This window comes from Choloepus didactylus, chromosome 6 (genome assembly GCF_015220235.1).
Source record: "Choloepus didactylus isolate mChoDid1 chromosome 6, mChoDid1.pri, whole genome shotgun sequence".
NCBI lineage: Eukaryota > Metazoa > Chordata > Mammalia > Pilosa > Megalonychidae > Choloepus > Choloepus didactylus.
In genome coordinates this window covers 96865100-96937188 of record NC_051312.1, presented here as the reverse complement: position 1 = coordinate 96937188, position 72089 = coordinate 96865100, and the positions used below count along the sequence as shown (strand labels likewise).

Here is a 72089-nt window from a genome sequence, read left to right as displayed (position 1 = left end):
TGAATTAAGTAGACAAGGACTGGTGCAAAAAGAGAAGGGAAACAGCCAGTCCTTGAGCAGTCAGAACACATACATTTATCAGTTAAGTTTGCTGTCTTCTATAGGCATAATTCTTGATCCCCAAAACAATTACAATAGTACCATCAAAGGTCACTGATCATAGTTCACCATAACAGACATAAAAAAACAATGAAGAGTTTGAAATATTGTGAGAATTACAAACTGTAAAACAGAGACACGAAGTGAATACCTGATGTTGGAAAAATGATGCCAATAGACTTACTTGAACCTTTAATTTGTAAAAAACATGATATCTGCAAAGCACAATAAAACAAAGTGCAATAAAACAAGATAGGCCTGTACAAGAAGCTGTTATCTTGCCTGGGATTTTTGAGTTTGATTATCAGGAGGAGTGTTGCTGTGACACAATGCAGGAAGAATACGTATAGAACTTGTGCATTTCTTTCTTGTTTCTCCTTGCTCCTTTGTGACTTTAAACAGACAGGGACAGCAACTCCAGATTGCAAAGGGCATGATGATCAAACACTGAGGCCTTAAATAGCTTTCATCTTCAGAATTAAATTTAAACACAATTTAACTTAGAAGCGCAGCATGTTCTGTGTCTTGACTTCTCCAGCCGCATGAGACACTAATTATCATTCAAACTCCATTTATTCTATGCTAATTCTTGGAAATTGCCAACATAAGTGTCTCTCATACAGCTGACAGATTCAATACAGGAGTTTGGAAGCAGGTGATGACTGAAAAATGACACAGTATGACAAGGCAAACTCCATAGAGGAGCAACGTTTTTCCTTCTGAAGACCACATTTTACAGTGTTACATGGTACATTGTGTTATTCCAAGATTCTTCCATGAGCTTTTATCTCATACTCCATTATTATGTCTGAGAAATAATGTCATTTAGAGTGGGATTCTGGGGTATTCTCTTAACTCAAGTCTGAAAAGAACCTTTGCTTTCCAAACCATGCTTTTACTAAAATCTACCTGCCTTTGAATGCCATTTTCAACAGGAAAATCAATTTCATGCTTCTTTTTCAATAACAAGGGGTATTTTGCCACCTTTTTTATCATGCTAACCAGATGTCATAAATTTTCCTCTAAAAAAATGTAATCCTATCTATAATATTCCATGAGATGAAACTAATATTTTTATGAGTCATTTGATAAATCTTACCTCATATTTCATTGTATTATATGGTCTGGTAGATTTATACAATTATCTATGACTACACATGACAAGACTGCATAAAGAAATTACTTGCTGTTACTTTACATCTGGAAATGAATCTTTCTCATGTTGGCATTATCTGTGAATTTAATTAAATGGTTTCAATTTTGTTTATTCCATGACAAATAGATTTGTAAAAATATAGAATTTAAAATATCTACATTTTACTAGGTATTTAGATTATCCATAGATAAAGGTAGACACTACCTGAAATAATTTTAATCTTGACCACTTCCTATAAGGCAGATACCATTATCACTATTTGACAGACCAGTAAATTGAGTTTCATAGATGCTAAATATTTCATATTTCATATATCTTAACACAACAAGTAAAGAGTAGAACCAATTTGGGGGTTTGGGCTTCTCACTCTGCCTGCTACACAGGCTACCTCCTATAATCAATGTTTAAAGAGTTAATTATATGACTAAGGTTAGGGAATCTTGCTGTATCAATTATCACACTAGAAATCTAATGCCATCTATTTTTTGAACTTATTTTCCTCAGAAGACAATGTTTAGTTATATCTTCTTTCTTGAGAATAAATGATGCCTGACTTAATATTCCTTCTCTGAACTCTTGACTCTACGAAGGGACAAATTCCTGACTATATTATTCACGGTCTAGACCTCTTCATACATTGATTAATTCAGTAACAGGTCACCTGCTGTGTTTGTGCACTTTAAGTTTCAAGTGACAGAAACTGAGTTCTACTAATTTATATATAAATAATAAATTTATATATTATATATGTATATAAATATATATATACAATCATATAACTTTAAATATATATATATATATATATACACACACACACACACTCCTATAACCATAAATACCTGGTTCAACTGATGATATGAGTCCTGTTTTCCTCCACCTCCCAGAAAAGCTCTTGCTGAACGGTGTTCAAGATGGCTAATTTCAGGCCAAAACTCAAATATTGCCAGCCTAGTAACCACAAAAAAAAACAAAACAAATATATTTTCAGAAGACTGGCAGAAATCAATCAGTGAAAACACTGGTGGCTGGGCATGTCACTAAGGATACACTAATAGAATTATCTGTTTCTTCTTGCCTAGGTCATATAAACCCCACTCTTTCTTTCCATACAGGTCAGCCCAATATAGACTATATGGAAAATTTTCTCCTGGAAAGAAAGTTTCTGTATTAAAAAGAAAAAGAAAAAGAAAAAAAAAACTAAGGAATTTGAGAAGGCAAACATAGCTGATGTTCATAGCAACTCAAGTGAAAAACATTGTGTTAAGGATATATGAATGATTCAATCCCGATAATACCAAGGTCAGAATATGGTGGGTAATCAGACAGGTAAACACAAACATCCACAAGAACCAAGTATGATATGCTAGATTAATATGTATTTATATATGATAGATTCATATATATATATAGATATGATATAGGGGAGAAGTACTTAACTGTGTAAGGTAAACATCAGATGAGTCATCATGGAGGTGATCATTGAGTAGGATATGTTCTGGGTGGTGATGGGTAGAAAGACATCATTATTGGTAGAGGAATATAATAAGAAAGAGAGATTCCGTCATCATCATCATCATCATCATCATCATCATCATCATCATCATCAAACATCATAAACAACAACATGGCAGAGTCTGGTAACTGCAGTTCTGGCTTCTAGAGTTAGGGATGAGAATGCAGAACATGCAGAGATTGATGAAGCTGGAAATGTTGGCAACGGGACAGAAAATGGAGGGCCTTGCGTGCCAAGATGAGTAATTTATTTAGAGGAATAGTGATTTTCAAAGTTTCCTTTGTGGAAGAGTTCCACAGGGTACTGCAAGCATTCCAGAAACAATAGAACAATGGCTAATTTTATATATATATATATATATATATATATATATATATATATATATATATATATATTTATATATATATATGCCTTTCTTTATAAGAAAAATTATATACCTGTTCTTAGAGAAAATAAAATTAAAAATCAGAAATTTGAATCTATCATTTTGAAGGTAATACATGGGACACTACAAGACAAATAACTTGGACCTTTAAAGATTTTTGTTTATTCAGATACACGGTCATATATTTCTTCCTTGTTTTCCTAACAATGCTGAAAGATGCAGAATATTTTTGACCCAAGATGATCAAAAAGAACCTGGTTGATCAGGTTGAGGCAAAGTTATCAATTTAAAATAAATACACTCTATCACCACTACCTATTCTGTTTCATTTTCCTAATATCCAATGTAAATTTATAATGTTCCTGTTGTCAGGTTATTATTAAATTGAGCCACTCTTTTCCGTGTTGGAATGAAAAATTATATGTTGGCATAAACCCTCAGGTTTGCAAAATATGTTTAGACAATTGTGGAGTAAAAAATGTTGTAAATGGTAATAATTACTAATTTATACCTACTTTATAACTTGACATGTAATTGAATGTAAATCAACCTATTTCTTTTTCTCTTTTTTTCTGCCTCTTTGTTTTGCATAAATTAAAGAAGCTCTGATCAACTTCTGGTGGAAACCGTTGTAATCTCTTTGTGTAAATCTGCTTACATGCTTGAATTAAAAATGTGGACTTTGGTTGTTTTAAAACCTACACATTCTTATCTTTGATAACATTTTATGTGTTTAATTCTTAGGGTGCTTTCTAATAATAATTGGGAAAAAATAATTTTTACATAAGAAAATTTTATAAACCACTGCTGCAGGAAATGGAAAACTATTAACTGAATAGTTTAAAACTGGGGAGACAATTGGATTTGTACTATAAAAGGATAATTATAATAGTTGAGGTGAATATGTCAGATGCATCTCTAATTTGTCTCCTCTTAGTGTAGATATCATTTTTGAAGCTATAACTATAACCAAGGAAGAGATGCTAAGTGTCTCAATTACAGTAAAAGCAGTAGAGTTGTAGAAGTAGGTGCAGTTAATATAGATGTTAAGGAAATAAATTTTACCTTAGTTGATTACTAACTAGATTTATGGGAGGTAAGGAATAGAAAGGAATCTAGGATAAATATCAGATTTCTGTTTTGAAATACATATATGGTATCCTAACGTAAGATTGAAAGTTAAATAGGTCATATTTTCAGGGAAGGACAATGAGCTTCATTTTGAGAATTGTGAGTTTGTGGTGTCAAGGTAACATATGATTGGCTATTCCTGATACACAATGCAATATATGGTTTTGGATCAAAGGAGAGAGGTCTGATTTAAAGATATAAATTTGAAAGCCGTAAAAGTTGATCAGATTGCTCATAGAATGCTTAGAGAATATGAAAACCGAGAAAGGCATGCTGGGAAATACCAATAATCACAGAGATTTTCAGAGGACACAGAGGCCAGCAGAATGGTCTCTTTCTGGTTCTTGTTTTCATTAGTACAGCTTCGCGAGACCCGTGTTGAGTTGCACCAAACTGTGAATGACTTCTTTTGGCCAATCCTTCTTGGTCAAAATCTCCTATATTCTTATAGGTTGGTTTAACCATTAGGTCCTCTGACAATATATGTTCTTAATTAGATACTCAATGTATAAAGACATTTTTAAAATTCAGATTGCATGATTCAGATAATGCTGAGATGGAGAGGGAGAAGCAAAGGAAGGGAAACATGGGAAAGGGGAAACAGAATTATCAGAGACAAAATTTATCCAAGGGCTGGGAAGGAGGAAAAATGAGAAATTGACTTTGTAGTATCAATTAGAGGTGGTGTGATAAAGATCCCATGCTGAGTCACTTCTTCCCATATTCCACTGGCAAAATTCAGTCATGCTCTGCCTGCATCTAACTATAATGAAAGGTAGTCTAACTTGGAACTCAGAGATAAAAGGAATAGCTCATTTCTGCAAGACTAGAAAATAGAGAACAGCAAGATATTGAATGCAAAATGCAAAGAAAGTCAAGTATAGTTCTTTCCAAAGAGCTTAAAATGTTATTTAACAAACAAGACACAATTTTACTGTGACACCAGGCTTATATGCCTGAATGAGATATAAAGCATGATACCTGTTAGAAATTAGGAGAGAATGAAATTAGTATGGATCACTGATGGTTGGACAAGGTTTCAGGAAAGTATCTTCAATTAGCTGAGATTTTAACAAACAGAAGAGACAACTTGTGCTCCCTCCTTCCAGTCCCAGAAGTTTTGTCCTTCAAGTAGCTGGTCCCATATATTTATATAAGTATTGCCTGTGGACACTGAGTTAATGGGATCGCTTTTCCTTTTCTTTTATTTCCTTGAAGTTGGGTGAGAGGAGCTGTCTGAGCCTCATAAATCTCTATCAGTCCTGGTGCTGGGCTGGATGTTTAGTTCCAAGTAGGCAGCTTATGGGTTGTGATGATTTATAGTTTTAATCTTTTCTATAAATGAGTATGAAGGCTATGCAACTGGCCCCTATTTACAAAGAAAATAGCAGGTAAATAAGTAAATAGATAGATAAAAATCTTAATAACCTTGGGAGTAGGATGTAATGTTACAAGACAATCAAGGTTGAAGAAATGTATTTTTAGCTCCTTCCCCTGGGATATACAGCAGACTTTTATTTCAGAATCCTGTAAATCTATATGGGTGGTATGTGTTTTTTTTTTAATTGTATACACAGTTGCAATTCATTACAGTATACCTATTATCTTACTGTCCATAGCATTAATTCCTTATTTATCTGACAAGCTTTGAATACAGACTTCCGTTTCAGCACATTTTCTATAACATATTTTACCTTAGAAGTATAGGATGTTAGAAGTGGAAAAGACTTTACACCTCGTCTAATCTAAGCCCCAGATCAGCAAAGTATTTTGGCCAGAGATACATAATAGCTCTTGGAGTTGATGGGGAATATAACCCAAGACTCAGTGTCTCACTCTTTCCCAATACAACTTGCTGTCTGGGTTAAAGATACTGTGTTAAGTTTTAATGCTCAAATAATTAACCAATTTGAAAATACATCTTTCAGATTGTTTTACATGAATCATATCTTTGAAGTAAAGTGTTCAAAACATACTTTATTCTTGAAGACTCAGACTGCTCACTATGCTTGCTCTTAGTTCATAGTGATGACCTCATGGATGGTTATATTACTTATTTGCTCCACAGTGGTGCTTTTTAAAATATTTGCAACTAAATTTGTTGTCTTTCTGTGAGGTTGTCATCTTTCACTTTCAGTTGTTATGAAAATAATTTATAATTTCACTATCCAATTTAAATCACAAACAACAAAATGCTATCTACATCCACTATGAATATGGGAATCTTACAATCTAGTTTGTTAGAATAATGTGGATAAAAACAAGCAGTGAATGAAGGTTGAGAAGAATGTTTAAAGGTTATGTCATGGACTTCATGGTATATATTTTTAAATGTGATATATTAATTCTTGATCTTGTACTGGAAGGGTGACATTGTTAGAAACCTGAGTTTAGAATAAATGGTTGTTGTAGGAAAATTTTTTATTAGTATAGAACCACCAGACTTCTTTCCATCACCACCACCACCACAGCCATTATCATCTTCACCACCAGTTATATTTATTAATAGGTTCCCAGGTCAGTTTTATATCTAGATTTGAACCTTGAGTCCATCTCTTATTATCAGCATGACTTTGATGAGTTACAAAGTCAGGTCCTCAGTTATAGAATGGGAATAGCCATAGTGTTTATCTCATGATTTATTGCAATTGTTGTAAAACTATTTCTCACAGTAGCTGGTACAAAGTAAGCATAGTGATTGTTGCAGTACTTTTTTTTTTTTTTTTTATAGTGGTGATACTAATAGTAGTGGAGGAGTACTAGAAATGGAAGTAGACAGGTAGTGGTACAAATGGTGGTGGTAATATATCATATTCCCCTAATACCCCTAATACCGAACTTGTAGAAATGATGGAAAGAGAGCTCCACATTTGACAGAACTGATTTTAAGTTGATTTTTCATTGTTTCTGAACTGTAAAAATAGGGATAAGAATAATGTGGGCACAAAATAAAATCTCATAGGTTTGTTATAATAATTAAATATACTATTACACATAAACACTTAGAAGAATGCCTAACTCATAATAATTATTCAATAAATAATTTATTATTATTTTCTATAATATTGTGGGTTTTTTTGTTGTGTTTATACTAGGTCACTAGGCTAGAAAGTGATGTTGCAGAAGTGTAAATCTATGTCTGTCACCAAAAGTGGTATTTTAAGCCCAACACTATAATTCCTCTAACAACTTGTTCTTGTTGTAGACAGCAATTACCATACTGACTAATGAATTTGAATTTATTCCTCCATCACGAAGTGAGTGTGTCAAATGAGCTGTTTAAAGCGAATTGGCTTTCTAACATGGGAAATAATCCAGATGCCTGATTTATGGCCATTTAATGTCTCACCTGGACTGCTCTTTGGCTGTGACCTCAGGAGAAGACTGTTTCTACTATTTGTTAGCTATTCCCATGTTTTGCAGAATCTACTGGATTTTCCTCATGTCTGTTCCTCTAGCACTTCAAATGATTTTGTAAGTAAGTGCCAAATCCCCTGGGTTATATCCATTTCTACTTAAAATAGTGGTTTCTGACACATCCTCCATCCTCCTCTTAATATATTTATTTCTAGATGGAATGACAAATAACAGTGTGAAGGAAAAATGGCACATCCTCATTAGCAAAAAGTAAATTAAAATAAAAAATTACAATTTTTTACCCACAGATTTGGAAAAAATTCAAAGTATGATCATATTAAATGTTGTTTATTATGACAATCAAAGAGATGGCTATGACCTGTAGAGTAGTTATATAAATTGTTATAAATTGAAAAACAATTTGGTATTCTTATTGTAAAGCCCAAGAGCCACATAACTTAGGAAGCAACATGTAAATTTTCCATTCCTACAGATATGGGCTAGTGAAGAACTAACTCTAGGTGGTGTTTGCAGAAATATTGTTTGTCATAGCAAGAAAAAGAGCTCATTTCACAGATAGGAGCATCATTGTACATACATGGATTTATTTATATTGTAGTTTATTCATATAAGGGAATCTTACATTGCAGTGAAAATAAATGAATCTGAGATTTATGTATCAAATTAAATCTTTAAAGGTAAAACAAGAGGAGGCGGGGCAAGATGGCAGACTGGTGAGCTGTATGTTTTAGTTACTCCTCCAGGAAAGTAGGTAAAAAGCCAGGAACTGCGTGGACTGGACACCACAGAGCAATCTGTCTTTGGGCATACTTCATACAACACTCATGAAAACGTGGAACTGCTGAGATCAGCGAAATCTGTAAGTTTTTGCGGCCAGGGGACCCGCGCCCCTCCCTGCCAGGCTGTCCCGGGGGAGGAGGGGCTGTCAGCTCCAGGAAGGAGAAGGGAGAATTGCAGTGGCTGCTCTTACCGGAAACTCATTCTACTGATTCAAACTCCAACCATAGATAGACTGAGGCCAGACACCAGAGACTCTGAGAGCAGCCAGCCCAGCAGAGAGGAGACAGGCATAGAAAAAAAACAACACGAAAAACTCCAAAATAAAAGCAGAGGATTTTTGGACTTCTGGTGAACACAGAAAGGGGAAGGGCGGAGATCAGGCCTTGAGGTGCATATGCAAATCCCGAAGCAAGGCTGATCTCTCTGCCCTGGGCACTTTTCCTTAATGGCCCTGGTTGCTTTGTCTATTAGCATTTCAATAACCCATTAGATCTCTGAGGAGGGCCGTTTTTTTTTTTTTTTTTTTTTTTTTAAATCCTTTTTGCTTTTTCTAAAACAATTACTCTAAGAAGCTCAATACAGAAAGCTTCAAAGAATTGAAATTTGGGCACATCAAGTCAAGAGCAGAACTAAGAGAGCTCTGAGACAAAAGGCAATAATCCAGTGGCTGAGAAAATTCACTAAACAACACAACTTCCCAAGAAAAGGGGGGTGTCCGCTCACAGCCACCATCCTGGTGGACAGGAAACACTCCTGCCCATCGCCAGCCCCATAGCCCAGAGCTGCCCCAGACAACCCAGTGTGACGGAAGTGCTTCAAATAACAGGCACACACCACAAAACTGGGCGTGGACATTAGCCTTCCCTGCAACCTCAGCTGAATGTCCCAGAGCTGGGAAGGGGGAGCAGTGTGAATTAACAGAGCCCCATTCAGCCATCATTTGAGCAGACTGGGAGCCTCCCAACACAGCCCAGCAGCCCAGAACTGCCCTGGGGGGACGGCACTCACCTGCGACATAGCACAGTCATCCCTCAACAGAGGACCCGGGGTGCACAGCCTGGAAGAGGGGCCCACTTGCAAGTCTCAGGAGCCATACGCCAATACCAAAGACTTGTGGGTCAGTGGCAGAGACAAACTGTGGCAGGACTGAACTGAAGGATTAGACTATTGCAGTAGCTTTAAAACTCTAGGATCATCAGGGAGATTTGATTGTTAGGGCCACCCCCCCTCCCCGACTGCCCAGAAACACGCCCCACATACAGGGCAGGCAACACCAACTACACACGCAAGCTTGGGACACCAATTGGGCCCCACAAGACTCACTCCCCCACTCACCAAAAAGGCTAAGCAGGGGAGATCTGGCTTGTGGAGAACAGGTGTCTCGTGGACGCCACCTGCTGGTTAGTTAGAGAAAGTGTACTCCACGAAGCTGTAGATCTGATAAATTAGAGATAAGGACTTCAACTGGTCTACAAACCCTAAAAGAACCCTATCAAGGTCAGCAAATGCCACGAGGCCAAAAACAACAGAAAATTATAAAGCATATGAAAAAACCAGATGATATGGATAACCCAAGCCCAAGCACCCAAATCAAAAGACCAGAAGAGACACACCTAGAGCAGCTACTCAAAGAACTAAAGATGAACAATGAGACCCTAGTACGGGATATGAAGGAAATCAAGAAGACCCTAGAAGAGCATAAAGAAGACATTGCAAGACTAAATAAAAAATGGATGATCTTATGGAAATTAAAGAAACTGTTGACCAAATTAAAAAGATTCTGGACACTCATAGTACAAGACTAGAGGAAGTTGAACAACGAATCAGTGACCTGGAAGATGACAGAATGGAAAATGAAAACATAAAAGAAAGAATGGGGAAAAAAATTGAAAAACTCGAAATGGACCTCAGGGATATGATAGATAATATGAAACGTCCGAATATAAGACTCATTGGTGTCCCAGAAGGGGAAGAAAAGGGTAAAGGTCTAGGAAGAGTATTCAAAGAAATTGTTGGGGAAAACTTCCCAAATCTTCTAAACAACATAAATACACAAATCATAAATGCTCAGCGAACTCCAAATAGAATAAATCCAAAAAAACCCACTCCGAGACATATACTGATCACACTGTCAAACATAGAAGAGAAGGAGCAAGTTCTGAAAGCAGCAAGAGAAAAGCAATTCACCACATACAAAGGAAACAGCATAAGACTAAGTAGTGACTACTCAGCAGCCACCATGGAGGCGAGAAGGCAGTGGCACGATATATTTAAAATTCTGCGTGAGAGGAATTTCCAGCCAAGAATACTTTATCCAGCAAAGCTCTCCTTCAAATTTGAGGGAGAGCTTAAATTTTTCACAGACAAAGAAATGCTGAGAGAATTTGCTAACAAGAGACCTGCCCTACTGGAGATACTAAAGGGAGCCCTACAGACAGAGAAACAAAGACAGGACAGAGAGACTTGGAGAAAGGTTCAGTACTAAAGAGATTCGGTATGGGTACAATAAAGGATATTAATAGAGAGAGGGAAAAATATGGCAAACATAATCCAAAGGATAAGATGGCCGATTCAAGAAATGCCTTCACGGTTTTAACGTTGAATGTAAATGGATTAAACTCCCCAATTAAAAGATATAGATTCGCAGAATGGATCAAAAAAAATGAACCATCAATATGTTGCATACAAGAGACTCATCTTAGACACAGGGACACAAAGAAACTGAAAGTGAAAGGATGGAAAAAAATATTTCATGCAAGCTACAGCCAAAAGAAAGCAGGTGTAGCAATATTAATCTCAGATAAAATAGACTTCAAATGCAGGGATGTTTTGAGAGACAAAGAAGGCCACTACATACTAATAAAAGGGGCAATTCAGCAAGAAGAAATAACAATCGTAAATGTCTATGCACCCAATCAAGGTGCCACAAAATACATGAGAGAAACATTGGCAAAACTAAAGGAAGCAATTGATGTTTCCACAATAATTGTGGGAGACTTCAACACATCACTCTCTCCTATAGATAGATCAACCAGACAGAAGACCAATAAGGAAATTGAAAACCTAAACAATCTGATAAATGAATTAGATTTAACAGACATCTACAGGACATTACATCCCAAATCAACAGGATACACATACTTTTCTAGTGCTCACGGAACTTTCTCCAGAATAGATCATATGCTGGGACATAAAACAAGCCTCAATAAATTTAAAAAGATTGAAATTATTCAAAGCACATTCTCTGACCACAATGGAATACAATTAGAAGTCAATAACCATCAGAGACTTAGAAAATTCACAAATACCTGGAGGTTAAACAACACACTCCTAAACAATCAGTGGGTTAAAGAAGAAATAGCAAGAGAAATTGCTAAATATATAGAGACGAATGAAAATGAGAACACAACATACCAAAACCTATGGGATGCAGCAAAAGCAGTGCTAAGGGGGAAATTTATAGCACTAAACGCATATATTAAAAAGGAAGAAAGAGCCAAAATCAAAGAACTAATGGATCAACTGAAGAAGCTAGAAAATGAACAGCAAACCAATCCTAAACCAAGTACAAGAAAAGAAATAACAAGGATTAAAGCAGAAATAAATGACATAGAGAACAAAAAAACAATAGAAAGGATAAATATCACCAAAAGTTGGTTCTTTGAGAAGATCAACAAGATTGACAAGCCCCTAGCTAGACTGACAAAATCAAAAAGAGAGAAGACCCATATAAACAAAATAATGAATGAAAAAGGTGACATAACTGCAGATCCTGAAGAAATTAAAAAAATTATAAGAGGATATTATGAACAACTGTATGGCAACAAACTGGATAATGTAGAAGAAATGGACAATTTCCTGGAAACATATGAACAACCTAGACTGACCAGAGAAGAAATAGAAGACCTCAACCAACCCATCACAAGCAAAGAGATCCAATCAGTCATCAAAAATCTTCCCACAAATAAATGCCCAGGGCCAGATGGCTTCACAGGGGAATTCTACCAAACTTTCCAGAAAGAACTGACACCAATCTTACTCAAACTCTTTCAAAACATTGAAGATAATGGAACACTACCTAACTCATTTTATGAAGCTAACATCAATCTAATACCAAAACCAGGCAAAGATGCTACAAAAAAGGAAAACTACCGGCCAATCTCCCTAATGAATATAGATGCAAAAATCCTCAACAAAATACTTGCAAATCGAATCCAAAGACACATTAAAAAAATCATACACCATGACCAAGTGGGGTTCATTCCAGGCATGCAAGGATGGTTCAACATAAGAAAAACAATCAATGTATTACAACACATTAAAAACTCGAAAGGGAAAAATCAATTGATCATCTCAATAGATGCTGAAAAAGCATTTGACAAAATCCAACATCCGTTTTTGATAAAAACACTTCAAAAGGTAGGAATTGAAGGAAACTTCCTCAACATGATAAAGAGCATATATGAAAAACCCACAGCCAGCATAGTACTCAATGGTGAGAGACTGAAAGCCTTCCCTCTAAGATCAGGAACAAGACAAGGATGCCCGCTGTCACCACTGTTATTCAACATTGTGCTGGAAGTGCTAGCCAGGGCAATCCGGCAAGACAAAGAAATAAAAGGCATCCAAATTGGAAAAGAAGAAGTAAAACTGTCATTGTTTGCAGATGATATGATCTTATATCTAGAAAACCCTGAGAAATCAACGATACACCTACTAGAGCTAATAAACAAATTTAGCAAAGTAGCAGGATACAAGATTAATGCACATAAGTCAGTAATGTTTCTATATGCTAGAAATGAACAAACTGAAGAGACACTCAAGAAAAAGATACCATTTTCAATAGCAACTAAAAAAATCAAGTACCTAGGAATCAACTTAACCAAAGATGTAAAAGACCTATACAAAGAAAACTACATAACTCTACTAAAAGAAATAGAAGGGGACCTTAAAAGATGGAAGAATATTCCATGTTCATGGATAGGAAGGCTAAATGTCATTAAGATGTCAATTCTACCCAAACTCATCTACAGATTCAATGCAATCCCAATCAAAATTCCAACAACCTACTTTGCAGACTTGGAAAAGCTAGTTATCAAATTTATTTGGAAAGGGAAGATGCCTCGAATTGCTAAAGACACTTTAAAAAAGAAAAACGAAGTGGGAGGACTTACACTCCCTGACTTTGAAGCTTATTATAAAGCCACAGTTGCCAAAACAGCATGGTACTGGCACAAAGATAGACATATAGATCAATGGAATCGAATTGAGAATTCAGAGATAGACCCTCAGATCTATGGCCGACTGATCTTTGATAAGGCCCCCAAAGTCACCGAACTGAGCCATAATGGTCTTTTCAACAAATGGGGCTGGGAGAGTTGGATATCCATATCCAAAAGAATGAAAGAGGACCCCTACCTCACCCCCTACACAAAAATTAACTCAAAATGGACCAAAGATCTCAATATAAAAGAAAGTACCATTAAACTCCTAGAAGATAATGTAGGAAAACATCTTCAAGACCTTGTATTAGGAGGCCACTTCCTAGACTTTACACCCAAAGCACAAGCAACAAAAGAGAAAATAGATAAGTGGGAACTCCTCAAGCTTAGAAGTTTCTGCACCTCAAAGGAATTTCTCAAAAAGGTAAAGAGGCAGCCAACTCAATGGGAAAAAATTTTTGGAAACCATGTATCTGACAAAAGACTGATATCTTGCATATACAAAGAAATCCTACAACTCAATGACAATAGTACAGACAGCCCAATTATAAAATGGGCAAAAGATATGAAAAGACAGTTCTCTGAAGAGGAAATACAAATGGCCAAGAAACACATGAAAAAATGTTCAGCTTCACTAGCTATTAGAGAGATGCAAATTAAGACCACAATGAGATACCATCTAACACCGGTTAGAATGGCTGCCATTAAACAAACAGGAAACTACAAATGCTGGAGGGGATGTGGAGAAATTGGAACTCTTATTCATTGTTGGTGGGACTGTATAATGGTTCAGCCACTCTGGAAGTCAGTCTGGCAGTTCCTTAGAAAACTAGAGATAGAGCTACCATTCGATCCAGCGATTGCACTTCTCGGGATATACCCGGAAGATCGGAAAGCAGTGACACGAACAGATATCTGCACGCCAATGTTCATAGCAGCATTATTCACAATTGCCAAGAGATGGAAACAACCCAAATGTCCATCAACAGATGAGTGGACAAATAAAATGTGGTATATACACACGATGGAATACTACGCGGCAGTAAGAAGGAACGATCTGGTGAAACATATGACAACATGGATGAACCTTGAAGACATAATGCTGAGCGAAATAAGCCAGGCACAAAAAGAGAAATATTATATGCTACCACTAATGTGAACTTTGAAAAATGTAAAACAAATGGTTTATAATGTAGAATGTAGGGGAACTAGCAGTAGAGAGCAATTAAGGAAGGGGGAACAATAATCCAAGAAGAACAGATAAGCTATTTAACGTTCTGGGGATGCCCAGAAATGACTATGGTCTGTTAATTTCTGATGGATGTAGTAGGAACAAGTTCACTGAAATGTTGCTATAGTATGTAACTTTCTTGGGGTAAAGTAGGAACATGTTGGAAGTTAAGCAGTTATCTTAGGTTAGTTGTCTTTTTCTTACTCCCTTGCTATGGTCTCTTTGAAATGTTCTTTTATTGTATGTTTGTTTTCTTTTTAACTTTTTTTTTCATACAGTTGATTTGAAAAAAGAAGGGAAAGTTAAAAAAAAAAAAAAAAAAGGAAAAAAGACAAACAAGGAAAAAAAAAAAAAAAAAAAAAAACGATGTAGTGCCCCCTTGAGGAGCCTGTGGAGAATGCAGGGGTATTCGCCTACCCCACCTCCATGGTTGCTAACATGACCACAGACATAGGGGACTGGTGGTTTGATGGGTTGAGCCCTCTACCATAAGTTTTACCCTTGGGAAGACGGTTGCTGCAAAGGAGAGGCTAGGCCTCCCTGTATTTGTGCCTAAGAGTCTCCTCCTGAATGCCTCTTTGTTGCTCAGATGTGGCCCTCTCTCTCTGGCTAAGCCAACTTGAAAGGTGAAATCACTGCCCTCCCCCCTACGTGGGATCAGACACCCAGGGAAGTGAATCTCCCTGGCAACGTGGAATATGACTCCTGGGGAGGAATGTAGACCCGGCATCGTGGGATGGAGAACATCTTCTTGACCAAAAGGGGGATGTGAAAGGAAATGAAATAAGCTTCAGTGGCAGAGAGATTCCAAAATGAGCCGAGAGATCACTCTGGTGGGCACTCTTACGCACACTTTAGACAACCTTTTTTAGGTTCTAAAGAATTGGGGTAGCTGGTGGTGGATACCTGAAACTATTAAACTACAACCCAGAACCCATGAATCTCGAAGACAGTTGTATAAAAATGTAGCTTATGAGGGGTGACAGTGGGATTGGGAATGCCATAAGGACCAAACTCCACTTTGTCTAGTTTATGGATCGATGTGTAGAAAAGTAGGGGAAGCAAACAAACAGACAAAGGTACCTAGTGTTCTTTTTTACTTCAATTGCTCTTTTTCACTCTAATTATTATTCTTGTTATTTTTGTGTGTGTGCTAATGAAGGTGTCAGGGATTGATTTAGGTGATGAATGTACAACTATGTAATGGTACTGTAAACAATCGAAAGTACAATTTGTTTTGTATGACTGCGTGGTATGTGAATGTATCTCAATAAAATGATGATTAAAAAAAAAAAAATAAAAAAAAATAAAAAGCACTAAAAATAGTGTTACTATCCAGGTTGAATGAAGTCTGATAGAAGTGAAGTCTTTACTTGAAATGTAAGTTAGCTGGCTTTACCTCCGGAGTAAGTGAATTCAGTTAAATTAAGATAGGATCGAATAATTATCAGACACAGACAAATGTTAACGTGAAATGTGTTCTGGACTATTTTCTATTGCAGAGCTCTTACATAAAAGAGCTGCCCCTTTACATCAACAGCCCACCAGCTAAATAGACATAAATATCATTTTTAGAAGGGCATGGAATGATGCCAATAAAAAGGAACTTTTTTAAAATCAGAAAAAAAAAAAAAAAAATAAAAAAAAAATAAAGGTAAAACAAGAAGCATGTTAGTTTCTGAAGGGGCTAACAATGACATTTTGATAAAGTGGTTACTAGAGCACTGAATTGTTGCTCATAAGTATTTACAACATTACTGTAATTTATTGAGCAATCTGTGTGTGTCAGGCATAGTACGTAAATCATTTACAAAATGATTTACAAAATGTTTGAAATATCTTGGCCTCTGGCTTTCCTCCATTCATAGTTCCTATCGCATCCTTACTTCAAAAGTAGCTGTACTGAGCCATCTGAGACACCAAATAAGCACACCAGTTGTGGCTTTGTCCCTTCGGTATTTAGCCGTCATTAGCTTGAATCAAAGTCCTTATGGTAAGCATTTAGGGTTGAGCCAGACAAGAAAAGTTCTGCTGAGAAATCTCTCTCTCTCTCTCTCTCCCCCTCCCTCCCCCCTCCTTCTCTCTCTCTCTTCTCCTCTCTCCCTCTTTCCCTCTCTCTCCATCTCACACACAGAGACACATACACACATTCCTTTTGTAATTTGATTTTAATAGAATAATTGTCTACCTGCAGATTATTGGGGCAAATTGATATCTTTTTGATAATTCAGTTTTCCAAACACAGAACATGATGTATCTATTCATAAACCATAAAAATAGTCATTCTGTAATGTTTCTTTATAACATATAATTATTCACCAGATGTAGTACCTTTCTCTCCTCTCTGCCGCTCCCCTCCCCTCCCCTCTCTCTTCCAAAAGTTCAAATTACACATATATTAGGTCACTTGATATTATCTGGTAGGTCTCAGAGGTTATTAAGTTTTTTGGTTTGGGAAATTTCTGTTGATCTAGTTCACAGATTATTGCTTCTGATTTTCCTAATATGCTGTTGAGTCCATCTAGTAAATACATTTAGCTATTATAATTTTCATCTTTAGAGTTTCTTTTTTTAATAGTTTCCACTTTTCTTTTTGTATTCCTTCCCTGTTTATTCATTGACTACAAATTTTTCATTATTTCAACAGATTTTCCTTTAAATCTATGGCTATGTCTATAATGCTGCATTAAAACTAGGTCTGCTAAATACAATACCTGGTCCCATTTCAAAATAAATGCATTTATTTCCTGATCGTAGGTGCAAAGCATCTAGTCTTTTGCTATGAAGTATGATGTTAGTTGGGGGTTTTTTATAGATAACCTTTATCAAAATGTCATTTTGATAAAGCTTTTTTTTTTTGTTTTTAAATAAAAACTGGAAAACTAGAAAGGTTTTTTTTTAAATTTATTTTGTTTGAAACATTTCTAATTTCTCATTTGGTTTTTCTTTGACCTCCATATTACTTAGAAGTAGTTGATCAAATATTGTGACTATTCTAAATATTGGGACTTTTCTAAATTTTCTAAATATTGTTATTCATTTCTAATTTATTTCTGTTGTTATCAGCAAAGTCTTCTTAAATTAATAAACACTTGTTTTATGACTTATCATGTTGCCTACATTGGTAATCATTCAATGTATTCTTGATAAATGATGTATTTTGAATTTGGGGCCATAGTTTTCTATTACTGTGAGTTAGGTCAATGTAATTGACCAAGCAATTCAAATCCTCTGTTTTCATATTGATTCATTCTATTAGTGGGAAATATTAAAAAATGTCAGATATGATTTTGTACTTTTCTATTTATTTATGTCTGATTTTGCTTCCTGAAAGTTGAAACTCTGTAATTAGGTGCAAACAAATATATAATAGTTATCTCTAACTGATGTGTTACTTTTTTATCATCATGTCTTACTATAATGATATTTTATTTCTCAAAGTCTAATTTGGCTCATGTCAGTTTGTCTGTTTTTGCCCTTTTATAACTATTGTTTCTATAGTATATATTTTTCTTATATCATTCAAATTATGTATGTTTTTATTCAACATTATGTCTTTGTTGGCTACATATAGTTGTGTCTTACTATGATTTCAGTCTAACATCTCTGTCTTATTTAGAGTATTTAGTTCATTTATGTATAATATAATTGTTGTATTATCATTGTTATTGCCTCTATTCATTGTTCTTTTGTCCCTGATTACCTGCCTATTTTATGGGGGGGTTGGGGGGTGGGTGGGTAAGTTAACTGAATATATTTTAATATTTCATTTTAATTCCTCCAGGAGTTTTTAACCATAACCCTATGCATTATTTTTCCCTTTGGCTGCCCTAGGGATTATAATAGACATCCCTTACTTAGCTAGAGTCAAACTCCAAACTCGGTTTCTTATAGGAAGCCACATAAAATATCTATTTCCCTATTATTATACACAAATTTTGGCACTTGCTTTCTCTGCTGTTCTAATACCTCCACCCCACACCCACACACACACATTAACTATATGGCTATTCCATCAGCCCTGAACTCTGTTACTTGACACCTCAAAACACCTCAAGATTGTGGCTTTCTGCCCTGCAAATGTTGAGGATTGTAGAGCACCCTTTGCATTAGACTGCAGAATGACTAATTACACGTTACACTTTGTATTTCAAGACAGACGTTTTTCCAGAGCTTGTGTACTTTCCATGACATTCCACTGACTCCACGTAGTTTTATATTTTTATAGTTATTTGGATTTTATACATGTTATATGCAGAAGATTTAGCCCATCCAAGCTATTCCATAATCACTGGAATTTAGAAGTTGGATTCTCATTTTATTTTTAATTAGGTATAATTATAGTAACTTATGATATTGTGTGTTTGTGGAGATTTAATGAGATAATTGATCTAATGCTTTTTTATGTATATTCTGGCTTTTTGAGTATTCAAAATTGACAAAACTAACACATCTTCAAACTAAGACTTGGAAATAACAAAATTTAATACTGCATGGATTAAGGTGCCAGGAAAAGCATCAATTTGTTCATTTAAAATTTTAAAAATCTATTAATAACATCAGGTAGTTAACATATTTGAGAATGACAATATGATTTGTTATTTTTCTACTGGAGTCATAGTATCTTGAAGCTCTGAAATAACACCTCTACCTTAAAATTGTCTTTCTTTAAAAATGGTATAAATTTTTAATTACTTTTAGGTTAATTATAAAAGTGACATTAAGCACTGGTTTGATTTTATATGAACAGGAAGAATAAGATTTATTAGTTTAATAAAATATTTTTTACATTTTAGATTACAATGAGCATTTGGGAAAATTTCTGTTAGGTTTTCCATTTGCTTGCATATCTACAAAGGAGTTAGTTGTTTCTCAAAAATGGCCCTTCAGAAGTCTTCACCATCTGCTAACTTTGCCTAAGAGTATTTTCCTTTTTACGACCACATTTCAGGAGATTTTGCTTCTGACCATATGTAAACCTATAATCTACGAACACTTGCTTAAAAATATCCATTCTAGCCAGGCCCTTGTAAGGAAATCTAAGAAGTACCATCCAATACATTATATTCAAATGTCAGATTTAGAATTATTTGGTTGAGATATTTCATATACTGTAGAATGAAGCAACTAGATAGTAGAATCATCTTCAGGGTTTGCAAATATAGATCCACATTGCCAACTGCCTGCTAGAAATGCCCATCTAGGTGTCAAACTGTTCCTTCAAACAAAATGTATGTAAACCAAATCATCATCTGTCTCAAAACAACTTTATGCTCTGAAACCTCAGTTTTGTAACAGGTTTAAAAATCCTGGACTCTAATTTTTCCATATGCCCTAATATGTGTGTCTCATCTCATACTTCTCTGCATTCTTCATGGTTCAATGGGAGATTGGTGAGATATTGACAGATAAATGACGTTCTATATGTGAGGAGACTATTTCCTTCCTGGTTAGAATCAGAGTCCATTCTTTTTTCCTTATGTCTGAGTAATTATTTGGCTGTGACTCCCTCTCTGCCTTTCTCTCTTTCTTTTTTTTTTTTCCTCCTGTTATGTTGATGAAAATTCAACTTTCAGACTTCACACTGCAATTTCCTGATGAATGAGTGTGTGGTGGTCTCCAGAGTCTTCAGGAAAACTGATACATGGAGAATATAGAAGTGCAGGAAAATATTGCTATGTTTGTTTGTTTTTTCTAGTATATTGGGTGCTAAGAGAGTTGTCTGTGATGGGAAGCTGGCTGCCAGGCAAAAATGATATTATGAGGATTTTCACACAGGCATGCCATTATTTTTCTTACAGATTTGTAGGAAACAAAACACGCATAAGAAAAATAGGCAACATTGTCCACTCCAGACAGGAAGAGTCAGTTGACAGTTTCACCGTTCCAGCACTACCATGTTGTTACATCTCTTCATCTTGTGTAGCGGACAGTTTGCCAGGCTGCAATGATACACCTCACAATGGGTTGGCTTAACAACAGGAATTTATTAGTTCATGATTTGGAAGTCTAAAAGTCCAAAATCAAGGCATCAGCAAGATAGTGCTTTCTCCCCCAAATCTGAAGCGGTATAGGCCTTAATCCCTATTCGTGTAGTCCTTTATATGTGGAAGAAATTTGGACACCGTGAGTTAGGAAGGGTCACACTGGAAGAAGTTGGAAGTCAGTGGAAACCAGAAGAGCAGAAACGAGAAAGAGATGGCCATGTGACCAGAGGCAGAGATGTGAGCTGAGGCACTCCTTGGATTGCTGCAGCCTTTCCTGACTCACGGTGTCCAAATTTCTTCTACTTATAAAGGACTGCACTAAAAGGGATTAAGCCTGTGCCACTTCAGTTGGACCACACCTTAACTAAAAATAACATCTTCAAAAGGTCCTAGTTACACATGAATTCATGCTGACAGGAATGCAGATTGAGATTAAGGACATGTCTTTCATTGGGTTACATAATTCAATCTGCCACGGACAGGGACAAGTTCTTATGAATGAGGTCCATGATGGAGTTCAATTCCTCTGTGACAGAAAACAGGGTTTAAATAATACCTTGAAGAGGACAGTTTTGAAAGAGAAACAGCTGTATAAAAATAACATCCTCAGCATTGTGTGCAATAGGCAGTGAATTTACATTCCCAGTCTAGAGCTTTATTTTTTTTTTTAATGTTGGGATAAAAGGAAGAGCAAAGACACCTGTCCAAATGATGAATTGTGGGTCTTGTAAATGAAAGTAGAAGAAAAGAAACTTGTCAAATTTCATGGAAAATTTAGCACTTTATAGACTGCTTTAGTGTATCCTCAGAAAGAACATGTCTTCTTTTCCTGGCTTCATGTGATGTGGAAACAAAAGGGGTTTCTTGAAGGCGTATTTCAGAACCTTACCTGCATGTGACTTCCCATTTTGGGACAGGATTCTGGGAGATAGCCATTAAAGATACGAATTTGCAAGTTCCGCTGCCTACTGAAAAGCTCCCTGAGAAACATCCTAATATTTCCTCATTTTGCCTCAGTTTGTTGCCTAATACAATCCTTTTAACACCCAACTGAGAGAGTCACCCTTGAAATGCAGAGTTCTATGGTCCTTCACTACTAAGAAACCATCAGTGATAAGAGAAGAGCATTCAGGGTACTATATCTTGAGCCAATTTCTTTTCTTAAGAAAAACTCTGCATTTATTTCCAGTTTATTCAACTTATCACTAAACAATTCTGCTAAAATATCACTGTTTTCAGTATTTCTTGATCAGAATACATGACATCCATTTCACCAGCCTCCTTCAGCTGACATTCTTTGGTTTTATCTATCCAACATCCATTCCCCTGCTAAACTCTGTACCACACACCCTTCACCCCCAATAATATGTGGTCACTTAACCTATGCAGGCCTATTCATAATTGGTTCCAGAAATGTGTTCAAGTAATAGGCATGTGACCAAAGCTGGTTCATTCAGAAGTTAGGAGTGGGAAATACCTTTTCTCTCGAATCATTGAAGTAGAAATATTCCAATCTGAGCTGGCCAGAAGCCATTTTCTTAACTGCATTAAGAAAAGCCATAATCAGTGAGAGAGAATAAAGCAGGAATTAATATACAAATGAGATGACAATGTCTAAATCCCCAGATCTAACTCTGATGTGTCCCAGAGCCACCCGGTTTCCAATAGCTTTTCTTTCCTTTTGTGAACTGCTTCATTGTATCTCTAATGTATTGTCTTTTTGATTCTTTTAAGCTAATTTGAAGGGGGATTTCTGTTACTTGGAACTAAAAGTTCCAACTAATAACTTCTCCCTCTCCTGTACTGCCCACCTCTATGATAACATACTCTGCCCAAAAACCTCCTAAGGCAGCAATCTGGATATTGTCACTAAGCTCTCTCTCTTTCAAATTTATTAGCAGAACAGAAACTGAAAACTGCTCCTCTGACAGCTTATTTCCTCTAAAATCTTCCCAGTTTTCTCCATTTCCACTGCTACTACCACTTGAAGTGACGTCTGTCTGTCAAATGGTTGACAATAACCCTTTACATCCCTTTCGCACTCTGCCGTCAGTCTATTCTCTCCCCTGAAAATAGGAATTAAAATGCAAATATGATGACAAAATCCATTTGTGAAATCTTTTACCAGTCACATCTTTATGCTGGATCTATATCTTTAAGCTGACCATGGTATATGTTACCTTGATGTTCCTAAAACTTCCTTAAATGCAAAATCTTTCAAATTAATTCATTTTACCCATTTCTGTTTCAATTTTTGCCTTTTGATTTTTTTAAATAGCAATTCTAATCACTCAGTTTCCCAATCTGTAAATTTTATCTGTCATCAGACTCCTTTCCTTTCACTTCTTTTGAAAATTACTAAACTCATGCCAGCAATGCCTCTAAAACAACCTCTTTGATTGCTGCTTGAATCCCAAGCCCACATCAGTGCTTACCTGGACAATTGCAAAGGCCTTTTGACTGGCAATGCAGCCACCTGTTCCCTTCAATCTAGTTCTTCCTATACAAAGCTTGATAGGTGACTTACATAATTCAATAAGATTCTATGATTCCTCTAGTATAATTTCAATGGTTCTCCATTTCCTATAAGCTAAAACCCCAAACCTTTAGCGTGGACTTTTATAATCTAAGGATTGCCTGCCAATCTGACCTAAACCTCTAATATTTCCCCTTTAATACTGTATAACCAAAGCATGCATATTTATTGTAATTTCCCTTACATACCATATACTGTCATACATGTTTTTGTCCATATTGTTATATTTACTGGGAATATTCTCCCATTCTTGTCTCTGTGGAAAATCCTGATACCATCTTCAGTGCCATCCCTTTGGGGAACCTTTCCCTGATATCCCAGCCATATTTGAGCACTCCGTCAAAGTTCTTACAGATTATGGTAGATTGAATTATGTACCCCAGTTTGACATGCTATTTATCTTGATCCACATTTCCATGGGTGTGAACCAATTATAAATAGGATCTTTTGAACATGTTATATTTAGTTAAGGTATGGCCCATGTGTATGAGGTTTGGTCTTAACATGGATTACTGGAGTACTTTGTGAGAAATTCAGACATAGTGTGAAAAAGCCACGGGGAGGAGCTGGAAGCCAGAAATCAATGGAATCCAGAAGAGAAAGGAGAGGACATTGCTGTATGACCCGAGGCAAGGATTCCTGGCAGCCAACACCAGAAAGTTACCCACTTTGGGAAGAAAGCATTGCCTTGTTGATGCTTCAGTTTTTTTTTTTTTTTTTTTTTTTTGAAATTTTAACTTTTATTTCTACATGTATAATCAGAATAAGCATAAAAACAAAATCGTCACTGCCATTTTGTATGCAGAGAGGAGTCAGGAATGCAACAATGACAACATTCTAAGACAATTCCAAAGTAGCTAGTTTATATAATGGTTAACATAAGGATGTTTCTCAAAGGATGTTTCTCAAAGTAAGATAAGTTTTAGAAGAAGAATTATGCAATGACTAGAACTAAATAGCTATATAAGTACCATGAAATTGTTATGGGTTAGTGTATGTTTCCATTACATTTTGTGTTTTATAAAGGCAGCAATTAATTATATTTTGGCTTTTATTCTAGATGCTTAATTAACATGATTAAGGTGCCAGTCCAAGCATATTAAGTGAAGGTAGTTAATCACCACAATCTTTTGCAATTTACACATACTGTAAATGGAATGAAACCAGTTTACTTAATTAGCGTCTTACAAACACACACATACCCAGATAAACAGAACTAGGAAAAAAATTATCAAAGGCAATCATTCTAAGTATAATATGGCAACACAGAAATAAAGTATAAAGTAATAGGATCAGGACTCACTATATAAAGGTGACTGGTTCGAACACAAAAGGAAGAGCCTATCATCATCTTAATGGCTTGTACAAAGCATCAAGTTTCCAGTAGATAAACTATTCTATGAAAGTCTGTACATCTTTTGAAAGTTTCACATCTGTAAAACCAGGATAAGGCTACAACTATCTTGAAGTATGAACAAGATATCAGATCTTACAGTAAGATTCCCAGCCATATGTAAGACAGAGAGATCTCCATGCAGCATATGCTCCTTGGCTCCTGGAAAGCTTTATGTGCATAATACAGAAGTTGCTGAAGAAGTAAACTGCAGTGGAGTAGTTCAGCTAAGTTTCCATTATGACTTGACCTTTAAACTTCAGGAATGGTGTGATCCATCAGGCTTTTCATAATGCTTGGTGCCATCCGTTTAATAATATGTTCAAAGATAAAAGCTGGCATGATTGTAATAGTAACTACAGTCCCAGATGTTGAGAGTATGTCTGCAGTTTGAGAGTCCTTCAAACCAATGACGTTCTGTCCATTGATTTCACAGATGTTGTGTTCTGTGAGAAGACCGTTTCTGGCTGCAGAGCTGTCTTTCACTATGGATGTTATTTTTCCATTTTTGAATATAAAGCCAACATGTCCAGAACTATCCTTATGCATGGTAATAGTCCGTTCAAAGGGCCTGTCACGAATAGTCATAGTAATCTTTTCTCCAAAAGCCTGTTTGAGCACTTTGTGTGCTTTATCAGAGCTCCAGCCTGCACAGTTTTCACCGTTAATCTGGAGTACTTGATCCCCAAATCTCAGACCAACCAATGATGCTGGAGAATTAGCTTGGACTAGCTGGATAAATACACCATTATCTACTGATTTAAGTCTGAGGCCAATTTTTCCATCTTGATCCTTACACAAAATAACTTCACGAATCCCTTGCTTAATTTCTGCTCTTCGAATTCCAACATCATTACCAGTTACAGGAGCCACCATATAGTTCACACTGGAAGGTCTTACAACCAACCCCTGCACTGGTTCTCCAAGGACCATGACCATATTTGCACGTACTTCGTCTTCATTTAGACTCAGGCCCATGTACTGAGAGAGCTCCGGATACAGTTTAGGATAGAGACTTCCATCTTGAGCAATGGGAGCAGAAGCTTCTGACAAAATTGCTGGGTTGGCAGGGTTTGCAGAAAAGGCAGCTTGAGCCTGAATTACTTTGTCTACTTTCAGGTCTTCAAGAGATGGATACAGAGACATTTTTGCAGGATTTTTCTGGGCCGCAGAACCGCTCGCCACCACCTCCTCCCAGGACGGACTTCTGAAACCTGAGCGATGCTTCAGTTTTGTACTTCTCCTGACCTCAAAACTGTGGGACAATAAATTTCCTTTGTTTAGGGCAACCCATTGTGTGGTATTTGTCATATCTGCTCAGGAAAACAAAGGCACTGATTTTGTCCATACAATCACTATAAGTACTACCTGCTTTATATACCTAAATTTCACAGGAACAATAGGATTCTTGAAACAAGAATCCTCTCTTTTATCAACTCATACCTTGCACTCAGCACAGGATCAATGTAAGCCAAGTCCTCAGTAAATATTCATGTAATGACTTAATATCTTTAGACTCTGAGTTTCACAGAATAAAGGTGAGGGAATCTTTCTCTTTTCCAACAAGTTTATCCTTTGCAACCCATTGAGCAATAATGAAAGAAAAGATTCAGGGCAGAAGTTTCTCTCAGACCTCAGATATACTTATTACATGTGTTTGAAACATCTTTTCTGTTTTATCTCTCTTGTAAAAATCAGTAAGTGGTAGAAGACTGGACAGGGCAGTCCAAGTTAAGAAGAGAAGGTATATATTCATAAGGGCTGTTAAAATTCATAGACAGTAATAATCATTGTGGCAGCTATTCCTGCCAACTTGCATTTATATAACCTGTTATTGTTTCATAGTAAATGGCAGTGCTAGGGAATGCACTCAGATTATGTCCATGAAAAAACATGTTTTTTCTATTTACTACAACCAAGATTCTATCCATCGCACTATATTACATCTTGGAAAAAACCAATTCAGGGAAAGATGCAAATTACAGATTTCATGGTGGGGGTTGATGGGAGAAATGTAAGTAAAAATATTAGCAAGGGACCACTTTGAGTTGTCAATGTAGACCACTAAAATGACAGATATTTCAGTGATTTTCATGTTAAAGACATCAACAAAATAGTGTTTTCAAAAAGTAAAATTATTCTTTCAAGATCCTCAGATATATTTTTCTTACCTGATTTTTCTTTATCCTACATGTCGCCTATTCACAGCTTCTCTTTTCATTCACTTATCACTGAACTCTTATTGAAAAGCCTTTGGATTCAAAATACTCCTTTTAAATTTCTTGTTATGAAACATTTAAAATGACTTCTTGTCAGCCAAATGGACAATACAGTTTCTCAATCTTTGAGAGAATGGTGTTGTGTACCCAATATAATCCCTAAGAACATAATCACAAAGAATCACTTTGAAAATGCATCAGGCCATATTCATCAAAGCATAGGCCAGAGATATTTTCAGTTGATTTTAGGACCACTGAATTAATGGCAGTTTCATTGGATTGGAATATTTGAAAGGTGAAACGTGTTATCAACTACACAAGCCTAGTGAGCAGCTGTAATATGTAGACTTATTTAGAAGAAAACTCTAGCTGGCCATGCAACATAAGGAAAGTTATTCAGTATCTTTATCCTCAACTTCTTGGGAAATGTGGAGGGATTATACCTGATTAACCATTCCCAGATTCATTCTAGCTCTAAATTTGTGTTATTCACATGAGAATTAGAGAAAAACATGCATCTATAGGCAGATATACATAAATTATGAAATAAAAACATGTATATTTTGGATACAAAATCAGATTTCCATATAATGCCTTCCTTTCTACTTTCAAATAAATGAGTATTTCTTCTTTTTTTATGATTTAAAAACTGCTGAGCTGAGGCTTGCTCTATTTTGTAACTATTGTCATAAAATGCCTATTTTATTCCTGCATTGTGCTATTTAAAATAGTAAAATTAACAGCTTTCGTTAATTGAGCACTTCATAAGCAGGAGGCATTGTGCTGTTTGCTTTACACAAAGCCTTATTAAATTATTTGTGCAACTATTCATTCAAAAATATTTAGCAAGCACCTATTACATGTTCAGCACTGGTATCTCTCACAACTCCCATTCCATAGATGATATAAATGGAATTTGAGAAACTTACCAAATTCGCCCAGCATGCAGAGCCTAAAAGCAGTCTTTTCAGGTTCTAGTGGTCCTGGCCAGCTATGGCAGAGATTAGAATCATAAAAGCTTCCAGCTGCAATCTAAATAGGTAAGGTAAAGCCTTTGAATTCTGTATCAGATGTCCTGGGAACAGAAAGGACACCCTGGGAGCAGAACTGGCCGACTGGAGCTGTGGCTTATTAGAATATGGCAGCAGAGCTCAGATATATATAGATTAATTAAAGCTGAAGACATTTGCTATTTTCTGCTTGCGAGCCTCCAAATGATTCCAGAGTTATGGTACCTGAATCATTTCCATGTGGCTTCTAGGACTACCATCTTTAATACATTTAGCCTATGATTATTTTTTCCAATGTGATCACTTCCTCCTTCTGTAGACAATATCCCTCAACTACTTTGCTTATATTTGATTCTGCAAATCTTGTCTGGATCCATGTTGTCTTCATAACCCACACAGCTTGTCTTGACATTTTTCAGGTTCATTTGTTTCATGCTTAATGCCTTTAGAATTCAAACTTGAGACTATTTGCAGAATTTTGGTCTAGTTGTCCTTCTAGAAGTCCTCTACTCTTCTACTGGATATTAACTCTGTAAAGAAGGTCACTTTATCTTAGGGTGTTGCTTCATTGGTTGCAAATACAATGAAATATTTTTCAAACAATAAAGAAGAATTCAAATGGAAGAGAAACTGGTTCATCCTTATGTTACACATTTGGGATCAATGATGATTTCTTTCTATAAAAGAATCTTTGTTTCACTAGCCCTTTCTGCTTAGTATAACTGGTCTCTCAAAGGTGACCAAGCACTTCTGATCACTGAATGCATTGATCTTTTTTTTTTTTTTTTCTTAGTTCTAACTTTATCTTTTAGCAGCATACGCAGGAATGATCATGGTCTTTGGAATCAAAAGCCTGGGATTGATTATCATTTAAATACTTGCAAGCTGTATATCTTTGGCCTACTACTGTAAGTCTCTGAAGCTTATTTTCTAATATAAAAAAATCAGGTAAAAATAACTCTCTTGTAGTGTTGTGGTGAAAATTAAATGCATGTTGGGTCTGTTTTCTGGGACAGAATTGTGAGGGCAAACAGCATATCTCAATCCAGCTTGATCTGCAACCAACTAAAACACCATCTTTTACTTTTATTCAAATATCCATTACACTGGTATGGGAATTTCAGTGACTCACACAAGCAGCAAGTAAGTGAGAGTTTTCCTTTTTTAAATGCTTTTGTACTCTGGATACATCCATTAAGACTGGTTGCTCAAGAACTATTTAATATAACTTAACTCTTGTAAAGCACATATTGAATATTAATTAAGTTCTTTATCCTTTTGGGGAACTTAAGGTTTCATTTTACCATAGGGGAATCTTTGCCAATAAGGTTATATCACATAGCAGGTGGAACCTGTAAGATGATGTGTTATGCTAATGAGTAAAAATGTCCAGCCTTTTTCAGGTAGCTCTGAATCAGGTAAATTGTGTCCCCCTAAATTGCTAAACCAACAAACAGTTGCTAGTTACAGCTCTAAATGTTATCACATCATCTGTTTTCCTAGATTCAGAATATTAGTTTATTTTCATGGTTACTCTCCAGATACCAGGCCCTAACTGAACTTTTTGGGACTTTGGTTTAGACCTCCTGATACATGTTATTCCCTATTGTCACTCAAACCACATTCAGAGTTCAGCTACTGACACTATCTTACACTAAGCTCTGAATGCCATTCAGCATTTGCATACAGCAATCCAAAATAACTACTTCAGCTATAAACTGAGCTCCATCTGAGAACATGGGTTAGTGATGTAAGCACAGTTTGATCATATACCCATTAATGCGTATTCAAATCCACAAGTACTTATTGAGTGTCTAATATCATTCAGGTCATGTGTTAGACATCAGAGAATAAGGTCACGAACTAGAAAAAAGACAAACAGAATAGAAGTAAAATATATTTATAGAATGTAATAGAAGTAAGCAAATAGCTGTGGCAGCTATTGAAGAAGAAAACCTAATTTCATTTCTGGAGGTTGAGTTGGAATAATCTGGTAAATGTGTGGGAAAAAGCAATCCAAATGGCCTCAGGCAAAGCAGTGCATGAAATATTCTAGTAAAAGGAATGCTGGTAAGAAATAAAACCAAAACCATAAAGAGGTGCCAAATCATGAAAACACTTTGTATACAAGAAAATGTGGATACTTTTCAACATTAAAACTAATATTTCCTTAGAAATAAATTTAAAAGTCATGTAAAAGTGCATGTAGCTTTAAGTCAGTTTAAGAGCTATTATCACAACCTGCCCTCTTTAAAATGCACATTGCTTACAGATATATACATTGCGGACTACAGCTTTGCTCTCATCACCTATAAAAATCTTTCCACTCCTTGTAAAATGAATCACATGAAACTTCTTGATGCTCCCATCTTACCTAGGGCATTATATTTATCATAGCCCTTATGCCACTGAAATGTTATAGTCTCTGCACAGGTCTATGTTCCTCTGCATAGATCTTGTGAATGTCCCTTAAATGACCACTTTAAATTCTCTAACTGGCACTCTCATTTGTATGCTGATGACTCCCAAAACTACAGCTCTAGGCTGATTCCTATTCCTATATACCTGCTAGATGTGACCACTTAGATGTTACATGGAGCCCTCAAGATCCCCATGATTAAAACTCAACTAATGGAATTTTTCTGAAAATTTGGCATATTAGACATGGTAAAGCTCCCTCCTAAATTAGAATAATTAGATGCTGGATAAATGACAAAATTGCATACCCCTGAAAGCATTGCTATGTGATCAAGGGAATAAGCAAAATCCCATTAATTAGATGAGAGTAGTACATGGCATAACAATAATTGTCTCCTCTTGATAATTTGCAATAATTGACCTGCTTGAAAATGGGTTTGGAATTTAAATATACACTACACATGCAGTCATGGAAACCTCCAACAATACATTAAATTAAAATGATCCCAGTTAAGTAGCCATCTGCTGGCAAGCAAAAGAAGAAAAGACAGATCCTCTCTGGAGGCAAGCATGCTAATCACTTCCCTCAGGATCACATATATTAGCTTCAACTAAATATAAGCTAGCAATAAGTAATTGTAATAATTAGTGTATTCATGAGGAAATAAACTAGTGTGGTCATGAAATCAGCAACAAGAAGCAATTTTAGAACATCAAGTATTTTAGGTGTTGAAATTATCAGACACATAATGTAAAACAATCCCATTTGAAATTCAAAAAAAGTAAATAAAATTTCAAAATGAGAGAAGTAAGAGACAAATTCCATTTGCTATCATTGTAAACATTCACTCGCACACCAGTTAACAAGCTCCCTTACTCCCCTCTCTGTTTTTTTGTACTTGCTTATCAAAATCATGAACTTGATTAAACCAAATACATCACTCTCTCTGCCACTGAACCTGTGCAACTCACCAAGACAGAGTAGAAACTAAATCATGGCAACTGACTTACTTTAAATTCACAATGACAGTCATTAAGAAGGGCTCTTATGTAATCAGTGCTCCAACTAACATCTTTTGGATGTGATGAATAATGCGGTCTCCTACTCAAAACAGAAACTTCGGAGGTGGGGCAAGATGGCAACATAGAGAGGTGTGGAATTTAGTTAGTCCTCTAGAGCAACTAGTAAATAGTCTGGAACAATGTTGGGAGACATCCTTGACTGGGCACAAATTGTACACCAGCCTGGAAAGGGTGGAATGGCTGAGATCGTACCATAGAACTGTAAGTAAAGCTCCCCAAGCTGCAGAGCTGGTGCCCCTCCCCTATGGGCAAGGCAGGCTGAGCTGTAACACTTCCCAGTGGAAAAAAAAGCAGGCTACCTGGAGCAAGGGAAAGTAACTCAACCAAGATCCAACTACAATTTTAATGAACAAATTTGGACTACTGGATATAAGCTACAAGCACAGATAAACCTGGTGCAAGCAGGAAAGGAACCCTGAGTTCTCTCCCAGCAGAGAGGAGGCAGGACTGTTTGAAAAAGAAAAATAAATAAATAAAAACAGAGGATTTGGAGAAAACTGAGCTCTGAATACTGGAAAACAGCTGTGTCCCAAGAAAAGGCACAGAGAAATGGGTACCAATACTGGTTGACTGGAGAAACTGGGGGGCTGGGGACTGGCTCTGAAAAGGGGTTTCTATCTTTTTTCCTCTTTTTTCCTCCCATCCCAAATAGTTCATTAGAGAAAGCTCCAGTCATTTTCAATTGTCAGTGTTGGCCCAGGCAAGGGTGGAGTTAAGAGAGTCAGGAAAACAAAGGAGGAATTCAAGTATAGGAGATAACTCCCCAAAGGGTGTATCTTCCCTAAGAAAAGGGGGGCAGGGTCCAGCTCAAATGGCTGCCTTCCCTCAGAGAACTCAAACCCCAGGGCCTGGGTAAAAAAAAAAAAAAAAAAAAAAAAAACAAAAAAAAACTACCAGAAACACTTTAAGCTTCACTTATGACACCCTTGACCCCTGGCCAGGACAGGGGCCACAGAGAATTAAAGGGACCACACCTCTTTACACCAGTGGGGAGCTGTGGGCTGATAAGCACCATATGCTGGACAGGATAGGAAAAGCACAGAATCTAGAGGCCTCACAGGAAAGTCTGACAACCTTCTGTATCTCATCCTCAGGGAAACATGATCCAGATTACAAGTTCTCCCTGATACCAGGGCCCATCTGGTCTGGGAAAATCTGATTGGGGTAATCAAGAAAACCAGTTGCCTAGACATCAAAAAATTACAAGTCATATTAGGAAAAACAAAGATATGGCCCAGTCAAAGGAACGAACTTACATTTCAAATGAGATATAGGATTTGAAACAACTAATTAAAGATCTTCATACAAATATGCTAAATCAATTAAAAAATTAAATCAACAAGTTGAGGGAAGATATGGCAAAATAGAAGAAGGAAATAACAAGAAATTAGGTCAACATAAGGAAGACTTAAAAGTTTGAAAAAGCAATGGGCAGAACTTATGGGATTGAAAGGCACAATACAAGAGATGAAAAACAATGGAGAGAGACAACAGCAGATTTGAAGAGGCAGAAGAGAGGGTTCATGAACTGGAGGGCAGGACATCTGAAATCCTACACAAAAAAGAACAGATAGAGAAAAGAATTGAAAAATATGAGCAGGGTCTCAAGGAATTGAATGACAACATGAAGCACATGAATATATGCGGCATGGGTGACCCAGAAGGAGAAGAGAAGGGAAAAGGGGCAGAAAGAATAATGGAGGAAATAATCATTGAAAATTTACATACCCAAGAAGCACAGCGTACTGCAAACGGAATAGATCCCAATAGACTTAGACCAAGACATTTAATAATCAGTTTATCAAATGTCAAAAACAAAGAGAATTCTGAAAGCAGCAAGAGAAAAGTGATCCATCACATACAAGGGATGCTCTATAAGACTATGTGCAGATTTCTCAGTAGAAACCATGGATGTAAGAAGGCAGTGGTGTGATATATTTAAGATACCAAAAGAGAAAAACTGCCAACCAAGAATTCTATATCTGGCAACAACTGTCCTTCAAAAATGAGGGAGAGTTTAAAATATTCTCAGGTAAACAAACACTGAGAGAGTTTGTGAACAACTTACTTGCTCTATAGGAAATACTAAAGAGCACATTACAGGCAGATAGGAAAAGACAGTAGAGAGAGGTTTGGAGAACAATGTTGGGTGATGGTAGTACAATGATGTAATTATACTGAACAAAGATGACTGTGAGTATGGTTGAAAGAGGCAGGTTAGGGGCATATAGGACACCAGAAGGAAAGATAGAAGATAAGGACTGGGACTGTATAACATAGTGAAATATGGAGTGGTCAATGATTGTAATTAAAGTTACAAATATAAGAATGTTTTTACATGAGAGAGAACAAATGAATGTCAACTTTGCAAGGTGTTAAAAATGGGGTGGTATTGGGGAAAATACAATCAATGCAAACTAGAGTCTATAGTTAACAGTAACATTGTAATATGCTTCCACTAATTGTAACAAAGGCAATATACGAAAGCTAACTTTCTGTAAGTGGGGGATATAGGGGAGAGATATGGGTTTCTTGGCATTGGTGGTGTTGTCTGATTTTTCATTTTATTGTATCTTAATTTTATTTTTTCTTCTGTGACTTTTTAGTGGTCATTTTTTCTTTCTTTTTCTTTTTTTCTTTTTTCACCTCTTCCTCTCTTTTTTGTGGAAGAAATGGAAATGCCCTTATATAGATAGTGGTGGTGAATGTATAACTATGTGAATATACAAGGAACCATTGATTGTTTACTTAGTATGGAATGTATGGTGTGTGAATAAAACCATCTAAAAAATAAACAGAGGGTTACAACTGCTGTAGAAAATGTGAAGGAAGGGATGTACCTAATCACTGTTGGTGGTAAAGTAGAATGATGCAGACCATCTGGAGGGCAGTGTGGTGGTTCGACAAGAAGCTAAGCATGGTGTTGCCATATGGTCCTACAACTCAGTTATTGGATATATACTTGGAAGAACTAAAAAGGGACACAAATGGACATTTGCACAGTAGCATTTATGGTGTTAGTATTCACAATTTGCAGGGGATGGAGGTGGCCTAAGGGTACATCGACTGATGAACAGAATGGCCAACTGTGATGTATACAAACAATGGAATATTGAGCTGCTACAAGAAGGAGTGAAGTCGTGAGGTGAATGGAGTTGAAGACTGTATGTTGAGTGAAATAATCCAGAAATGGAAAGAAAAACATTATAATGCCTCACTAATATTGACTAACTATAATATGCAAACCCTGAGAACTGAGTCTGAGAGCATAGGCTATCAGGGGGTGGCTCATTGTGAAGGTTCCTAGATTGTAAGCTCTTACAACAGTTACGTCTATTCCTGAGTTGTAATGGCTATTTCTAAATTCTGAGATGCTGAGCTCTTTGTGTATAACCTGGTCGGAAACTGGAACTTTTGGTATCTGTGTGACACCTGTGATTCAGAGCCAGAGTTCCACAGCTATGAATGTTAAAGAGTCTGAAAAAACAGATCAAACTTCAATTAGAGATATGAACAAAATGGACTTAGGATTAAAGTAAATCAGACTAAAGGGTAAAGGATGATATTGATGGCATTTTTAAAACTTCAACTTTGTGTGAGACCAAAGGAAGAGAGGTGTATTATGTGCAAAATCTGTATTTTTTGTAACACACTATATAATATTACTTATATGGTCAGTTTATTCAAACAACATAATTACATGGAATATTGAATAGGGAGTGAGATCTGGTTGCTTTGTACAGGTTAGTGTGAAGTCCAAATGCATTCCAGAGTAATTTGGGCAGAGAATAAAAATATACTTGCAAAGCACCTGTTCTGGTTTGCTAATGCTGCCAGAATGCAAAATACCAGAAAGGGATTGGCTTTTATAAAGGGAGGGTTATTTGTTTACAAAGTTACAGTCTCAAGGCCATAAAGTGCCCAAGGTAAGGCATTAACAATCAGGTACCTTCACTGACGGATAGCCATTGGTGTCTGGAAAACCTCTGTTAGCTCAGAAGGCATGTGACTGGCATCTGTTTGCTCCAGTGATCCAATAAACACCCACCCTCAATGGGTGGGGTAACACCTCCATGGAAATTATCCAATTAAACTTTTCACTTACAGTTGATTGAGTCACATCTCCATGGAAACACTCAATCAAAGAATTCCAATCTAATCAACACTAATATGTCTGCCCCCACAAGATTGCATCAAAGAACATGGCTTTTTCTTGGGGATATAATATATACAAACCAGCATAGCCACCTTGAGGGACTGGGGGAAAATGTGGAAATATGAAATTTCCACACCTGGGGAATTAATGATATTCTCACAAGCATTGGGGGTGTGCCTGTTTGGATGTATTATTTCCCCCAAAATGCCATGTTTTTTAATGCAGTCTGGTGGGGCAGATGTATTAGTGTTGATTAGGTTGGAATCTTTGGATTAGGTTGTTTCCATGGAGATGTGACCCACCCAACTGTGGGCAATATCTTTGATTAGATTATTTCCATGAAAGTATGGCCCTGCCCAATCAACTTGGGTCTTGATTAGTTTACTGGAGCCCTATAAAAGCTCAGACAGAAGGAGCTCAGTGCCGCTTCAGCCAAGAGAGACATTTTGAAAAGCCATTGAAAGTAGGCTTTTGCTACTCCAGATTTTGCCTGGGAGAAACTAAGAGAATACCGCCAGATGCCTAAAGAGAAATATCCTGGGAGAAAGCCATTTTGCAACACAACCTGGGAGCAGAGGAACAGCATACACCAGCCACATGCCTTCCCAGACAACAGAGGTGTTCCAGACACCATCAGTGTTCTGTGAAGGTACCCTATGGTTGACGCCTTAGCTTGGACAGTTTTATGGACTTAAGACTATAACTTTGTAATGAAATAAACCCCCTTTATAAAAGCCAATCCATTTCTGGTATTTTGCTTAAATGGCAGCATTAGCAAACCAGAACATGGGGTTAGCAATTTATAAGACCAAGCCCTCAATCTTGGGGCTTGCACTTATGAAGTTTGTTACTGCAAAGGAGAGGCTAAGCCTACTTATAATTGTGCCTAAGAGTCACCCCCCAGAGAACCTCTTTTGTTGCTCGGATGTGGCCTCTCTATAATACAACTCTGCAGGTAAACTCACTGTCCTCCCCCCTAGGTGGGACATGACACCCAGGGGTGTAAATTTCCCTGGCAATGTGGGACATGACTTCCGGGGATGAGTTTGGCCATGACGTTGTGGGATTGAGAAAGCCTTCCTGACCAAAAGGGGGAAGAGAAATGAAACACAGTAAAGTTTCAATGGCTAAGAGTTTTCAAATAGAATTGAGAGGTCATTCTGGAGGTTATTCTTATGCACTATATAAATACCCCTTTTCAGTTTTTAGTGTATTTGAATAGCTGGAAGGAAATACCTGGAACTGTTGAACTGCCACCCAGTAGCCTTTATTCTTGAAGATGATTGTATAACTATATAGCTTATACAGGATGACTGTGTGATTGTGAAAACCTTGTGGCTCACACTCTGGGAGGAGGCCATTTTGGAACACAGTGTATGGACAGATGAGTAGAAAAATGAAAACAAAAATTAAATGAATAATAGGGAGGGATGGGGAGTATGGGATGTTTTGGGTGTTCTTTTTTACTTTCACTTTTATTCTTACTCTGTTTTGTTTGTGGTAATGAAAATGTTCAAAAATTGACTGTGGTGATGAATATTGAACTATACGATGGTACTATGAGCAATTGACCATATACTGTGGATGACTGTATGGTATGTGAAGATATCTCAATAAAATTGAATAAAAAAAAAGACTACCTGTTCACTGACTTCCTTCCCCTCTTGCCCACTAAGGACATTATTCTGGCAAATATTTCCTCCCTGTCCTACATCAGTTTTCTCTCTTTTCAAAATCATTCTTATTTATACATGCTGTTATTTCTCTTATCTTAAAAAATAAAAGCAACTCTTTCTTGAACCCCACTTTCCTCTCCAGGTATCACACTATTTTTCTGCTCCCCTTTGCATGGAAACTACTTGAAATAATTGACCATATTCTGTCTTCCGTTACCTCCTCCCATTTTCTCTCATGCCCATTCCAATCAGATATTTATCCTCACCACACTACCAAACTGCCTTTGTCAAAGTTACCAATGATTTACACATTGCTACATCCAATAGACAACTCTCAGATCTCAACTTGACATTGTCATTTGAAAGAGTAGATGACTCTCTCCTCAAAATATTTTTTACTTCACTTCCACATTGTACTTTGTTTTACTCCTACCTTGAAAGCCTCCTTCACTGTTTCTTCTATTCTTCCAGTTCTCTTAATATTGGACTTCCCCAAGGCTCCTGCCTATGTCCTCTCTTCTTTTTCTGTTTTCCTTCCTATCATGCAAATTCTTTAGCATATACCACAAATTTATATCTTTAGTTAAGCCCTCACCTTTGAACTCCAAACTTTTAAATCCAAATTCCTTCTTGACAAATTCATGTAGATGCTCTTTACTTACTTCAAACTTATTCTGCCACAAGCTTAACTTCTACCCCTTGCCAATTCTACTTTACCAAGTTTCCCATCTCAAACAGTAATAACTTTGTCCTTGCAGTGGTGTAGGCCAGAAATCTTGAAATTGTACTTCATCTGCTTATTACTTTTTTCTCTAATAGTTAACATACTATCCAACAGGAAGCACTGCTGTTTCTACCTTTAAAATATATCCAGATTCTGATCATTTTGTAATGTCTGTACTGCTTCCATCTTACATCTGAGTTGCTTCAATAACCTCCTAACTGCTTTGCCTGCTTCTCTCATAACTTCAACAAAGCAGCCAGAGAGATTCTTTTAAAATTAAGTCAGATCATGCTACTCAACTCTCTGGTGGCCCCCATTTCTCTCAGCCAAAGTCTTCAAGGTAGTCCACAAGGCCTTTTAGCAACAGACACAGTGCTACATATTTTTTTTTTACCTAATTTTTTAATACTCTCTCTTTTGCTAAATCTGATTTAGCCATGCAGGTCTTCTTGTACTTTTTCAAACATATCAGGCTTATTTTTCTCTCTGATCCCTTGTACTTGCTGTTTCTTCTGACTTGAATGTTCTTTTTCCTCATATTTGCACAGCTATTCCTCTCTATTCCATCAATAGTTTGCGCAAATGTCATGTTCTCAATAAGAGATCATGTAAGACTAATCATACCTGAGTCATATATGACTAATCATACCTGAACCAAAGAGAATATTTTTGGACAGTATAATTAACATGAGGAAATTAACCATGATATAATACACGCAGTAAGAAATATGAAAGACAGGTAAAAAGGCAAGGGTGATATATTAAGAGCCTAAATATATATTTCATCAACATTTCAGAGAGAAAGACTAGAAAAGAGAGAGAGAGAAAGAAGATTCTGCTCTTGAAATGAGGTAACCTCTGATCTGAGAAGTATATCATATAACCCAATAAACAAAATATCAAAATAAGATTCACACTTATTCACCAAGTGAAATGAATTGTTAATTATACTGGAATAAAAAAAAAAACAACACATGAAGTTTATAAAGCAGACATAAAACACATTCAAAGGAAAATTTAAAGTAAATAATTCAAAACAATATCAGACATACTAACCAAGGAAAAGTGAAATTTCCATAATCTATATTATCAGACAAAACATTCATTTAAACATGAACCATCAAACTATACCAATTAAAAGACAGAGACACATATAATGGATTTTAAAAAATGCTACTATATGTTGTCTACAAGAAATACACTTTAAATATGAAGACTTGGTTAGGTTAAAATTAAGGAAAGGAGAAAGATAGACCATACTATCACTAATCAAATGAAAGCTTGAGAAGCTCTATTAATTTCATACAAAGCAAATTGCGGAACTAGGAATATTATCAGGTATATAGAGGGACATTACATAGTGAGAAAGAGGTCAATTCTCCAAGAAGTCATGACAATTCTTAACATATGTATACCTAACAACAGAGCATCAAAATGTGATCAAACCTGAGAGAACAGTAGGAGAAAATAGAAAAATACACTATTGTAGTTGGAGACTTCAATACCTCTCTATCAGTAATTGATAAAATTGAGCAGAAAAATAAATAAAGATGCATTTGACTGGAACAGCACTAACAACTGGAGTTAATTGGCATTTATATACTATTATGTCCAACAACAGCAGAATATACTTTCTTCTCAGGTGCACTTGGAATATTTACCAAGATAGAACGTATTTTGGGCCATGAAATACTATTTAAAATAAAGATAATAATATATATATGCTCAGGTCACAATGGAAAAAAGGAGAAATCAGTAACAGAAAGATAGCTAGAAAATCCTCATATATTTGGAAATTAAAGAACAAGCTGCTAAAGACCACACAGGTCAAAGAAGTCTCAAGAAAAATTTAATATGAAATACAAATACAACTACATGAAAATACAATGCAACTATCAAAATTTGTTGGCTACAGTGAAAGTAGGGCTTAGTAAGAAATATGGAGCACTAAATCAGAAAAGAAGACATCTAAAAGCAATCAATAATTTAAGCCTAACCATAGAAAACTGGAGAAAGAAGAGCAATTAGGGAAGCAAAGTTATTGAGACTTTTTATCTAAGAACAAAGTATATTTCTCTGTCCATTTGGTCTTCAGAAATGTCCTTCAAGATTTGTTTTCCAAATTTTCAGTAAGGTTTTGTACATTCCTGTTTAGTTTTATTCTTAAGCACCTCATAGTTTTGTTGCTGTTTTATATATTTTATTATTTTACAAATTATAGGTTGTGTTTGAAGTTGATGTTTAAAATTTCAACTGTCTTTTATATATTAATCATATATTTAGTTACCTTGGGAAAAGTTCTTCTTTGTTTTAAGAATTCTGTTTTTTTTTTTTCGATGAAAAGTCTCTTACGATCTTTTGCCCACTTTTTAATTAAGTGGAGGTCTTTTAAGTATGATATTATAATGGTGGGTTATGACACTGTGTATCTGTCAAAACTCATAGAATTTTACAGAATAAAAGTGAGCATTAATGTATGCAAATTTTAAATTATCATTTAGAAGATCAGGGAATACCAGAATGAATGCAGTTGTGACAAAAAAAAAAAAAAAATCCAACTATACCAGAAATACATGAAACAACTTCACTGAAGGGGCCGGGGCATAGGGGAGATGCTGGCCTAAGAAAACTGGTCCATGAATGGTCTGTAAAACTCTAGGAAAAGGAAACTGTATGTAGTACCCTAGATGACAAAGTTGTTTCCTGCGAGGATATGTGTTAACTGCTATTCATGTATACTAGAATTAAACAATTAAGTAAATGACTGATGGTGGGAGCAAGGATTCTCACAGCTGGAGTGGGAGGTTGCAAATAATCAAGCAGAAGAGGCTACAATAATCCATGTGATAAAGGATTAGAGTTGGAGGCATCAGTATAAACTCAGATTTAGGTTAAAATAGACATAGTTATATAGAAATATTTATAGATATGTGTATATACATTTTCTAATACTACATATATTCCTTGTTCTCTCAGCTGAGAGTCCTTATTAGAATGGCATTCCAAAAGCAATGAATGCACCTAGATCTTAGTTTATAATACCATTTTCCAGTAAACGAAACCAGGACTCCTTAGAGACTGGCTGATTCTAGGATGGAGCAGGAAATATGTAAGATGTGCCTAGAACATCTAATAATGCCAGAAAGTCGGGAAGTGTTAAAAATAAACAAAGAAACAAAACACAATGATGGGGGTACAACAAAGGGGCGCAAGGGCCAACTTAAAGAGTTCTCAGAGGGAAAAGCTATAAAAATTTGAACAAAAACCAAAAAATAAAATATACTGGATTATAATGCAATGAACAAAATAGATAGCCATGTGTCCATAATTATATAATTAAATATTTAATAAACAAATAAGTAGGGGAGAAGAGACAACTGTCCCATGCAGAAAAAATTCCAAATAATTTATGTAGATACCCTACCCTCAAGCAGATGGAATATAACTCCCCACTCCTTGAGTAGAGTAACTTCCTTCCAAAGATTATGTCATGGAATGCATGGAAAAAGCAACCTTAAAATGGAGAAACACTACCTTAGCCAGGCAATCATGTTCAACAAACACAGTGAGAAGTTATGTTGATGTATGTACCCTTGAAATGATGTGATGAGAATGGCACGATATCCGTGATCTTCTTTCCAAAATCCGTAAACCCAGCCTAATTGTGAAGAAAAAAATCAGACAATCTCAATTGAGGGACATTCTGCAAAATATCTGAACAGATCTTTTCAAATTGCCAAGGATATCAAAACAAGAAAAGTCTGAAGAACTGTCACAGCCAAGAGGATTTTAAGAAGAAATAACCACCATATGTAACCTAATTTTAAAATGCTTAAGTCTGAACTAAATTATAATTAAACTTCTGCTTTTTTTGTTTGTTTGTTTGTTTTAATGTGAATATGCAGCTGAAATGGTGATTCAAAGGAAACAGCCTTAAATGGTTGCTTTTAAAAGACATGAAATACTAAAAATAAATGAACCAATAATCAAATTTAAGAATGAAGAAAGTTGGAGATAATAGAAATGTAGAAATCAAAACAGAGACAAATTTTTTTTAAAAGCAAAAGACCCAGTTCTGGCAAGATAAAATGAGGAAAATGTAGAGAGGCACAAATAAAACGTTAAAAATTACAATGGTAATAACATTACCTCACAAGCAGCAGAAACCTTTTTTAAGAAATAAGAAAATATCTTTACTATATGCCAGCACTTTCAAAATTTATAATATGGGCAAATTCCTAGAAATTGACTAAAAAGAAAGGGAAAGGCAAAATTACATTAAGGTGTAAATAGGTTCATAATATTCCCCCCAAAAGGATGTACTGGGCCTCTTGGATTGAAAGAGGAATTTGGAAAAACATTAGAGAAACAGATCATTACAATTTTACACAAATCTCCATGGTTAGAGATTGAAAAAGAAATTTCCTCTATGAGACTAATATAACTTAGATAACCAAACCATGCCAGGGTAATATAAAAAAAGAAGTTACAAGCAAATCTCTCTCATGAATAAATTGTAAAAACCTTTAGCCAAATGTTAGCCAGCTTAATGTAGCAACATATGGAAGAGATAACTCATGAGCAAGTTGAGCTTATCTGTGGCAAACAAGGTGAATTCAGCATTAGAAGATCTAATGATAAAATTCATCACATTAACTAATAGAAGAGATTATTTCCATAGTTACAGAGAAAATGATTTGATAATGGTAAATATCCATTCAAATCTTTGTCTGTAACAAGTAGAAGGAACTTCCTAAATTATTTACCAAAAAACTCACAGCAGAATTTCTTCCTATAATAAGGAAGAAGATTGAGATACTCATTAATTCTGCTTCTGTTCAACAATATATCAGAATTTCTAGCCATTGGAGTGAACACAAGAGAAAAACGTAATTGAATGTTTACAGATCATGAAGAAAGAAAGCAAATACCATATTTGCAGACAAAACTGTCAAAAATAAGGAACAATTCGAAGATTGTACAAATTACTAGAAATAATGTTTACAAAGGTGACTAGGTATATGATGAATCTATAAGTCAATTGCAATTTTATACATTAGCTACAAACACAGATTGTAATTTGTAAAATAATACAATTTACACAATAGTAACAAAAGTATAAGGTACTTAGAAATAAAATCAATCAAGGATACACAAGACCTTACTGAAAAAGTTGAAAAACAAGTATTGAAGGACATTTATGAAGACCAAAAATGGGCAGAGAAATACTTTCTTCTTTGATAAAAAGACTCAATATTCTTCTGTATTTAATCTGTAGTATTTAAACATCCAATAGTTTCTTTTCTTAAGGAACACGAGGCTTATTGTTCAAGTATATAACAGCAATGAGACAAGAAAGACTAAGCTAGTTCTGAAGAACATGAAGAATAGAATCTGAGAATATACTCTGTGTAGTATCAAGTATTATTACAAAACCATAGTAACTACAACAGTTAGGTACAATTGGTTTGGAAATAGAACTTATAGAGCAGTAGAGAACAGAGGTGTATTTTTACTCTTACATGGAAACTTGGTATACAAAATAGGCTGTTTTGACAACCACTGGGGAAATATAGTCATGAATAAATTATGCTCAGACAATTGCTTATCCAATTGGAAAAACTCTGAAATTGTATCCTTACCTCACATCATATGCAAGATTCATTTCTAGGAGGACTAAAGGAAAAAAATAAACTTACATGTGAATATGAAAACTAAACATTTTAGATGAGAATGTAGGAAAATACCTTTGTGACCTTGCTGTAGTGAAGAACTTCTCATTACATGATCTTAAATGTGAAACCCATTAATGAATGCATTATGTAAAAATTCTGTTTATTAATTCAGTACATTTTCATTGAGCACCCTATTGCTTGACATTGTTCTAGGGGCCGGGGATATATCAGTGAACAAAACAGGGGGAATTCTTGCCTTCATGGAGCTTACTTTCTAATGATATATTTGCAATGCACATAACTGCCAAATGATTAGGGTTTAAATATACACACTTATCTTCTAAAAGTCAATAAAAAATAACCTCATAGGTAAATGAATGACTGAAAAGGATGGCATGGACAGGGTTTTGTTGTTGTTTGAAGAAGAAATCTGACTAATAAATATAAAAAAATAAAATGTAATCAAGAAAATAAAAATGAAAACAAAATTTGATAGCATTTTATACCCACCTGATTAGGAAAAACTAAAAATCGAGATAACCACATAATATTTGTGAAAACATTAAAGAAATATAAACCTCAGACACTAATGGTGGCAATACAAATTGCTAAAACACATTAGATAGCAATTCATCCTTACCTTGTAAAGTTGAAGATATGTGTGCTCAGTGACTCCAGTTCTACTCTCGGCAAAACACTGGAGTCATGTCCATGAGTGTGCAGAGCATCAGTGTGTGTAAGAGAAAAACCTGGAAACAACCCAAATGAGAACAGAAAAACAAATTGAAGTTTATACAATGCAATATGATTCAGAAGTAAAAATAAATGAACTACAAGTAAATGCATTAACAAGGATGAATCCTGAATAATTAATGCTACATGAAATACACAAATTAGAGAAGGAAGCATTCAGTAGAATAGCATCGATGTAATATTCACCGTTTTTGTATACTTCCATGCGTTTATGAGACTATAACTTCTGTGAGGGTTTGGCTCTATTTTATTGTTGAATCCCGGAATATTAGGGCATGGAATGTAGTATTTAGTAAATATTTGTTGAATAGATAAATGAATCAACTTTTTTTTTTTTGACATGTGCATTAAAGCCATTTTTAAAAAAACAAGGAAAAATAAACAAGAATTCAGAATGCCTAGTTCCCTAGGGAAGGATGGGGATATTAACAGAAGTATATCCTGAATTCTGCCTTTTAAGACCTCCAGTTGATTGGATGAGGAAATTCCCCTCATTGCTGAGGGAATTCTCCTTTGTTGATTGTAGGTAAAATCAGGAGTGGATGCAATCAACTCTTTATAGATATAAATCCATCAAAAATATCTTTACAGTAAAAATTAGTCCAAGGCTTGCTTAACCAAAAAAACTAGACACTATAACCTAGCTAAGTTTACACATGAAATTATCCATCACTAGTTTTATACTATAATATATTATGATATATATTATATTACCTAATTATTTTCCATTTTTACACATTGAATTTTGCATTGTAGCATTTTCTTAAGTTCCAATTTATCATATTTTCCTCTTAAGGATCATGTTTTCTTTTGTCTTTTCTTTATTAGAGAGGTTGTGGGTTTACAGAACAATCATGCTTAAAATACAGGTTTGCCATACACCAGCCTACCAGCAACAACTAGCATTGGTATGGAACAATAGTACAATTAATGACAGCACATTCTTATAATTGTACTATTGGTTAAAGTCCATTATTTAACTTAGTGTTCACTGTTTGTGTAGTGTAGTTCCATGGACTTGTTTGTTTAATTTTTGTCTGTTACCATATATAAAATCTGACATTTTCTCTTTTAATCATATTCAGGTATATATATTTCAGTACTGTTAATTGTGTTCACAATGTTCTGCTACCATCACCACCATGCATTACCAAAACATTTCCATTATTCCCAATAGGTATCTTGTATACATTTAAGCCTCAACTTCCCATTCTTTATTCCCACCCTGTTCCCTGTGCAACACTTGTTATTTTCCTTTTTCAAAAAAATAGCAGCCATTTTATTCGGTGTGAAATGTTATCTCATGGTTTTCATTTGCATTTCCCTGGTAGCTAATGATGTTGAGAATCTTGCCATAGGTTTTCTGGCCATTTGTATATCTCCTTGGAGAGAAGTCTGTTCAAGTCATTTTTAATTGGGTTCTTTGTCTTTTTACTCTTAAGTTAAAGGATTCTTTATATATTCTGCATATTTATTCTTTATAGGATATATGGTTCCCCAATATTTTCTCCCTTTATATAGGTTGTAGTTTTACTTACATGGAGGAACAATTTTTTTTTTTAATTTTGATAAGGTTTCATTTATCTGTATTTTTCATTTGTTGCTTGTGCTTTGGTGTCAAGTCTAAGAAACCACTGCCTAACACAATGTACTGAAGATGCTTCCCTACATTTTCTTTAAGGAGTTTTATAATTCCAGGTCTTATATTCAAGTCTTCAATCCATTTTTTTAATTCAGTTTTATTGAGATACATTCACATATCATACAGTCATCCATGGTGTACAATCAACTGTTGTTCACAGTACCATCATATAATTGTGCATTCATCACCCCAATCTATTTTTTGAACATTTTCCTTATACTGGAAAAAATAAAAATAAAAAATGAAAGTAAAAAAGAACACCCAAATCATCCCCTGCTCCCACACTATTTTTTATTTAGTTTTTGTACCCATTTTTCTACTCATCCATCCATACACTGGATAAAAGGAATGTGATCAACAAGGCTTTCTCAAACACACAGTCATCCCTTGTAAGCTACATTGTTATACAATGATCTTCGAGAGTCAAGGCTACTGGGTTGCAGTTTGATAGTTTCAGGTGTTTACTTCTAGCTACTCTAATACATTAAAACTTAAAAAGGGTTATCTATATAGTGCGTAAGAATGCCCACCAGAGTGACATCTCAACTCCATTTGGAATCTCTCAGCCACTGAAACTTTGTTTCATTCATTTCACATCCCCCTTTTGGTCAAGAAAATGTTCTCAATCCCACAATTTTGGGTCAAGATTCATCCTCAGGAGTAATAAACTGCATTGCCAGGGAGATTTACACCCCTGGGAGTCAGGTCCCATGTAGGGGGGAGGGCAGTGAGTTCACCTGCTGAGTTGGGTCAGCTAGACAGAGAGGGCCATATCTGAGCAACAGAGTTACTCAGGGTGAGACTCTAAGGCACAATTTTAAGCAGGTTTAGCCTCTCCTTTGCAGTAATGAACTTCATAAGTGCAAGCCCCAAGATAGAGGGCTTAGCATACCAAACCACCAGTCCTCAATGTTTGTGAGAACATCAGCAACAATCCAGGTGAGGAAGTCCAAAAGTTCTGTATTTTCCTCCAGCTCCTCAGGGGGCCCTGCACATGTATTTTTATTCTCTGCCCAAATTACTTTGGGATGTATCGCTATTTCACACTAACCTATACAAACCTAACGGGTCTCACTTCCAATTCAAAGTTCCATGTAATTATGGTATTTGAACAAACTGTATAAGTTCAATTGTTTAGGAGATATAGATCTCCTATATTAAAACACAGTCACTATCGTCCTTTACCCTTTGGCCCAATTTGCCCTAGTCCTAACAACATCTGCTTCATTCATATCTCTAATTGAAGTCTGGACTGTTTTTCACCTTTTTTAACAGTTGCTGTATGTGCTAATACTGACATTCATATCTGCTGAGCTTTAGCTCCAAGTTTCAGGTGTCACACAGATAATCAAAGTTCCAGGGTTCAATCCATTTTTAGTTCATTTTTGTATCTGGTATGAGGTAAGAGTCCTCCTTTTTTATTTTTATTTTTTTATTTTTTTTTTTGCAAATAGAGATCCAATTTTCTCAGCACCATTTGTTGAAGAGACTATTCTTTTCCAATTAAGTAGTCATTTCTACTTTGTCAAAAATCAGTTGGCCATAAGTGTAAGGGTTGATTTCTGAGCTCTCGGTTCTATTCCAGTGGTGTACATCTCTGTCTTTGTTCAGGTACCATGCTGTTTTGATTACTGTGGTTTTGTAAAGTTTTAAGAATGGCAAGTTGAGTCCTCCAACTTCATTCTTCTTTTTCAAGTTGACATTAGCTTTTTGGGACTCCTTACCCTTCCTTAAAAATTTGATGATTGACTTTTCCATTTCCGTAAAGAAGGTTGTGGAATTTTGATTGGGATTCCATTGAACCCATAAATTGCTTTGGGTAGTATAGACCCTTTAATGATATTTAGTCATCCAGTCCATGAATATGGAATGTCCTTTCATTTATTTAGGTCTTCTTTAATTTCTTTTATCAATTTTTATAGCTTTCTGTTTACCAGTCCTTTATATCCTTGGTTAGATTTTACCCTAGATATTTGATTCTTTTAGTTGTTTTCTTGATTTCTTCAAGTTGTTCATTGCTTGTGCATAGAAACACTACAGATTTTGTACACCACCGCTTTGCTGAATTCTGTTGTTAGCTCTAAGAGCATTGTTGTGAATTTCACAGTATTTCTGTGTATAGGATCATGTCATCTGCAAATATGGAATGTTTTACTTCTTCCTTTTATATATTGATGCCATTTTTTTTATTGCTTATTTGTTCTGGCAAGAACTTCCAGTACAATATTGAATAAGAGTGGTGACACTGCACATCCTTGTCTTGTTCTTGATCTCAGAAGGAAAGCTTTCAGTCACTCACAATAGAGTAAGTTGTTAGCTGTGGGCTTTTCATATATGCCCTTTATCACTTGAGGAAGTTTTCATCTATTCCTAGTATTCTAAGTGTGTTTATCAAGAAAGGTTCTGTATTTTGTCAATGCCTTTTCTGCATCAATTGAGATAATCATGTAGTATTTTTTCTTTCATTCTGTTTATGTGAAGTATTATATTAATTGATTTTCTTAAGTTGAAATAACCTTGCAAATCAGAGATAAATCCTACTTGATTATAATGTATAATTCTTTTAATATGCTCTTGGATTCTGTTTGCTTGTATTTTGTTGAGGATTTTTGCATATATATTTCTGGTGGTTTGATTCTATTATGTATTCCAAAAAAGTCATGTTCTTTTCATCCAACCTTGTAGGGGCAAACCTATTATGGATGGGGCCTTTTGGGTTGTTTCCACAGAGATGTGACCCCCCCCCCCCATTTCAAGGTGGGTCTTAATACTTTCCTGGAGTCCTCTATGAGAGGATAAAAGGCAGAGATATTTTTGAGAGAGCTCAGAGACAACAATGCCCCAGGAGGAACAAGCAAGGACACATAGAAGCCCTGAGACATTTTAGAGAGAAAGGCCAGCTGACCTCATCATGTGCCTTCCCATGTGACAGAGGAACCCCAGATGCCATCAGCCTTTTTTCAAAGTTGAGGTATCTCTCTGAATGCCTTAATTTGGACATTTTCATGGCTGTAGAACTGTAAATTTGTAACCTAATAAGTCTCCATTGAAAAAGCCAATCTATTTCTGGTAAATTACATTTTGGCAGCTTTATCAAACTGAAATGGTATTCATAGGAAATACTGGTGTGTAGTTTTTTTTTTCCTCTATGTTATCTTTATCCAGCTTCAGTATGAGGATGATGTTGGCCTTGTAAAATAAATTAGGGAGTGTTCCCTCCTCTTCAATTTAGTGGAAGAGTTTGAGACGAATAGCAGTTAAGTCTTTTGGGAATGTATGGTAGAATTTCCCTCTGCAGCCATCTGGTCCTGGGCTTTTCTTTTTTGGGAGGTTCTCAATGGCTGATTCAGTCTCTTTACTACTAATTGGTTTGTTGAGACCTTCTTTTCTTCTTGAGTAAATGTGATTGTGTGTTTCTAAGAATTTATCTATTTCATCTAGGTTATCTAATTTACTGGCATACAGTTGTTCATAGTATCTTTTATAGTCCCTTTTATTTCAGTGGGTCACTGATTTTAGTCATTCACTTCCTCTCTGTCTTTTGTCTTCATCAGTGTAGCTAAAAGTTTGTCAATTTTATTGATATTTTCACAGAGCCAACTTTTGGTTTCATTGATTCTTTTGTTTTCTATTTCATTTTTTTCTGCTCCAATCTTTGTTATTTCCTTCCTTCTGTTCACTTTGGGTTTGGTTTGCTTTTCTTTTTCCAGCTCTTCCAGTTTTGAGGCTAGGTTTCCAATTTGAAGTCTTTCTTCTTTTTAAACATAAACATTTAAAGCTATAAATTTCCCTCTCAGGACTGCCTTTGTTGCATTCCATAAGTTTTGGGAGGTTGTATTTTCATTTTCAATCACCTCAAGATATTTCCTTATTTTGATTCAGATTTCCTCTCTAACCCATTGTTTGTTTAAGGCAATGTTGTTTGATTTCCAAACATTTGTGAATTTTCCCTTTCTCCCTCTATTATTGATTTCTAGCTTCATTCTGTTGTGGTTGGAGAAAGTACATTGTATGATTTCAATGTTTGTAATTTATTAAGACTTGTTTTGTAACCCAGCATATGTTCTATCCTGAAGAATGATCCATGTGCACTCAAGAAGAATGTGTATTTGGTTTCAATTGGGTTTAGTGTTCTAATATGTCTGTTAAGTCTAGTTGGTTTAGTGTATCATTCAAATCTTGTACTTGCTTTGATTTTCTGACAAGATGTTCTATCCATTATTGAGAGTGGTGTGTTAAAATCTCTTACTATTAATGTAGAACCATCAATTTCTCCCTTCAAATTTGTCAGTAATTGCTTCATACATTTTAGGGATCTGCTGTTATGTGCATTGATATTTATATTTGTTACATATTCCTGTTGAATTGCCCCCATTATCAGTATATTATGATCATCTTTGTCCTTTGTAACTCTTTTTGACTTAAAGTTTGTTTCATCCAGTAATAGTATAGCCACCTTAGCTCTGTTTTGGTTACTATTTGCATTATATATTTTTCTCTATCCTTTCACCTCTAACCTTCTTGTATCTTTGAATTTATGATTTCTTGGAGACAGCATATAATTGAGTAATGTTTTTTATCCACTCTGCCAATCTGCCTTTTGACTAGAGAATTTAATCCATTTACGTTTAAAGTTTAATCCATTTACATTTAATAGAGGATATTCTTCTGCCATTTTACTACTTAGCCTTTGTAGGTCTTATACTTTTTTTGTCTCTCACTTTTCTTAATGCATACTTTTATATTTATTTATATTTTTCATGTTGTTTCATATTGAGTGCCTTCTTATTTCTATCTGGATATATTTTTCATTGATTTTCCTTGTGGTTACCATGGAGTTAAAATTTAACATCCTAAATATATAACAAACCAAACCATGTTTGGTTTGATACCAACTTAACTTCAATAGCATGCACATATTTTTTCCTATACCCTTCTGTTCCCCACCACCATTTTCTTTTGTGAGTTTTACCACTTATATCTTTGTACATTGTATGCCCACAAACACAGATTTATCATTATTTTTTATGCATTTCCATTTTAGCACCTGGGGGAAGTAGAAGTGGAGTTGCACAAACAATAAAATAAAATATTACTGGCATTTATAATTGCCCCAATCGGTACCTTTACTGCAGGTGTTTATTTCTTTATGTGTCTTTAAGCCACTGTCTAGTGTCTTTTCCTTTCATTCTGAAGAACTCCCTTTAGCATTGCTTGTAGGACAGGTCTAGTGGTGATTAACTCCTTCAACTTTTGTTTATCTGAGACTGTTTTAATTTCTTCCTCGTTTTTGAAAGAGAATCTCATCAGATATAAAATTCTTGACTGGCAGTTGTTTTTTGTTTGTTTGTTTTTGTTTGTTTTTTGTTTGTTTTTGTTTTTGTTCTTTTCAGCACTTTATTTCATCCCACTGCCTTCTTGCCTTCATGGTTTCTGATGAGTAATTGACACTCAATCTAACAGGGACTCCCTTGTATGCAATATATTGCTTTTCTCTTGCAGCTTTCAGAACTCTCTTCTTTTTCTTTGCATTTGAAAGGGTAATCAATATATGACAGGGTGTACTTTTATTTATGTTCATCCTGTTTGGTGTTCTCTGAGCTTCTTGTATGTGCATATTCTCATCTTTTGCTAGGTTTGGGAAGCTCTCTGTCATTATTTGACTGTTCCTCCTGCCCTGTTCCGTCTTTCTTCTCTTACTGGAACTCCACTAATGAATATATTGGTGTGCTTGATGATGTCCCTGTGCTTGATGATGTCCCTGTAGCTGTCTTAGACTATGTTTGCTTTTAATATTTCTTTTTTTTTTTTCTTTCAGCCTGACTCATTTCAAGTGTCTTGTCTTTAACATCATTGATTCTTTCTTCTGCCAGCTCCAATCTGCTCTTGAAGCCCTACTGGGCATTTTTCATTTCAGTTATTGTGGTCTTCAACTCCAGTAGGTCTGTTTTGTTCTTTTTAAAATTTCTAACTCTTTCCTTGGACCATCATAGTACTCATTCATTGTTCTCCTGATATCCTTTCCTGATACTCTTTCTCTATACTTTCCTTCAACTCATTTAGCATTTTTACGATTTTTTTCTAAAGGCTTTGTTTAGTATGTCTACATTCAATTCTTCTTTGTTGATATTTTCTCCTCTTCCTTTGGATGGGCCATCATTTCCTGTTTAATTGTTTGTTTTGTACTATTGTTGCACACTGTACATTTTAATAATTTAAACTGCTAACTCTGGGATTTATTCCCTTGGATGTCTTTTTCTTCATTTTGTAACCAGATGAGGATGAGACAGATTCTTTTTCTTTTTCTTTTTTTTTTTTTAGCTTCAGCCCTCCTATCAGGAAGGTGTACTCAGGTCAAATGCAGTATGCAGGGTTTTTCCTGTCTTTCTGGGCCTCTGTCTTGTCCTGAGATTTTGAATGTTATCTTGTGGGTTAGCCTGTGTGATGGTTAGGTTCATGTGTCAGCTTGGCCAGGTGATGATACCCATGTGTCTAGTCAAGCAAGCACTGGCCTAACCATTGCTGTGAGGACATTTGTGGCTGGTTAATAAACCAACAGGCTGGTTTATTAAATCATCAGTCAATTAGCTGCAGCTATGACTGATGACATCAACGAAGGGCATGTCTTCTACAATGAGAGAATTCAGTCAGCTGGATTTAATCCAATCAGTTGAAGACTTTTAAGCAAGATAGATAGAGGACCTTCACTTCTTTGGCTGACCAGTGAAGCGTTTCCTGAGGAGTTTGTCAAAGTTGCCAGTTCATTGCCTGAGGAGTTCATTGAACATCTTCCTTGGAGTTGCCAGTTTGCTGCCCTATGGAATTGGGACTCATGCATAACCACAGTTGCATGAGACACTTTTATAAATCTTATATTTATAGATATTTCTTGTTGATTCTATTTTTCTAGAGAACCCTAATACACCCTGGTTAAAGGAGTTTGGTTGTCCCCTTTGTTTCCCAGGAAACAGACCTCCCTCTCCCAAGTGTTTGAAGCCTGCAGGCCTTTGTTCTAGAGTTTTGCTGCTATAATTTTTTACTATAATTTTTTATACTCCTTTCATTGTCTCACACTACTTTTGCCTGGGGGGGGGGGGACAAGATCTAAGATGATAGTTTCCCCAGAAAGGACTTTCTCAATTGCATCTTTCCCAGCCAAAACAGGGCCAGGGACCCACAAATGGGGCACAGATCATCTCTCAAGTGCCCTGGGAAGGAGATCAGCAAGGGCACCGACAGCTTCTTTCATGACTCACCAAAGCTGAGCTTCCCTGGCCTTCTGAGCAAATGCAGCCCTTCAGCTAACTGTCCGCTACAGCCCTGAAGAAGCACTGCATCTTTAAATCTTCACCACTTCCTCTTCTGTGCAGGGAGGGTTGAAACAATGGCTTCCACTGCTTTTGTCTCAGGTGGGTTGAAACAACATCTTCCCTCAGAGCCAGGCCTTGAGCCATTTTGTTTTGAACAGCAATCAGCCATGCCAACCATTGTTCTTGGGAAAGAGGATTTTTATGTCCCTTTCTGTCACCAGCAAGCTAACTAGGGCCTGGACCCCATGGGTGCCTACAGTGAAAGTGGGGAATGGCCACCTGTATCCACCACATGGAGAGAGCAATTTACTGTTCTTTACAATAATTTATCAGTCTCATACTCCCACCCTTCCCTGGTTGCTATACAGTGTTCTTTTGGTTTCCAGAGTTTCAAAATAATTGTTTCAGGGCATTTCTGCCTGTTTAATAGTTGTTTCATTGGAAGGACTAAGTCCTGGAGCTCCCTACTCTACCATCTTCCCCAGAAGCCTGGTTCTGTATCATATTTATATTCATCTGTAATACCAGATTCCTCTTTTTGGAGTAAGAGGCTTTTAAGTGTAGGGGGCACTCTATATCCAATTTTATATCCCCTTATAATACTTAGTAGTGTGTATTAAACAGGACAAGAGTTGAATTAATTGTGATGCAATTGAATTATATTTCTTCCTGTCTTGACAGACACATGGATGAATAAAAATATAAATTTAATATATTCAAATGCAGTACATGATAAGATTACTGTCTAAGAGATATTTTGAATTTGTGTGTATGTGTGAGAGATTATTCTGAGTCATGTGCCAACACAAGCAAGATGACTAATAATGGCTGATAAACTGGGAAACTCAGGTGACAGCTAATGTTTAGCAATATATCAGTTCCCTTTCACAGAGAAATAATAGTTTCACTATATCATACAAATTGCAAAATTATGACTGCCTAGCAAACTGCAGTAATTTACTGTAATTCAAAATACTACAGGATAAACATTTCCAACTGTGTATCTTTCTAATACTGATTTTGTAAAAACCTGGCATCTGAGGGAAGTTGTAAATTTAGTGTTGTCATAAAGAATCATTTGTAATACATATTTTCATGTCACAAGACTAAAAGAACTGAATCCAGCGGTCAATGATTTGTCCCAGGATTGGCACAGCTCTTAAAGTGCTGTGTAATATTAAATTGAGCAAATCCTCAGCACTTCAGTTTGTCTACCTGTGAAATGCAGACAATATAGGTTTTAATTCTAGTCAAAATATTATGGCAGGTAGGGTTGTCTCTATGGCAAGAATTCCATTAGGAATTATTATCCTCAGACTATCCTTTATTATTGCCACTGTACAGTTACACAAAATGAAGTTAAACAAAGAAAAAAAGCATATCTTATGGACTATACAGAGGCAGAGCAGAAGTTCCCTTCACACTGCTCCCCTCAAGCAGTTCCTGGGCATAAGGAGACAAACCCTTCCTATTTTCTTTGAAATAGGTTTAGCTGGGTGACTCATCAGCTCAGATTATTTTACAACCTGTGTTCTCAGGGTCATCGTGTCTGTATCCATACTTTCCACTAAAAAGGAATACTCATATGATTTACTTTTCATTCAAAACATGTTTACTTAGTACTAACTATATATCAGGCATTATTCTAGACATTGGAAATACAGTGATGGAACAAACAGGCCAGTTTGTGACTTTATGGAATTTACATTCCATACAGGATGGAGACAAAGAAGAGGTTGTGTGATCAATAATCACTGTGTTAGTGTGAGGAAATATTTTTAAGTAGCAGTGTTGAGGAGAACAGTGGAATTTTGTGGGAAGATCAATAGTTGCATTATAACAATTTTGGAATTGCTTAGTTGAGGTTCTTAGGAGATATCCAAGAGAGGATGGCAAGTACATAGTTAGATAGGCTTTGCTAAGAGTTTCTATTAGAAATGCTCTTTGGCATCAGGCAACAGAATATCAAAATAATGGTACTTACATAATGGCTTTGTTTCATTCATACTATATGAATTGTAAGGCCTATCTCTAAACTTTGAGATGCTGATCCCCTAGCGTATAACCTGATTGGTCTCTGGAACAATGCATATCTCTGAGACACCTGAAACTCAGAGCTAGAGCTCGGCAGATATGAATGTCAGTATTAGTGTATACAGCCACTGTCAAAAGAAAGAAAAAAAAAAAGCTGAAAAAGAGCCCAGACTTCAATTAGTGCTATGAATGAAGCAAATCTGGTTAAGACCAGGGCAAGCCAGGCCAAAGGGTAAAGGTTGAAACTGATTGAGTTTTAAAACTTCAACTTTCATGAGACCAAGGGAATAGATATCTATTTGGTACAGGATCTAAATTTTCTAAATGGTACAACTCTACAGTCGATTTGTTCAAACACCACAATTGCATGGAACTTTGAATAGGAAGTGAGATATGGTAGGTTAGTATAGGCTGGAGTGAAATAGTGACACATCCTAGAGTAATTTGGGCAGATAATAAAAAATATATTTACAGCCTTCCCCTCCCCAGCCCCGAGGATCTGGGGGAACGTGCGGATGTGTTGGACATCCTCACCTGGACTGGTGTTGATGTTGTCACAAACATTGGGACTGGTGGTTTGATATGCTGAACCCTCAAGCATGGGACTTGCCCTTATGAAGCTCATTACCACAAAGGAGAGTCTAAAGTTGTATGTAATGGTGCCTAAGAGTCTCCCCCTGAGTACCTCTTTGTTGCTCAGATGTGGCCCTCTCTCTCTCTAACTGAGCCATCTCGACAGGTGAACTCGCTGCCCTCCCCCCTACGTGGGACCCGACTCCCAGGGGTGTAAATCTCCCTGGCAACATACAGTATGACTCCCGGGGATGAATGTGGACCCGGCATCGTGGGACTGAGCATATCTTCTTGACCAAAAGGGGGATGCAAAATGAGACGAAATGGTTTCAGTGGCTGAGAGATTCCAAATGGAGTCGAGAGGTCACTCTGGTGGACATTCTTATGCACTATATAGATAATACCTCTTAGGCTTTAATGTATTGGAATAGCTAGAAGTAAATACCTGAAACTACCAAACTCCAACCCAGCAGTCTGGACTCCTGAAGACAATTATATAATAATGTAGATTACAAGGGGTGACAGTGTGATTGTGAAGACCTTGTGGATCACACACCCTTTATCTAGTGTATGGATGAGTAGAAAAATGGGGATAAAAACTAAAGGACAAATGGGGTGGGATGGGGGGATGATTTGGGTGTTCTTTTTTCACTTTTATTTTTTATTCTTGTTCTGGTTCTTTCTGATGTAAGGACAATGTTCAGAGATAGATTGTGGTGATGAACGCATAACTATGTTATCATACTGTGGACAGTGGATTGTATATCATGGATGATTGTATGGTGTGTGAATGTATTTCAATAAAACTGAATTTAGTAAAAAAAATAAAAATAAAAAAACATAAAAAAAATAAAAATAAAAAATAATGATACTTACATAATGGCTTTGTTTATTTACAATATAAAAGTCTGCAGAGCGGTAACTATTGATATTAGTCCCGAGTCTGCCTCTCTATGATTTTTTCATCATTGTGCATGGACACAAGATTGTGGCCCTCACCTCCTGTCAAAACAAGAAGAAAAAGAGAAGAGGCAATGTAGATTCTAGTTATTTTCTTGTTGGCTAAAACCATGGTGCAATGCCTTCCCCACATTGCTAGCTCCATGGAAGCTTGGAATGTGAATATTTACTTTTACAACCTCTAAAGTATTGATAGGTAAGAGAGAAAGGTAATGGTTTTTGGATTTGGATAAGCCTACCCCTAGCGTCTTCCCTAGTAAAAGAAAGATTGGTAAGTCTTCAGCATATGGAATGTAAAGCTATGGGAATGAATGAGAGCTTTGCGTAGATCAGGGCTGTCCAATAGATTAAATTGTTCTGTATCTGTGCTATTTAAATATGTAGCCACTGGCTACATGTGGTTATTGAGCACTTTAGATATACCAAATGTGACTTAGGGACTGAATTTTTATTTAATTTTTTTAAAAATCTACATCACCATTTCTTTTCTTCCTTTTTGTTATTATATATACTTGTTATATTCAGGTGGTTGTAGTATGGGAACACGATTTTTTCCTATTGAATGGAAGCCCCATCCCTGAGCCTCTTGTCATAAATACCATATATTTCTCTGGAACCAAATGGTAGAATATTACTAGCATTTGTCCAGAGATCATTTGGAAAGGTGCCAGGCACTTCACAGTGCTCTCTGGTGGTGACCTCTCCTACCCCACTCTCCTTTCCAAAATTAGTGTAAGCTTTTATTTCCCATTTACCTTGGGGATCTTGGGGGAATTTCTCTTTCATGGATTGATGCTTGCAGAAGATTCCTGTACAATGACTGGGGTATTTTTGTTCCCCTGGTGCCCTCCCATTTATGTTCTACCCACTTATTTTTTCTTAAATTTTTTCTTAAATTAAAAAAAAAAATCTCTCCCTCCTCCTATCCCCCCTTTCCCAGTAACCTCTAATCTGCAAATCTGTTATTTCTACTCATCACATATAAGTGATATTGTACAATTTTTTCCATATATATCTTGTTTATTTTACTGAACATAATGTTTTCAAGGTTCTTCCATGTTGCAGCATAATTTCATTTTTTCTTACAGTCAAATAATTTTCCATTTTATGTATGTACCATAGTTTGTCCATTCATTTGTTGATGGACACTTGGATTGTTTGCAGCTTTTGGCTATCTTGAATAATGCTGCTATAAACATTGGTATACAAGTATATGTTTGCAATCCTGCTTTCATTCCATTTGGATACATATCTACAAGTGGGATTGCAAGGTCAAACGGTAATTCTATATTTAAATTTTTGAGGAACCAACATATTGCACCATTTTACATTCCTACGAACAAAACACTGGAGATTCAATTTCTCTACAGACTCTCCAACACTAACTCTTTTCTTTTTTTTTGATAATAGCCATTCTTGTGGGTATGAAGTGGTATCTCATGATTTTAATTTGCATTTCCTAATGGCCAATGGTGTTGAGCATCTTTTCATATGTTTATTAGCCATTTGTGTTATCTTCTTTGGAGAAATGCCTGTTCAAGCTGTTTGTCCATTTTTTAAATAGGGTTGTTTGTCTTTTTGTTGTTGCATTGTAAAAGTTTTTAAAATAGTCTGGATAGTAAACCCTTATCCTATATGTGTGGTTTAAAACTATAAAACTATTTTCCTCATTCTGAAGATTGTCGTTTCACTTTCCTGATAATTTCTTTCATGCACCAAAGTTTTATTTTATTTTGATGAAATTAAATTTATCTATTTTTTTTTTAAACGCTCATGTGCTTTTGGCATGATATCTAAGGCTTCATTGCTCAATCCCACACAATGAAGATTTGCCCCTATGTAATCTTCTAAAAGTTTTATAGTTTTAGCTCTTACATTTAGTTGATTGTTTACTTTTTAGTTGATTTTTGATTGTGGTGTGAGGTGGGGGCTCTAACTTCATTTTTCTGCATATGGATATCCAGTCTTCCCAACACAGTTTGTTGAATAGACTTTTCTTTCCCCACTGCATGTACTTAGAACCCTTAATAAAAATCAATTGGCAATAGGTGTATGAGTCTATTGCTAGACTTTCAACTCTGTACCACTGATCTTTTTAAAATTTTTTCAGCACTGCTTTGTAGTTTCCAGTATACAAATCTTTTTTATCCTTTGTTAAATTTATTTCCTGATACTTTATTCTTTTAGTCACCATCTTAACAGAATTATTTTCTGCTTGTCCTCCTCAGATTATTCATTGCTAGTGTATAGGAATAAAGTTGTTTTGTGTGTTTTGATCTTACACTCTACCACTTTTCTGAATTCATTTATTGGCTGTAATGATTTTCTTATGGATTTCTTTGGATTTCCTCTATATAAGATCATGTTACTGCAGATAAGAGATCATTTTACTCTTTGCTTTCCAATTTTGTATGCCTTTTATTTCTTTTTCTTACCTAATTGTTCTGGCAAGAAATTCTGGTAAAATTTTGAATAAAAGTAGTGAAAATAGGCATCCTTGTCTCACTCTTGATTTTAGGGGGAAAGCTTTAATTCTTTAAAGATTTTTTGAGTATTTTTTCTTTAGTACGATGTTAGCTGTGTCTTTTTCAAAAATGGCCTTTATCATGGTGAGAAAGTGCTCTTCTATTCCATACTTTTCTGAGTGTTTTATCAGGAAAGGATGCTCAGTTTTGTTGAATACCTTTTCTGCATCTACAAAGATAATATGTGGACTTCTTTCCTTCATTCTAATTGTGTAGTGTATTATGTTGGTTGATTTTTATATGTGGAACTACCCTTGCATTCCTAGGATGAATCCCACTTGTGCATGTTGTATAATGTTTTAAATGTGCTATTGGATTTGTTTGCTGGTATTTTTAAAGGATTTTTTGCATCTATATTCATAAATATTTAATTTAAATTTAAATATCCACATGTGGCTAATGACTACCATACTAAACAGAGGCAGTCTAGATAGTATGTGAAGGAAAAAAGGAGGAAGAATTAAGCCTTGAATAATTCAATTTATAGGAAGTTTATAGTAGAGGAAGGGCTAGCAAAATAAAAACAAATGTAATTATGTTTTATTTATTTATCTATTTTTCATAATAAAGGATTGAAAATGAGAAATGTAGGAAGATAATTTAAAGAGAAAGAAAATATGAGACACTTACTTATAAAAATAAGATAGCAATATAAAATGTATTAGGATTTCTAGATGACCACGTGGTTTCTGATCATGATTTAAAAATAAAATCTGTCTTCCTGATGGGTATGATTTTCTCCACAGTTCAGCTGTTTGGTGCAAGCCCATAAAAAGATACATGGCTGGGCTCAAGAATAGGATTTTTTCAGCCAAGTATGATGGAATCAGGGAAGGGGTCAAGGAAGTGTTGATTATTTTTTAAAGAAAGTGTATATAAGAGATGGTTAATGGAGAGAGGAAAAGGTAATTGACAGTCTCAGTGAGATTAAATAATTGTTTCACAGGTCATTGAGCATAACTTTCAATGTTTCTCCAGATATGAAATCATTCCAAATGCTCAAGGGTTGATAGCTACACTGAAACTTTCTACTACACTGAAATGTTTACCTCTCCCATTTTTGCCTTTCCACGAGATATCTTTAATAAATATGCCAGACACTTCATTAAACCTTTCAACCTCATTTATTTATAAATATTCTATCATTGGGCCAGATACTTAAGCCACAAATCTGAGGATCATTTAAGACTTGTCCCCTTCCCTTACCCATTCCCAAATACCTTGTCTTTTTCTCAGATTCTTGAAATAACTAAACCTGCTTTTCTTCCTTTCACACTCATAGTCTCAAACTACCTTTCACATTTCACCTGGAGTGAGCAAATACTGTCCAATATTAATGAAACATTCACTACAGACCAGATACTATGTTAAAGTGTTTTATATGTATTATCTTATTTATTCATCATAATGAGTATTTAATTTTTATTTCCTAATCTTCATTTGTCCAGAGATACTGTCCACTTGCCTTGGGATGACCCAGTCTTCACATGTTTTGTTTGTAATAAAATTCACATTCATAATCTCATATAATGGCCCCCAAACCTGAAGTCATAGTCATTACTATATATTGCCTATTTGAACTTGTGCCTTGAATCCTTCTTCCAGTTGTCTATAAGCTAAAGACTAAAAGACAGCATGAAAAAAGCAACCTCTTACATTACCTCATCCTGCTTTTATCTCTGCTTTATTTATAACCCGTACTTACCCTTGTGCTGGTATATATTATGTCCCCCAGAAAAAGCCATGTTCTTTGCTGCAGTCTTGTGCTGGCAGATTGATTAATCTTTTTGATTAGGGTGTGACCTTTTGATTGGATGTTTCCATGGAGATGTGACTCAATCAGCTATGGGTGAGATTTTGATTGGATAATTTCCATGGAGGTGTTACCCCACCCATTCAGGGTGAGTCTTAATTGAATCACTGGAGTCTTATAAAAGTGTTCAAAGACAGAAGGAGCTGCTGCAGCTGAGACAGAAACTTTGAAGATGGCTGTTGAAAACTGACATTTTGGAGAATGCCATTTTGATATGCAACCTGGGAACAAGCAGACGCCAGTCATGTGCCTTCCCAGCTAACAGAGGATTTCTGGACGCCAATCGCCTTTCTCCAGTGAAAGTACCCTATTGTTGATGCCTTACTTTGGACACTTTATGGCCTTAATAAAATATGGCCTTTATAAAAGCCAATCTATTTCTGGTGTTTTGCACAACAGCAGCATTAGCAAACTAGAACACCCCTACTCCTTCAATAATCTACTTAGATATTGTTCTGGTTTGCTAAAGCTGCCAGAATGCAAAATACCAGAAATGGATTGGCTTTTCCAATAGGGATTTTTTAGGTTGCAAATTTGAAGTTTTAAGATCATGAAAATGTCCAAATTAAGGCATCAAGAGGTAGATACATTCTCTGAGGAAAGGCCAATGGCATCCGAGGTTCCTCTGTCACATGGGAAGGCACATGGCTGGCTCTGCTGAACTTTCTCTCCTGGGTTTGGCTGTGATTTCAGTGGCTTTCTCCAATATGTCTCTGGGCTTCTGTCTCAGCTCCTGTGGATCCTTGCTTCCTTCTCCCAGGGCTAAACTCTGGATTACATGTCTTGGGTTCTCTCCAAAATGCCTCTCTCAACTTCTCTGAGCTCTCTCTTTCTGTGAGCTCTCTTAAAGGACTCAGGAAAAGGATCATGACCTACCTTGAATGGGAGGGGGCAACTCTTCATGGAAACAATATAATCAAAAGGTCCCACCCACAATAGGTCTGCCCCCACAAGATTGGATTAAAAGAACATGGCTTTGGAGTACATAATGGATTCACCCTCTTGACCTCAAAAAGACATGTTCTTTCCATTTGCAAAATACACTCATTTCATCACAGTATCACAAAAAGCTTAAATCAGTTCAGTAACAATGGATAAATACAAAGTCTTATCAAAATCCATTGCAAGTGTGGGTTGTCCTAAGGCAAAATTCCCGTCTGGCTGTGGACCTGCAAAACTTAGAACAAGTTATCTGCTTCCAATATACAAGAGAAGGACAGTCTTAGGATAAACTTTCCCATTGCCATAGAAAGAAATAGAAAGGAAAAGAGGAGTCATGGACCCAAACAGTTCCTAAAACCTGCAGGGCAAACTCCATTAGGTTTCAAAGTCTGAGAGTCATTTATAGTAAGACATTTTATTCTCAGGGCCTAAGAGAGCAGCAGTCCTACCCTTTCCAAGGGCTTATGGAGCAGCCCTACCTTTTCCAACACTGAGGTGATTGTTTAACATTTCCAAGCCTTAAGGAGACCACCTTGTTCTCAGCCCTGTCCTCATCAAGCATGGGGCTGCACCCAGACTCTCTGTCATCTCTGGGGCACAGAATCTCACCTCTCCAAATAGTGGGGTGGTGGCCAGGCTATTTCCAATCTCTGGGTGAATGTGTTCCACCCTCTGTGAAATTCAGGGCAAACTCACCCTATCCACATGCATGGGTGGTTCTGCTCTCCTGGCCTGAGATGCCTTAGCTTCAGAACCTGACTTCCATGTTTCTGCATCTGAAGTAATTCTTCCTTCAATCTGTCCCTTTTCCATCCTTCCAGTCAAGACAGGCAGTGGTTCCATTTATACAGCTCTCACAAAAAAATTTGTTGCCTTGGCATTTAGCATACTGGGGTCAAAACAATCAGACAATAGGACTTTCCAAAATCTTTCCTGGGTAACTCCTTATCCAAGCCTGATTTGCACTGAGATGGCTGACTAGTTACATCCTCACTTGGGCTCTCTCCTCTAGGGAGTCACTTTCCAGAAACTTAGAGTTCTCCAAACCATCTGGTTTCTTTGTATCTAAACGTTCAGTTTTCAGCTTATCCATTTCCTCTTGTGTTTTACTATAAGCTGCAAAAAGAAGGAAGGCTGGATTTTCCACATTTAATTTGGAAATCTCTTCAGCTAAGAGGTCATTGCTTTCAATTTCTGCCTTCCATCTGACATCAGGACTCAATTTTGCCAAATTCCCTGCCACTTTAAAACAAGGATTGCCTTCCTTCCAGTTGGCAACAATACATTCATCATACCTCTCTAAGGCCTTGTTGGAAGTATCTTTAGAGTCCATATTCTATGAACAGTCTCTTCAAAGCAATCTAGGCCTTTTCTATCAAGCTCCTCACAATTCTTCCAGAATCTTCCCCTTATCCATTTATAAAGTTGTTGAACATGTTTGGTATTTGCAAACTCAGCAACACCCCACTCTCAGTAGCAAGCCATATTAGTCAGGGTTTTCTAGGGAAACAGAACCAACAGGAGATATCTGTAAATATGAGATTTGGTAAAAGTGTCTCATGCAACTATGGGGATGCACAAGTCCAAATTTCATACAGCAGGATGCACGAGTCCAAATTCCATAGGGCAGGCCACGAGCCAGCAACTCTGATGAAGGCCTTTGATGAACTCCCCAGGAGAGGCTGGCTGGCTGAAGAAGTGAAAGTTCTCTCTTTTCCCTTGAAAGTCTTCAACTGATTGGATTAAATCCACTTGATTGGATTCTCTCATTTCAGAAGACATTCCCTTGATTAATTGTGGATGTAATCAGCCACAAATGTGATCAATTGACTGATGATTTAATAGACCATCTGTTCTAGTTTGCTAATGCTGCCAGAATGCAAAACACCAGAAATGAAGTGGCTTTTATAAAAGGGGGTTTATTTGGTTACACAGTTACAGTCTTAAGTCCATAAAGTGTCCAAGGTCACACATCAGCAATCGGGTACCTTCACTGGAGGATGGCCAATGGTATCCAGAAAACCTCTGTTAGCTGGGAAGGCATGTGGCTGGCATCTGCTCCAAAGTTCTGGTTTCAAAATGGCTTTCTCCCAGGACATTCCTCTCTAGGCTGCAGTTCCTCAAAAATGTCATTCTTAGATGCTCTTGGGGCATTTTTCCTCTCTTTGCTTCTCCAGAGCCAAAGTCTGCTTTCAACGGCCATCTTCAAACTGTCTCTCAGCTGCAGCTACTCTCAGCTCCTGTGCATTCTTCAAAGTGTCCCTCTTGGCTGTAGCAAGCCGGCTCCTTCTGTCTGAGCTTATATACTGCTCCAGTAATCAAGGCCTACACTGAATGGGTGGGGCCATGCCTCCATGGAAATTATCTCATCAGAGTTATCACCTACAGTTGGGTGGGTCACATCTCCATGAAAACACTCAAAGGATTCCAATCTAATTAGCACTGATACATCTACCCAACAAGATTGTATCAAAGAATATGGACATAATACATTCAAACCGGCACACCAGCCTTCTGGTTTAATATCCAGTCATGAAATGTCCTTGCAGTAATGGTTAGGCCGGTGCTTGCTTGACCAGACAACTGGGCACCATCACCTGGTCAAGTCAAGTTGACACATGAATCTAACCATAATAGATATAGTCCATTCCAACTACATTTAATTACTCATGTTTTTCTGACTAGGCTATTTGTTCTCATTCTTCATAACTTTAACAATATGTAATGTTCTGCCCTTTGCTCTCTCATTCTGCAACTTAGTAAAATCGTATTCATCCTTTAAGACTCAGATAAATGCTCCAATTAAATACAGTATATTGTACACTTTCATTTATCTGAGCTCATTCTCAAAAATCCACTTAAAATAAGAATATAGGTGACAAAAGACATAATCTCAAAGTAGAAAGAGAATGGGAAAGGAGAAAACAGTAGAAGGAGATTTCAATACATGTTTTGAAGGTGAAATGTGCATGGAGAGGTAGTACTTGAAGCAGCAAAGGAAATCATGACCCAAGTACCTGAAGAATCGGAAGCAATAGGTTCAAACACAAAATCCTTAAGAGAATCAGAACTTGGAGGCCCTAAGTGATGTTGAAAGCTGGAAGAGGTTTCGTGTTGAAAATAGAGAATTGGTTAAAAGTCTGCTTAGGAAGTGCTTTGACAGCCCCTCATGTCCTCTCCCTCACTTGATGTAGCCTGATGGAAGATTTGTTCTCTAGATTTACTCAATCAGATAATCTCCGAACTTGGAGCAGAAGACACGGCAGAAGTCACAGACAGTTGGGAGGCTGAAATTGAGATGATAGACTGACAATGAAGGTGAGGCTCTGCAGCTCCATCTCCTCCAGACCCAAAATGTCAGCAGGCAGGAACTCACCTCCAGGTGGAATATTGGGAATATTCTTTTTGAAATAATTGAACTACTCTAAAAAAGATTCCAGATACAATTTGTGGATATCAACCAATGAAAAAAATCTGATTCATCACTCAATACATCCATAGACAATCATACCACTCAACAGCCCTGCCTACACATGTTGACCCTTGAGGCAGAATCTTTAATCAAGAAAGAGAATACAAAAATAAGCTGTGTGCTTGTTTGGATATATTATGTCCCTCACAAAGATAGGATCTTTTAATCCAATATTGTGGGCTATTTGGATTAGGATGTTTCCTTGGGGAGCTGACTCACCCAACTGTAGGTGCTACTTTTGATTAGATTATTTCCATGGAGGTGTGGTCCTGCCCATTCAGCATTGGTCTTGATTAGCTTACTGGAGTCCTTTAAAAAGAGTCATTGCAGCCAAGACTGCTGCAGCTGAGAGAGACATTTTGGAGATGGCCATTGAAAGTAGACTTTTGCTGACCCAGAGTTTGCCTGTGAGAAACTAAGAAAACACCCCAGATGCTTAGAGAGAAATGTCCTGGGAGAAAGCCACTTTGAAACCAGAATCCTGGAGCAGACACTGGTCATGTGCCTTCCCAGCTGACAAGGTTTTCCAGATGCAGCCATCAGCCCTTCTTCAGTGAAGGTACCCTATTGTTGATGCCTTAGTTTTGACACTTTTATGGCCTTAGGACTGTAACTTTGTAACCAAATAAACCCCCTTTATAAAAACCAGTCCATTTATGGTATTTTATACAATAGCAGCATTAGCAAACTGGAACAAGCTGCTATATAAAGAATATAGCCTACACCATGGAAGAGGAAGAAAATACATAGAGTAAGCACTCAGAGGAGAAAAAAAGACAATGTGTGTGTGGGAGCAAGGGGCTGCAGAAAAAAATGAAAAAAATCCATAAATAATATGCTTAGAGATTTGTGAAAAGTTATAATAACTTGGTACCAAGTTATCAAGTTATCATGGTACCAATTTCAATGTAATAAAGGAACAATTGCGGCCCAAGAAGGCAGTATTTGAAATTAAAAATATAAATGGTAAGTCTGATGGTTTGGAGCTATGTACTGCAGAAAAAAAAAATACGTTCTTAGACTTGGTCTGTTCCTGTGGGTATGTAGTCTTGTAATTGGGATCTTTTGATGAAATTACTTTGGTTAAGGTGTGTTCCTGTTGAGTTGGGTCTTAATCTTATTCCTGAAGACCTTATACGAAGGTTACAGAGGGGGAAAATGTCAGAGGAGCAGCTAGAAGTTATCTCTTCCCAGAAGAGAACGGAGAAGCCAGGAGAGGCCATGTGCATTTCCATGTAACAGGAAAAGCCAAGGACCAAGGATCATTGGCAGCCAGCCCCAGAATGCAACAGTCTTCTGGAGAAAGCATTACTTTGATGATGCCTTGATGTTGGAGTTTTCCTAGCCTCAAAACCATGAGCCAATAAATTTTCATTGTTTAAGCCAATCCATTGCATGCTATTTGCTTTTGTAATGAGGAAACTAAAACAGTGGAATTTAAGGATGAACTCATAGAAGCATTAGAAGGTGAAGTTGAGAGACTCTCTCAGAGAGTATAATATATAATAAACTTCTCAAAAAAATGGAGTGAAAAGAAATAGGAGAGAAAGGATAAGAAAATTAGGGGCTCCACCATTCAATTAATAGAAGTTTCAGAAAGATAAACTGAACTCAAAATTAATATCTACCATTAGTCCTCCAAGTTGAGACATGAGGACTCAACTGCTACTGTTGTTGGGCATAAACCCTATAGATTGTACCACCAAGACACCAATACCAGGCACCAATACTCTTGCCACTGCTACTATATCCATAAGTGGATCAGGCCACATGGTTCCTGATTATTTGTGTCAACCACTTCTGATTCAAAGTCCAGGGTATATGGATCTGATTCATAGAAACCAGGTTATGTGCTCACTTCCTTGTTGCCAGAGAGGCCTGAAAATCCTTTTATATGGCAACTTTAGCTTCTGAAATGGGAGTCTGCTCTATAAATTGTGTGCTTTCATCTACTGTTCTGGTTTACTAATGCTGCTGTTATGCAAAATACCAGAAATGGATCGGCTTTTATAAAGGGGGCTTATTTGGTTACAAAGTTACAGTCTTAAGGCCATTAAGTGTCCAAGGTAAGGCATCAACAATAGGGTACTTTCACTGGAGAAAGGCCATTGGCATCCAGAAAACCTCTGTTAGCTGGGAAGGCACGTGGCTGTCGTCTGCTTGCTCCCAGGTTGCATTACAAAATGGTGTTCTCTAAAATGTCATTGTCACCTTTCAATGGCAGTCTTCAAAATGTTGCTCTTGGCTGCTGCTCCTCTGAAGTCCTACAGTTTCTGAGCTTTTATGTAGTTCAGATAATTAAATCAAGCCCGAAGCTGAATGGGCAGGGCCACACTTCCAAGGAAACAATCCTATCAACAGGTCACACCCTAATCAAAGTTGTACCCATTGCCATAAGGAAAAACAGTAAGGAAAGCAGAGTTTAAGGGACCAAAACAGTTCCTAAAACCTGCAGGACAAACAAACTCCATTAGATTTCAAAGTCTGAGAGTCATTTATATAATTACATTTTATCCTTTGGGCTTGAGAGAGCAGCAGTCCAAGCTTTTCCAAAGGCTTACATGGCAGCCTTTTCCTCTCCAAACGCTGGGGTGAGTGCTCCAACATATTCACACGTTGGGGAAACCACCTTTTTCTCGGCCCCACCCTCCTCAAGTGTTGGGGTGCTACCTGGACTCTGCCTCTCCGGGTCAAAGGCTCTCCCCTCTCCGAACAATAGGGTGGCATCCAGGGCTCTCCCCAATCCCCAGGGAATGTGCTCCACCCTCTCTGGGGCCTGGGAGGGCAGCACTCTTCCTGAGCATCTAGGTGGAAGGCCTGCCCTCTGCCTCCAGGGCAAACTCACGCTTTCCATGTGCATGGGCCACTCCACTCTCCTTGTCCAAGACCTCTAGACTCCAGAACTTAATCTCTATGGCTATCTTTGAAGAAATTTTTCCTTCAATTTGTTCCTTTTCCGTCCCCTCCAATTTAGACAAGCAGTGGTTCTGTCTATACAGATTTTGCAAAAATTCTGTAGGCTTGGCATGCGGTTTACAGGGATTAAAACTGTCAGAAAATAGGACTTACCACAAATCCTTTCTGGATAACTCCATCTCCAATCCTGGCTTGTACTGAAATGGTGGTCTGGTTCCATGTTCTGTTAAATCCTCACGTGGGGCTGTAGCTTCTAGGGTCTCACTTTTTGGAAGCCCATAATTTTCCAAACTATCAGTTTCTGGTTTCTTTGTACCCAAAAGTTCAATTCTCAGTTCATCTCTGTCCTCTCTCATTTTACCATAAGCTGCAAGGAGAGCCAGGCTACATCCTCCACATGTAGTCTGGAGATCTCCTCAGCTAAGTATCTGAGCTTGTCGTTTTCAAATTCTGCCTTCGATCTGACACCAGAACTTAATTTTGCCATATTCTTTGCCACTTTAAAACAAGGATCACCTTCCTTCCAGCTTGCAATGACACATTCAACACTTCTGCTCAAGGTCTCATCAGAAGTATCTGTAGAGTCTAAGTTTCCACAAACAGTCTCTTCAAAGCAATCTAGGCCTTTTCTATCAAGCTCCTCACAGTTCTTCCAGAATCTTCCCCATATCCATTTAAAATTTAACATGTTCGGTATTTGCAAACTCAGCAGTACTGCACTTCTGGTACCAAAATCTGTTCTGGTTTGCTAATGCTGCCATTTTACAAAACATCAGAAATGGATTGGCTTTTATAAAGGGGGCTTATTTGGTTACAAAGTTACAGTCTTAAGGCCATTAAGTGTCGAAGGTAAGGCATCAACAATAGGGCACCTTCACTGGAGAAAGACCATTGGCATCCAGAAAATCTCTGTTAGCTGAGAAGGCACGTGGCTGGTTTCTGCTTGCCTCCAGGTTACATTTCAAAACGGCGTTCTTCAAAATGTCAGTGTCAGCTTTCAATGGCTGTCTTCAAAATGTGTCCCTCAGCTGCAGCTCTGAGGTCCTTCTGTTTGTGAGCTCATTTATAGGACTCCAGTGAACTAATCAAGACCCAGGCTGAATGGGTGGGGCCACACCTCCCTGGAGACATTCAATCAGAGGACACACCCTATCCAAGGGTGTCATGCACTGCTGGGTGGGTCACATCTCCATGGAAACAATCTAATCCCAATATTCCACAAGACTGGATTAAAAGATCATGGCTTGTCCTTGGGGGACATAATGTATCCAAACTGGCACACCTACATAGGCAATTCATGGAAGAAAAACCAGAAATTCTTACAGCTGTTTAAACTCTTTCCTGAGGAACAGTGGTATCTTCTCTTTGGAGCCATTCTTACATTTTGGCTTAGACTATCTACTGGGCAAAAGAAATGACATTTGTTACCTGCCATCATCTGGGTACATTATTGATAACTTTTCTGCAAGTGTATATCAAAAATATTTCACATACTGAAACCTAGACAAGTAAGGCTGAATGCATCCATTGATTACATGCACCCATAGTTGAGAAGCCACGAACATTCTTAGCCACCCAGTAGATTAATTTATTATAGCAGATCTGATTATGATCACAGAATAACTGAGTTCCATCTCCACCTTGTCACTGCTTTCTAGAATTGCAACTTTTAAAATCACTCTTGAGCCAGAAAACACAGAATTATCTTGTGGTCCAACAACTTTCAGAATAAAACCCCAGAGTTAGATTTCTTGTTCAGTGTTAAAACATACACATATATTAAGTCTATAGAAAGATGCTTAGACAGTGAGTTTTAATTAATTTAGTCATAAGCAAACTAACTGTCTATTGTTTTAGCTTTAGGCTGTTTCGGGAAAAAGTCAAATACTTATTTGGAAGACGTACAGCAAGTCATTTTCTCTGAGAACATGTGGTTTGACTGGACAGGGTCTCTTAAAAAGATTGAATGGAGTCACCAAGACTTATTTGAAGTTTGCCTAAGAGCATTTTTTATACTCAATCTGCACACCAATGTTATTTTCTTTTTTTTTTTTAACACAGATTGAGGTTTTATTGGTATCCTAGGAAGGAGGGCAAAGAAAGACTATAGGAATTTCCAGTTGTGAGCTTGATGCACAGAAGGTGACAATTTTGCAAAGGTCGAATATGAGAAGGAACAAAGCCCCCAATAAAATTAAAATGGAGACACACACACACACAGAGAGAGAGAGAGAGAGAGAGAGAGAGAGAGAGAGAGAGAGAGGGACCAAAACAGTGGTATAGTAAAGAACTATAGGATGACACTTATAAACAATTAGCTCCCCACTGACAGAGAAATTAAATTTAGAGGCTACTCAGAAGGTTGTCACGTAGAGGTACCCAGAGTTTGTGTGGTAGTTAAAGATCCAGTGGTCATTCCCTTCTGCAAAATTCATTTTCTTCGGTTGAAAATAATGTCATTAAAATTTGATTCAGGTTGAAATTGGCACCACTCAAAATCTATTTATTTTTCAGTCAAATTTGTTATTTGATGCATCTGTGAGAATAAACATATGCTGAAAAATAAGAAAGCTGATATTTTATTCTGTCTTTTTGGGCTCATGTCTTTTGCTGATTTTTATGTAAGATAGAAATCAACTTGTATGATTAAGAATAGCAATGGGGTATCATATAATGGAAATAATACAGCCTGTAGATCTGGAGACCAGAGTTTGGGTGACAATTCTTCCACTATATTGTAAATTTGAACAAATCACTTTTAGTGGTGTCTCAGTTGCTTCCTTTGCAAAATGAAGTGGTAAGACAAGATAGTCTCTGGACTTTTCTCCTGAAAATCAAATGCTCTTGTATGATTGGAAATAACCAACAGTGGATTATTGGACCCTGAACCAATGGAGGGGGATGGCTCATTGAATATCTCCCATGTTCTGGGCTCTATATTGTATATGGTACTAACTATCAAGAAGCATGTGAGCTCTGTGTTCAGAATACCTGGGCTCCTACCCTGTTTCCACAATTTTACTAGATGTGTGACTCTGGGCAAGTTGCCTAACTTCTCTGTCTTTTGATTTCCTCACCTATAAAATAGGAGATGTTGTGATGCCTGATTACTTTATAAAATGGGGGTAATAAATATCTGCCTCATAATGTTGTCAGGAGGATTAAATGAGTTAATACATGTGAGGTGTTTAGAAGAGTGCTTTTCATATGTTGTATACTCAATAAATATTGGCAATTATATCCATGTGCTTATATGAATCTTCATAGTGGATATGTCTTTTTTATAATTGAAGAAATTAATATTCTTCTTTGTTACTTGGAAATGTAATTTACCTAACAATGACAATTAAAATTTGAGTAGTTTTTTTTCATCACTT

At 36.5% G+C, this 72089-nt stretch overlaps 1 protein-coding gene across 1 annotated transcript; it reads right to left on the bottom strand.

The window, feature by feature from the left end:
* Positions 1 to 24590: 24590 nt before the first annotated feature.
* Positions 24591 to 26024, bottom strand: LOC119536199 (syntenin-1). Its single transcript, XM_037838903.1, has one exon. The coding sequence runs from the start codon at positions 25955 to 25957 to the stop codon at positions 25064 to 25066; it is 894 nt and encodes a 297-aa protein (XP_037694831.1). The 5' UTR covers positions 25958 to 26024; the 3' UTR covers positions 24591 to 25063.
* Positions 26025 to 72089: the final 46065 nt, after the last annotated feature.

What these genes read in the sequence shown, in the direction of transcription:
- LOC119536199 (XM_037838903.1), bottom strand. Translation starts at nt 25,957, where the DNA reads ATGTCTCTGTATCCATCTCTTGAAGACCTGAAAGTAGACAAAGTAATT.